The 66,760-nt window shown below is 39.1% G+C and overlaps 1 protein-coding gene across 1 annotated transcript; it reads right to left on the reverse strand.

The window, feature by feature from the left end:
* Positions 1-4,288: 4,288 nt before the first annotated feature.
* On the reverse strand, positions 4,289-58,356 carry C9 (complement C9). The gene is made up of 10 exons (XM_049859402.1): positions 58,271-58,356; positions 57,215-57,320; positions 56,243-56,387; positions 55,856-56,003; positions 34,739-34,877; positions 27,157-27,420; positions 22,761-23,001; positions 21,027-21,152; positions 19,191-19,369; positions 4,289-4,516 (listed from the first exon to the last, which is right to left on the reverse strand). Exons 1-10 carry the CDS (start codon positions 58,354-58,356, stop codon positions 4,289-4,291), a joined length of 1,662 nt encoding a protein of 553 aa, XP_049715359.1.
* Between the last annotated feature and the right edge of the window lie 8,404 nt (positions 58,357-66,760).

Genomic DNA, 66,760 nt, shown 5'->3' on the forward strand with positions numbered 1-66,760 from the left:
AGAGACTCTGGTTTAACGGATTTATGATGGACATCTTTTTGTTCATTTGTCTTTCTAAAAGCTAACCAGGTAAACCTAAAGGGCAATCAGGGTTGACAGCCACTGGTCTAGAAAGTGTAGAGACACACAGGTGAATGAAGGAGACAGAGGTTGGGTTGACTGACAGAAGAGAAAGTTGGAGAGCATTCTGGGCTTTAAAAGACTCTCTTAAGAAACAAAGATGACATGAAATATGGGACATGATTTGTGAGTCTCGAGCTTTAATGTGTAGGTTTGAATGGGACTCTGGAAAGTCATATTAGCAGGAGTCTGCATGCTGATTAAAGAAGTTGGTGCTTAATCAAAATTATTGAGGCAAGTGAGTAACATAGCTAGATTTATGTTTCAGACAGTGTGGTAGGCTGAATAATGGCCCCCAAAGATATCCAGCTTCTAAGCCCTGGACCCTGTGAATGTAACTTTATATGGCAAAAGAGATTTTGCAGATGTGATTAAATGAAGAGTTTTGAGTTGGGGAGATTATCCTGGATTATCCAGGAGGGTGGAGGAGGCCCTAAATGTAAGCCCAAGTGCCTTTATAAAAGGCAGGGAGAGGGAAATTTCACAAAGAAGAGGAAAAAGTGATGTGATGACACTGATAGATCTGAAGATGAAGGAGGAGGCCTGAGTCAAGGAATGTGAGGAATGTAGCTCCAGAGTTAAATCCAAACTTCTGTATGTTGTCACCATATCGTGGCTTTTCTAAGTATGCTTGTTAAGAAGGGTAAAGAACATTCTTGCAATATTAAAAAAAATCTTTTAGGGGTTGAAAGTATGGTTGAATTATAAACTTGAGTTTGTAAATGTTTGTTTTAGAAAATTGCGTATGTTTTAAAGAAATTTTGTTGTAGGAAACCGTGTTTGCTCATTAAAAAATGTGAGCTGTGATTGTCATAGGAGGTTAATTTACCCACTGATCATGTCATGATTAACAATTAAGCTAAAATCTTACTTATCTATTAGGTGTCTAGTTAATTTTATCATAATAAAGACTAAAAATATCCTCTAAAAAAAAGATCCTCTAGTATTAGAAAAATGGCTAAATTCATTGTTTTAAAATAATAAAATTCCAGTTGATTAGCTTTAACATACAATGTAGAATCTCACTTTTCAACATTAGTAAAGGTGAAAATGCAAAATGAAAATCCAGCAAATACCACTTATGTAAATTTTTAAAACACCCAAAACAGTATCGAATATTTTTATTGGTACATACGTATGTGGTAAAATTACAAAAATATGGACTGGAAGGATACACAGTAATTCCATGAAAGTGATTGCATCTGAAGTGTAGGGGAAAAGAATGGCCTTTGGTAGTTTGAACCCACCCAGAGGCACCTTGGAAGAAAGGCCTGGTGATTTGCTTCCAAAAGCTCACAGCCTTGAAAACGCTATGAAGCGCAATTCTACTTCGAACACATTGGGTCAGTATGAGTCGGAATCAACGTGATGGCAAGTGGTTTGCTGGTACAAAGAATCTGTAACTGCTTTTCTTAAAAAAGGGTTCTAAAGCTAGAAGACTTTTCTGAATCATGTATATATGACATGGTGGCTCAAACATACCAATGATTGCAAGGATGGCACGGGACTGGGCAATGTTTCATTCTGTTATATGTAAGGTTGCCATGAGATGGAGCCCATTCAATGGCAAATAACAACAATAAAATGTATATGTATTTAACATTTGTTAAAGGAGCCCTGGTGGTGTAATGGTTAAGTGCTCGGCTGCTAAACAAAGGGTCAGTGGTTGGAACCCACCAGTTGCTCTGAAAAGACCTGGAGATCTTCATAAAGATTAAAAAAAAAAACAAAACCCGTTGCCGTCCAGTGGATTCCAACTCATAGCGGTCCTACAGGACAGAGTAGAACTGCCCCATAGGGTTTCCAAGGAGCGCCCAGTGGATTCCAACTGTGGATCTTTTGGTTAGCAGTGGTAGTACTACACCACTACACCACAAGGGTTTCCTTTGTGAAGATTACAGCCTGGGAAATACTATGGGGCAGTTGTACTCTGTCCTATAGGGTCACTCTGAGTCCGAATTAACTTGACAGCACATAACAACAACAGCATTTGTTAATTCTGGATGGTGAGTGCCTGGATGTTTGTTGTATTTCTTTAATTTTTTTTTTTTTTAACTTTTATTAAGCTTCAAGTGAACGTTTACAAATCCAATCAGTCTGTCACATATAAGTTTACATACATCTCACTCCCTACTCCCACTTGCTCTCCCCCTCTTGAGTCAGCCCTTTCAGTCTCTCCTTTCGTGACAATTTTGCCGGCTTCTCTCTCTCTCTATCCTCCCATCCCCCCTCCAGACAAGAGTTGCCGACACAATCTCAAGTGTCCACCTGATATAATTAGCTCATTCTTCATCAGCGTCTCTCTCCCACCCGCTGACCAGTCCCTTTCATGTCTGATGAGTTGTCTTCGGTGATGGTTCCTGTCCTCTGCCAACAGAAGGTCTGGGGACCACGGCTGCCGGGATTCCTCTAGTCTCAGTCAGACCATTAAGTTTGGTCTTTTTATGAGAATTTGGGGTCTGTATCCCACTGATCTCCTGCTCCCTCAGGGGTCCTCTGCTGTGCTCCCTGTCAGGGCAGTCATCGATTGTGGCCGGGCACCAACTAGTTCTTCTGGTCTCAGGATGATGTAGGTCTCTGGTTCACGTGGCCCTTTCTGTCTCTTGGGCTCTTAGTTGTCGTGTGGCCTTGGTGTTCTTCATTTTCCTTTGCTCTAGGTGGGTTGAGACCAATTGAGGCATCTTAGATGGCCGCTTGTTAGCATTTAAGACCCCAGACGCCACATTTCAAAGTGGGATGCAGAATGATTTCATAATAGAATTATTTTGCCAATTGACTTAGAAGTCCCCACAAACCATGTTCCCCAGACCCCCGCCCTTGCTCCGCTGACCTTTGAAGCATTCATTTTATCCCGGAAACTTCTTTGCTTTTGGTCCAGTCCAATCGAGCTGACCTTCCATGTATTGAGTGTTGTCTTTCCCTTCACCTAAAGCATTTCTTATCTACTGATTAATCAATAAAAAACCCTCTCCCACCCTCCCTCCCTCCCCACCTCGTAACCACAAAAGTATGTGTTCTTCTCAGGTTTACTATTACTCAAGATCTTATAATAGTGGTCTTATACAATATTTGTCCTTTTGCCTCTGACTAATTTCACTCAGCATAATGCCTTCCAGGTTCCTCCATGTTATGAAATGTTTCACAGATTCGTCACTGTTCTTTATCGATGTGTAGTATTCCATTGTGTGAATATACCACAATTTATTTACCCATTCATCCGTTGATGGACACCTTGGTTGCTTCCAACTTTTTGCTATTGTAAACAGAGCTGCAATAAACATGGGTGTGCATATATCTGTTTGTATGAAGGCTCTTGTATCTCTAGGGTATATTCCCAGGAGTGGGCTTTCTGGGTTGTATGGTAGTTCTATTTCTAACTGTTTAAGATAACGACAGATAGATTTCCAAAGTGGTTGTACCATTTTACATTCCCACCAGCAGTGTGTAAGAGTTCCAATCTCTCCGCAGCCTCTCCAACATTTATTATTTTGTGTTTTTTGGATTAATGCCAGCCTTGCTGGTGTGAGATGGAATCTCATCGTAGTTTTAATTTGCATTTCTCTAATGGCTAATGATCGGGAGCATTTTCTCATGTATCTGTTGGCTGCCTGAATATCTTCTTTAGTGAAATGTGTGTTCATATCCTTTGCCCACTTTTTGATTGGGTTGTTTGTCTTTTTGTGGTTGAGTTTTGACAGAATCATGTAGATTTTAGAGATCAGGCGCTGGTCGGAGATGTCATAGCTGAAAATTCTTTCCCAGTCTGTAGGTGGTCTTTTTACTCTTTTGGTGAAGTCTTTAGATGAGCATAGGTGTTTGATTTTTAGGAGCTCCCAGTTTGTATTTCTTTAACTTTTTATGTAAACATTTTCATCATTTAAAAGTAATACAATCATCACAACTTATTATTTGTTTATAAAAATATATAATATTATTTGTATAGTTCTGTTTAAATATATAGAGATAGAAGATGTTAAAACTGCATGCTAAATAGTGCATAAAGGCTGGTTTGTCCATTTTCACTATTTACTCTTTATTGTGTTTACATGGATAATTTAGGAGTTTAATAAAATTATTTAAGGAACTGATTTTCAAATTATATAGCCCAAAGTGTAGTTTTTTTTGTTTTTTTTTTTTACTTAATAATATCAAGTACATTTTTCTTACCTTAAAGAATTTTATGTTTCCTATTTTCACAGGCAAGTCCTTCAAATGAAATTGGGCAGGTACACAAACATTGTCCATCCAACAGTATCACAGTACCTCCATTTTGGCATGGGTGGCATTTTCTTACACTGAATTCATTGACATAGTCTTCAATGGCGCGTTCCAAATTTTGTTTCTTTAGGTGTGCATCTTTTATTTTCACTGGAACCAGATTATATATAGGAGACAGCTGCAAGAAAGAAAATGTTTGATTTTAGGTCTTTGTCTATTAATGAAGTTGTAGGATATTCTTTCCTCAATGATTTCTTCATTGACTCAGTAAAGGTTTATTGAATGCTTATTATTGCTGGATATGATATTAGTTTAAAAGACTATACGAGTGATCAAAGCCAGCCATAATCTCTGCCATTATAGAGATCACATTATGGAGGTAAGGTGACTGATATTAACAAGAGAATCACAGAAATAAATTTAAAATGGAAATTATGATAGGTGTTAGAAAGGACAGGTTATACATATTTTTGTAAATAATATTTTATTGTATTTTAGGTGGAAGTGTACGCAGCAAAACAGCTTTCTATTCAACAATTTCTACGCGTATTGTTCAGTAACATTGGTTACGTTCTTCACATTGCATCGGCATTCTCACCATTTCCGTTCTAGTTGTTCCACTGCCGCCTAACTAGTCTCATAGGCTCCCGACCTTCTCATCTATGATTTAGAGTATTTGTTGACCATTTGAGATTATATGTGTTTTGAACAATAGGGGGATTAAAAATTTTGGCAGAGTAGTTTATTGACATACTATTTGTGAATTTTTCGTACTGCATTTCCCTGCCCCCTCTTCCAGAAGGTAGCCAGATGATTGCTGTCTCTTGCCTAGAAGAAGGTTTGTGTGCAAGGCCAAGTCCAGAATGCCCCTGCAGGCAAAAAGCAAGCATTTATGAGAAATTTCTGCTTGGAGGATGGAGGGTAATGATGGACTAAATAATGCAAAGTAACCCTTTCTCCGAATGCAGTGAAAAAAGCTGAACAAATAAAGCCAAAATTAGAAATCTTCTTGAAGGTTCTAGAGAACTGACAAGGTGAAAAAGAATTGTTGGGCTAAAGTGTAGGAGAAGGTGGAAATCCAAAGAGGTGAACCCAGTATTTGGAGCCCATTAATTGAGACATAGGATCCTGGTGGTACAATGGTTAGAGAACTTGGCTGTTAACCTAAAGGTTAGTGGTTCTAACCCACCAGCTGCTCTGCAGAAGAAAGATGCAGCAGTTTGCTCCTGTAATGGTTTAAAGCTTTGGAAATCCTATGGGGCAGTTATACCCTGTCCTACAGGGTTGCAATGAGTCAGAATTGTCTTGATGGTAATGGGTTTGGGTTTTTTTTTTAATGTTTACATAAACAAGGGGATAAGAGACACACATATGAAAATATGTGGAACACAGTTAAAGAAGTACTTAAAGGAAAATTTATAGCAGTAAATGCCTATATTCAACAAAAAGAAATCTCTGAAATCAATAACCACAGCTTCCAGTTTAAGAAACTAGAGACAGAAGGGAAAAAAAATTAGGCACAAAACAGAAGGAAGGAAATAATAAAGGTAAAAAACAGAAATTATTAAAGTCAAAAAGAGAAATCTTAACCATCGATATCTATGATGGTTAAGATTGTGTATCAACTTGACTGGGCCATGATTCTCAGTGTTTTGGTGTTGTATAATGTTGTGATCACTTCTATGTTGAGATATGATATATGATCACCCCCATGATGGGACCTGCTGTGAATAGCCAGTCAGTTGAAAGGCAGTTTCCTTGGGCGTGTGGCCTGCATCGAGGATCAGTGGACATTCTGGCAAGGCTCAGGGGCTTTTTGTTCATGTTGGATCCTGCAGCTGGCTCCTGTTCATCTGACCTCCAGCTCTTGGGACTTGAGTTAGCAGATTACCTATTGTCTTGTCTGTTGATCTTGGGATTCATCACTCATCACAGTCTGTGAGCAAGAGCCTTGCTCTCTGACCTGCTAATCTTGAGTTCACCAGCTCCTGTGGCTCCATGAATCAGGAGAAGCCTCTTTCCTGACCCATGGACTTGGGACCTTCCAGTCTCTACTACCACACGAGCCATTTCCCTGATAGAAGTCTCTATATATACACTTTACTGGTTTTGCATAGGCATAAGTGAGCTGAAATGAACTAGAATTAGCCATTTTGAATCAGACAATTATATGGTCTACTATGACAGGAATGACAAATTGAAGAGGAATGGCATCATGTTCACTGTCAAAAAGAACATTCAAGATCTATCCCCAAAGTACAACCCTGTTGGTGATAGAATAATATCCCTAGGCCTACAAGGTAGACCTGTTGATACGATTATTATTCAGATTTATGCATCAACCACTAACGCCAAAGATGAGGAAATTGAAGATTTTTGTCTGAAATTGATCAAACATACAATCAAGATGCATTGATAATTACTGGTGATCGGAATGTGAAAGATGGAGATGAAGAAGAAGGATCAGTAGTTTGAAAATATGGCCTTGGTGATAGAAACAATGCTGGAGATCACATGATAGAATTTTGCAAGACCAACGACTTCTTCATTGCAAATACCTTTTTTCAACAACATAAACATCAACTATATACACGTGTACCTCACTGGGTGGAAAACACAGGAATCAAATCGACTACATCTGTGAAATGAGATGATAGAAAAACTCAGTATCATCTGTTAGGACAAGGCCAGAGGTCAAGTGCAGACCATCAGTTGCTCATATGCAAGTTCAAGGTGAAGCTGAAGAAAATTAAAATATCTCCTCCAGAACAAAAATACAACCCTGAGTATGTTGTCGTTAGGTGTTGTCAAGTCAGTTCTGACTCATATTAACCCTATGTACAACAGAACGAAACACTGTCCGGTCCTGTGCCATTCACACAATCATTGTTTTGTCTGAGCCCATTGTTGCAGCCATTGTGTCAATCCATCTCATCAAGGTCTTCCTCTTTTTTGCTGACCCTCTACTTTTCCAAGTGTGATGTCCTTCTCCAGGGACTGGTCTCTCCTGATAACCAAAGTATGTGAGACATATTCTCACCATCCTGGCTTCTAAGGAGCATTCTAGCTGTACTTCTCCGAAGACAGATTTGTTTGTTCTTTTGGCAGTCCATGGTATATTCAATATTCTTCACCAACATCATAATTCAAAGGCATCACTTCTTCATTCTTCCTTACTCACTGTCCAGCTTTTTAATGCATAAGAGGAGATTGAAAATATCCAGGCTTGGGTCAGCTGCACCTTAGTCCTCAAAGTGACATCTTTGCTTTTTAATGCTTTAAAGAGGTCTTTGCATAAGATTTGCCCACTGCAATCCTTTGATTTCCTAACTGCTGCTTCCATGGGCATTGACTGTGAATGCAAGTAAAATGAAATTCTTGGTAACTTCAATCATTTCTCTGTTTATCTTGATGTTGCTTATTGGTTCAATTGTGAGGATTTTTGTTTTCTTTATGTTGAGGTGTAATCCATACTGAAGGCTGTGCTCTTTGATCTTCATCAGTAAGTGCCTCAGGTCTTCCCTTTCAGCAAACAAGCTGTGTCATCTGCGTATCTCAAGTTGTTAATGAGTCTTACACCAATCCTGATGCCACATTCTTCTTCATTTAGTCCAGTTTGTCAAATTATTTGTTTAGCAAACAGAATGAATAAGTGTGGTAAAAGGATACAACCTTGACCCACACCTTTCTTGATTTTAAACCATGCAGTATTCCCTTGCTCTGTTCAAATGACAGCCTCTTAGTCTAAGTACAGGTTCCTCATGAGCACAATTAAGTGTTCTGGTATTCCCATTCTTTGCAGTATTATCCATAATTTGTTATGATCCACACAGTCCAATGCCTTTGCATAGTCAATAAAACACAGGTAAACATCCTTCTGGTATTCTCTGCTTTCAACATGATCTATCTGACATCAACAATGATGTCCCTCACTCCACATGCTCTTTGAATCCAGCTTGGATTTCTGGCAGTTCCCTGTTGATGTACTGCTGCAACCACTTTTGAATGGTCTTCAGCAAAGTTTTACTTATGCATCATATTAATGATGTTGTTTGATAATTTTTGCATTCTAATGGATCACTTTTCTTTGGAATGGGCACAAATATGGATCCCTTCCAGTCAGTAGGCCAGTAGCTGTCTTCCAAATTTCTTGGCATAGACAAATGAGCACTTCCAGCACTTCATCCCTTTGTTGAAACATCTCAATCGATATTCTGTCAATTCCTGGAGCCTTGTTTTTCACCAATACTTCAGTGTAGCTTGGACTTCTTCCTTCAATACTGTTTTAGCCATCTAGTATTGCTGTAACAGAAATACCACAAGTGGATGGCTTTTACAAAGAGAAGTTCTTTCACAGCCTAGTAGGCTAGAAGTCTGAACTCAGGGTGCCAGCTCCAGGGGAAGCCTTTCTCTCTCTGTTAGCTCTGGAGGAAGACCCTTGTCATCTGTCTTCCCTTAGTCTGGGAGTATCTCAGCACAGGAACCTCAGGTCCAAAGGACGTGCTCTGCTCCTGGTGCTGCTTTCTTGGTGGTATGAAGTCCCCATGTCTCTCTGCTAGCTTCTTTTTTTAATATCTCAAAAGAGATGGCCTTAAGACACTCTCTAATCTTATAGATCTCATCAATATAACTGCCATTAATCCATCTCATTACATCATAGTGACACAATTTACAACATATAGGGATATCACATCTGATGACAAAATTGTAGACAATCATATGATACTGGGAATCCTGACCTAGCCAATTTGACAGATATTTTGGGGGGACACAATTCAATCTATGACAAATATTATCAGCTCTCGATCATATGCTACCTTCTGAAATGGTTGAAAATTGACCAATTCTTTTCGGTACGGTAACTCTGTGTATTCCTTTCATCTGTTTTTGATGCCTCCTGAACCATTCAATATTTTGCCCATAACAAAAAACTCATTGCTGTTGAGATGATTCCAACTCATAGCGACCCTAGAGGGCAGAGTAGAACTGCCCAATAGGGTTTCCAAGGAGTAGCTGGTGGATTTGAGCTGCTGACCTTTTGGCTATCAGCCAAACTCTTAACCACTGCACCACCAGGACTCCATTTCGCCCACAGAATCTTTCAAAATTGCAATTCGAGGCTTGAATTTTTTCTTCAGTTCTTTCAGCTTGAGAAATGCTGAGTGTGTTCTTCCCTTTTGATTTTCTAACTCCAAGTCTTTGCTCATTTCTTTATAATACTTTGACTTCTCGAGCTACCCTTTGAAATCTTCTCTTCAGCTTTTTTACTTCATCATTACTTCTTTTCACTTTAGCTACTGTATGTTCAAGAACAAGTTTCAGAGTCTCTTCTGACATTCATTTTGGTCTTTCTTTCTTGTCTTTTTAATGACCTCTTGCTTTCTTCATACATGATGTCCTTGATGTCATCCCACAACTTGTCTGGTCTTTGGTCATTAGTGTACAATGGGTCAAATCTATTTTTGAGATGGTCTTCAAATTCATGTGGGATATACTCAAGGTTGTGTTTTGGCTCTTGTGAACTTGTTCTAATTTTCTTCAGATTCAATTTGAACTTGCATATGAATAATTGAAGGTCTGTTCCACGGTCAGCCCCAGCCTTGTTCTGACTGATGATATTGAGCTTTTCCTTAGTTTCTTTTCACAGATGTAGTTGATTTGATTCCTGTGTTTTCTAGCTGGTGAGGTCCGCGTGTACATAGTCCACATTTTTGTTGTTGGAAAAAGGTATTTGCAATGAAGAAGTTGTTGGTCTTGCAAAATCCTATCATATGATCTCTGGCCTTGTTTCTATCACCAAGGCCATATTTTCAAACTGCTGATCCTTCTTGGTTTCCAACTTTAGCATTCCAGTCACCACTAATTATCAATGCATCTTGATGGCATGTTTGATCAATTTCAGACTGCAGAAGTTGGTAAAAATCTTTAATTTCCATATCTTTGGCACTAGTAGTTGGTGCACAAATTTGAATAATAGTTGTATTAACTCGTCTTCCTTGTAGGCCTATGGATGTTATCCTATCACTGACAGGGTTGTACTTCAGGATAGATCTTGAATGTTCTTTTTGACAATGAACTCGATGCCATTCCTCTTCAATTTGTCGTTTCTAGCATAGTAGACCATATGATTGTCTGATTCAATATGACTAATACTAGTCCATTTCAGCTCACTAATGCCTAGCACATCAATGTTTAGTGTTTCATTTCATTTTTGATGACTTCATTTTTCCTAGATTTATACTTCGTACATTCCATATTCTGATTATTAATGGATGTTTGCTGCTGCTTCTTCTTATTTTGAATTGTGTCACATCAGTAAAAGAAGGTTCTAAAAGCTTTACTCCATCCACCTCATTAAGGTCGACTCTACTTTGAGGAGACAGTCCTTCTCCAATATTTTAAGTACTTTCCAATCTGAGGGGCTCATCTCCTGGCACTACATCAGAAAATGTTCTGCCGCTTTACATAAGGTTTTCACTGGCCATTTTTTTCAGCAGTATACTCCCAGGTCCTTCTTCCTAGTCTGTCTTAGTCTGGAAGCTCCACTGAAACCTGTCCACCAAGGGTACTGGTATTTGAAATATCAGTGGCAAAGTTTCCAGTATCACAGCACCGTGTGAGCCACCACATTATGACAAACTGACAGATGTGTGGTGGTATTAAAGTAGAGGGTCAATGAAAAAGAGGAAGACCCTCAACCAGATGACTTGACACAGTGGCTGCAGCAATTGGCTCAAATATAGCAAGTGCAGGACTGAGCAGTGTTTTGTTTTGTTGTACACAGGGTTGCTGTGAGTTGGAACTGACTGGATGGCACCTAACAGCAACAATCCATATGTGCAAACCTGATTTATGATAAGGGTAGCCCTGTAAAACTTTGGGGTAAGGATAGCAGGCTTTTTATAAATGATGTTAGAAGAATGAAATATTCATAGGGAAATAAAAGAAATTTGATGTCTTAATTTATCCCAAATGCAAAAATCAACTCCAGGTTGATTGTAAACATTAGTATAAAAACAAGACAATACATTTTTAGAAGATAATATAGGACAATATCTTACCAACCTTGAGATAGAGTAATACTTTACACAGGACATGAAAAGCACTAATTATAATGAAAAAGAAAGATGCATTTGACTACATCCAAATAAAAAGCCATCAACATCATGCATCTTCTGATACGGTGCACCAAAAAAGGAGACAATATCACTTTTGTGGTATTCTTGCCAAAAGATGTTCAACCTGATTCTAATCTAAACCAAAATCTTAATTCTCCACAATGACTGAGCAGTACTCATCAATTTTGTCAGGGTCATGAAAGACAAGGAAAGTCTGAGGAAGTAAGATTGGATTGGAGAAGACTAAGGAGACAGGACAATGGAACTAAATGTGGAATCCTGGAGCAGAAAAAAAAAAAAAAAACAACACTAAGAGAAAAACTGATAAAACTTCAATAAGGTCTGCATTTAGTTAATAGTATTATGCCAATGCTAATATTCTGATTTGGATAATTGAACTAGTCTTGGTAAGTTGTTATCCTTAGTGACTCTTTGGTGAAAGAGATACGTGAACTCTATGATTTTTGCAACTCTACAGTCTATTATTTGTGTAATTTACTATAAGTATGAAGTTATCTCAAATAAAAAATAAAAAAGAATATTTGTTATCAAAAATAGCATTGAGAGGGTGAAAAACATTAAGTGGGAAAAAGATTTTTGCAATACTTTTAAGTTTGAATAGGCTTATGTCCAGAATCTATCAATAACTTCTTCAGAGTCAACACAACTGCCCACCAGTTAGTCTTATATGAATCAGTATGTAGGATTCAGACGGTAACTATGTCATATTTATTTGGAAGAAAGAAACCTCTCACCAACATTGCCACATTGGCACAAACAACATAGGCAAGTGGAGAAGCTATTTTGATTTTTGAGAAAAGAAACTCATGTTGTTTTACTCTTCAAAGGAAAGTCAAGGCTAGATTATCTAAGATACAGGAAAAGGGATCATGGAGAAAACACAATTTGGATGAAATGTGTAAACAGTGTTGAAAGAGAGAAAGATGAAGGACATAGAATGGCAATAGTTTCAGAGGAGCCTCAAACCCTGGAATAAAAAAAGCCACAAGAAGATAAATGACAATAAAAATGTACTTCCCAAACACAGTGTCAGGAGTTTTGCTGAAGAGCCACATCTTTTTCTGTTGAACTTGGGCTTGCTATTAAACAAGAAAATGGTTTTAATTTTTACCCTATACTAGCTAACTTTCTTATCTTTCTGCCATTTGTAGATATATCTTCAGTGGATGTAATCTATCATGAAACTTGCTAAAAAATACAAATAAATTGACAACGTGGCTTAATATTAAGTGTTCTTAGGTTTTCTCAGGCTTCCAAAATAATTGAGCTATGTATACCAAATGCAGTTTGTCAATGGAATGAATGTTATTTTTATCCCTATATAGGAGAGTTAAAAATGATTTTCACTAGGTCATTATAACGGTGCTGTTGTTGTTATCACGCCAAGTTGGTTCTGACTCGTAGTAATCCCACACACTGATTCTACTCATAGCACCCACTGTGTGTCAGAGGAGAACTATCTCCACAGGGTTTTAAATGGCTGATTTTTGGGAAGTAGATCAGCAGACCTTTCTTTAGAGGCACCTATGGGTGGACTCCAACCTCCAACCTTTTGGCTGGCAGCCAAGTATGTTTATTGTCTACGCCACTCAGGTACACTAGCTTAACAAACAACCAAAACAAACAAACAAGCAAACAAAAAAACCAAACTCATTGCCATAGAGTTGACTCAACTCATAGCAATCCTACAGGACCGAGTAGAACTGCCCTAGAGGGTTTCCATGGAGTGGCTAGTGGATTTAAATTGCTGAGCTTTAGGTTAGCAGCCGAACTCTTAACTGCTGCGCCACCAGAGCTCCAGCTTGACATAGAGACGGATAAGAGTGGTTGAGTGAAAAAGGAAAAAAAGAACTGAGGATGGAAAATGTAGAGGCATGAATGCACAAATTTCATGCCATAAACTAAAAAAAATAAGGACCCATTTATTTGGAAAAGTGGATCTCAAATCTGACTATATTTTCTAGTGCATTGAGGAAAATGACTGAATTTAATAACGACATGCATACAGGAAAAACTCACCTGATTTTCAAGAGAAACAATTTATTCTTGGAACTGAGTTTATAGTATCTTCCATAAATTTTCATAAAGTGAACATTGTATTGTAGAACATGTGCCTTGGAAGAAAGGCCTGGAGATATACTCCTGAAAGGTCACAGTTCTACTCTGAAAGTGTGGTTCTACTTTGAAATACATGAGGTCGCCCTGAGTCTGAATTAACTCAACAGCAACTGGTTGTTTTTTTCTTTTTTAATTTTATTGTGCTTTAAGTGAAAGTTTACAGTGCAAATTAGTTTCTTATTCAAAAATTTATGCAGAAATTGTTTGGTGACATTGGTTGCAATCCCCTCATTGTGTCAGCACTCTCCCCCTTTCCCTTTCCACCATGGGTTCCCCTTGTCCATTCAACCAGTTTTCTTGTCCCTTCCTGCCTTCTGTCTTTGCTTTTGGGCAGGTGTTGCTCCTTTGGTTTCCTGTACTTGACTGAACTGAGACACATGTTCCTCACATGTGCTATTGTTTGTTTTATAGGCTTGTCTACTCTTTGGCTAAAAGGTGGACTTCGGGAGTGGCTTCAGTTCTGAGTTAGCAGGGTGTTCTGGGGCCATACATTTATTCTTTCCCTCCCTTCTTTCCTTCCTTCCTTCCTCTCTTTCCCTTTCTCCCTCTCTCTCTTTGCCTCCCTCCTTCCCTCCCTCCCTTTCTCTCTCTCTCTTTTTTTTTTTTTTTTTAGTAAATAAAACAGTAGGTTACAAAACTTTGTTTCTTGTAATCCCCAAACACAATTTGGAATAAAAAAGATATTTTACAGGAAGCCGATATGCTAGATTATAGCTACACCAAACTCTGTTGCTATGCCTTTTGAGGAATCTTTTTTTTTTTTTTAAATCTCTCAGGCAATATTTAATGAATGTAATTTCTCTCATCTAACACTTTTATAACTAGTTTGTAGCAGTAGCTTTAAGATGAAACAAATGTGCAGCTATTCTGTTGAGATAAAATGTAGAACCATTTGTGTTAACATCCAGGCAAGTTGGAAACAAGATTAATACACTTTAATGAGAGTTGAAGACTATGACAGAAACAAATAGAAAAAAGAGAGCCAGTCTACCTCTCTAGTCTGGAGAAGGGTCGAGAAAAACTCTTAGGCAGGGTCAAAACATGTCTCAAAAGTGGTTTGGAGGTTGTAAAAGCACACAGACAACGGAAGCATCAAAGCTACAGGGTTCTACTAAATAGAGTGTGGCCATCATTACTTTAGTATGGAAAGTCTGTGTATAAACAAGACTTCTACTTAGAAAATCTCAGTAACATATTCATATGGCTATAGCTTTAGAGTAATATAATTCCCTGGTGTTTCCTCTAAGATAAATTATTTGTAACATAGACACTCAGATAACTGATTTAAGTTAAATTGCTACAGAGGACTAAATATAAACCAGTTAATTTTTCAGCATGGATAGGCAGAGGTTCCACCAAAACTTTAAATAATAAATAGGAAGGCCAATTATTTAAGATCATCCCCAGTACTTGAACATGTCAACTGCGATGGTGGAGTTATTTTGGCTTTTCAGAAAGAAATTCAAGTTGCTTTACCATTCAAAGGAAAGTCAAGGCCAGGTTATCTAAGGTACAGGAATAAAGGGATCATGAAGAAAATATAATTTGGATTAAATGTATTAACAGTGTTCAAAGAGATAAGGATGAAAGATAGAATGCTTCAACTTACCAAAGAATGACATGAAGCGATTTTTAGAGATTTTGGATTGTATAATTACCTAATAAAAATAGCTACCAATTTATCAAAGGGCCACTTCTACTGGATTTATGAAACCAAAATAACTAGAGCTCTATTGCAAAGTGAAACTTAACTATATCCCATGTGTCTTCAGGAATTTAAAAGCCATGCAAAGTCAATACAAACCACAGTCTTTGTTGTCTTCTCAATTTTCTCTGTAAGAAGATGAATTTAAAAAATGGTCAATGGTGGATTAACTATAGCTGTCAATTCCTTAGGTAGAATATTGACCTGAAAAGTCCAAGCATCTGATTTATCAAGAAAGATATATATCTTATACACCAGTGTTCATTGCAGCACTATTCACAATAGACAAAAGGTGGAAACAGCCTAGATGCCCATCAACAGATGAATGGATAAGTGGTACATACATACAATGGAATACTACTCAGCCAGTAGAAGAAACAAAGTCTGGATACCTGCTGCAACATGGATACAGCTGAAAGACATTATACCTTGTGAAGTAAGTCAATCACAAAAGGACAAATATTCTATAACATCACTTATATAAAAAGACAAGAAAAAGTAAATGCATAGAGAACTAAGTTTCCTAGTGGTTACCAGGGACAGGAGGCAGGGGAACAAGGGAGTTAACGGTAGATGGAAATGTATCGATTAAAGGTAGGATTATACAGCTGATTATTGTAATTGCTGTCAAGAAGTTGTACACCAGTAAAAAGCTGAACTGGCAAAAGTTGTGTAATAGATATATTTACCACAACCACAACAAAAAGAGTAGCTGCTGAGGGTGTGTATACGCAACCAAAAACCTCATGGAATTTGGTTCCTTGGTTTGGAGGTTTAGGGTCATGGCTTCATGGGACATCCCAGTTAATTGGCCTAATAATATATTTAGTGCATCTGTTCTACTTTCTAGTTTGTTGCATAGTGCCTGGGGCCTTAAAAGCTTGCAAGTGGCCATCCAAGGCACAACCAGAAAAATCAAACCAAACCGATTACTGTGGAGTTGATTCCGACTCATAGCAACCCTATAGGAAAAAGTGGAACTGTCCCATAAGGTTTCGAAGGAGCAGCTGGTGGACTTGAACTGCCAACATTTTGGTTAGCAGCCAAGCTCCTAACCACTGTACTGCCAGGGCTCCCCAAGGCACAACAATTGGTCTCTGTTTGCCTAGAGCAACAGAGGAGGAAGTAGTGTCAGGAATAGGAGAAGGATATGTAATGTGTTGGTAATTGCCTCCATGAACAACTACCTCATTTGCCATAAGAGCAGAACTGGATGGTGCTCCGCTACCACTCCTGAACGTTACGGTCAAAGATTCTGCAGAAGAATCCTGATCTAAAGGGGAATGCAGAACAGAATTTCAAATTCTCATGGATTCTAGACTTCCTGGAGCTGTGGGGGCTGGATCAACCATAAATCAAAAATATCACCTGAAGTCTTCTTAAAACCAAACAATAGTTTAGCTTAACTAGTAAAAAATGTCTGCTTTGAGCCTTATGCTCTTTTAAGAACTGTCTGTATGGGATCATACTGATAACAGTAACTTGAAAGATTAGATAGGAACCTTAGCAGTAGTGAATTTATATTAATGGAGGAGAAAAAACTCAGAAAAGGAGGGTGAGAATGGTTGCACAACTCAAAGAATATCATCAATGTCATTAAACGGTAACTGTAGAATTGGTATATATTTTGCTATGTATATTCTCAACAACAACCCACAAAAAAAACCCAGTGCCATCGAGTTGCTTCCGATTCATAGTGACCTTATAGGACAGAGTAGAACTGCCCCATAGAGTTTCCAAGGAGCGCCTGGCGGATTTGAACTGCTGACCCTTTGGTTAGCAGCCGTAGCACTTAACCACTATGCCACCAGGGTTTCCACAACAACAGAATTAAAAAAAAAAAAATTACAAATAAAGATCAGATAATATCAAATGAAAAAAAAGATACCTATGCAGATATTTTAAATGGAATGTCTACTTATCTAAAAATTGGGGGAATAAACAGTTGTCCTTAAAAATGGGTTAATCCAGACCTACGCCCAGCCAGCAGAAACATGTCAATAGAGTTGACCGTGGTCTTTGAATAGTTCTGTATTGTTGTTGTTGTGTGCCATCAAGTGTATTCCAACTCATAGTGACCCTATAGGAGAGAGTAGATGTGCCTCATAGGGTTTCCAAGTCTGTAATCTTTAAGAGAGCAGATTGCCAGGTGTTTTCTCTCTTGGAGTCACTGATGAGTTCAGACTGCTGACCTTTTAGTTAGCAGCCAAGTGCTTAACCATTGAGCCACCAGGGGTCCTTTTGAATAGTTCTAGGTGTAGTACATCTTCAGCAGATGCTTTATTTACTTGAGATTAAAATATGTATGTATGTATGTATATATATTTATGTATGCTGGACTATTATCAAGACCTCCTCAGAGAACAGCCTAACATCTGTACAGTTCAGAACAGTTGAACTTACTATGTAGAGATGAGAAGATAAGCTAATTTAGGTATCTTTCTGCGTGTGAATATCCATCTAAATCACCGATTGTTTCCTTAGTTAAGATATTCCTACATAGATTTATTTAATTGAGTTCAAGATAATGAATCTAAAACAAGATTCAAATTTAACAAAAGAGGAGGGGGATTTTCTGATTTTAATTTCATATACAAACATGCTAATTTGGCCAGCTTTTTCCTCTTTCTTTATCCTATATTTTGGACAAAATATTTAAAGTCTCATAAGTATGTTTGCATGTCTATGAATAGCCGTATTTCTATAACATAAAGGAAGGATGGATTGAAGTTTCTGTGTTCTAAGGGAGTTCTGAAGACTTTACTTGTTCTTGAAAGACAAAATAGAATGAAGAAACAAAATTCTACACTCACTAGTACTATCAAAAAAGACAACTTGTCTGTAACTCAAGTTAGTTAAATGGAAGTAGGAAGCTCAGAGTAAATTTAGCCTGGGGAAAGAATATTGTGGAAACATACCAGAAAGACTGAAAGACAGAAAAGGATGTGGAAAAAAAAGATTTCTATTTCAGGAACAAAAGAAGGAGTAAAGAAAAACATATACCCTTTTCAGTCGAGAGAGAGAGACAGATGAGGCTGGACAACATCGACGTTTGTATCTTTACAATTATAATGCAGTTTTCCCCCTAAGACGAAGCACTAGCCTGTGAATTGCCAAAGGATTTAAAGCTGAAGAGTGTTATCATCAAGATACAAAAAGGAAGGAATTTCCTGAGCATGTGAATTGCTCACCCCTTGTTCTTATTTTCTAGAGACCCATGGACTACCTTTGGAGACCTTACGGACTTCCTTTGTATACCAGATGTACCGGTTGCTGTCTGGCTGATTCCAACTCATGGCAACCCCATGTGTTTCAGAGTAAAACTGCATCCCACAGGGTTTTCATTAGCTGTGCTCTTTTGGAAGTAGATCTCCAGGCCCTTCTTCAGAGGGCCTCAGTGTAGACTAGAACCTCCAAACTTTCCAGAGCATAACGATTTGCACCACCCAGGGACTCCCTCCTTTGCATAAAGACCTTTAATAAACAAGTTTCCCCTATGTCTGGAGAGGTAGCATGATGGCACGTGAAGGGAGGGGAGAACCAAGGGCAGGTGGAAGGGAACTCACAATTCCAGGGTACCGATTTTGTGCCACTCCGTGCTATAGGCTCTATAGAAGCGGCCTTACTAACTCCTCAGTATAAATACTGAACCCTGAGAATCGGATGTTGAAGAAGTCCGAGAATGTCACAGTCTAGTGAGGGACAGGAACTTAGCCTGGGCTGGCCTGACACCACACTCCGCCCTTTTTTCTATGCCACCCTGCTTTCCCGGGGTGAGACGGGAGTGTATTTGAATGCTCCACCGTCTCCTCCAGATGAAGTTAACTGTTAACTGGGACGTTTTATAAGAAAATGACATAATTTGTTACTTAGAAATAAACATTCCTTACTTTTTGGTTTATGAGCACTGGAGCATCATTTAGGGAATCAGCCCAGTTTACAAAGTCAGTCACATCAACTGTCTTGGCTCCTTTGAGAAGCTTTTCTTTCAGTTCAAATGCGTATTTTCTGGTTCCTCCTCGTATCAGTGAAATGACGTCATCTATGAGGTCATCACTAGCGATGTTTACTGAGAAAAGGAAATACAAGTGAAGCATTTATAAGCGTGTGGTCAGCCATCAAGATCGTGTTTGATAAAACATTTATTGAGCCCCTATGGTATAAAAAAAAAAAAATGGTATAGTCTAGTGTATTTACTGAATTTTAATTATAAACATTGTTTAATTTTTCACACCAAATCTTTAACAACAACAACAGAGCTTGATGGCCATATATATCTAGGCAATTAAAGAATTCAGTCATTACTTTTAAGCTGAAAATGATATGGACACTCCAGATACATTGATAATTCAAAGCCTAACACATATACACGTGCGTGTATGGACAAACATGGCTTTTGGCTGCTCTATACATTTTTTGTTACAGATTTACTTTCATAATTATATTTTGCATAGGCTTGTTAGACATTTGTAAATACTATAACATTATAAAAGAAAGAGCACAAAAAAGAATAAAGCGAAAGGTAAGATTTCTTTTCACCCCAAATCTCTACCCATCTTCCATCAATCCCCCTCTCCAGATTGAACCACTTTTAATAAACTTTTGTGAATCTTTTAGAGTTGGGAATTTTTAGAACTGGGAAGGAATTTCAGGGTGATTTTTGTCTAGCTTTCCCAATTTTTATGGATGAGGAAACTGAGGCTCAGAGAGAGGGAGAGACGAGCCCAAATTTGCACAGGTAATGGCCAAACATAGAAATTATGACATTTGATGGCAGCTTCAGTTTTCTGTTCATTTTGTCAGTGGTTTCCAAATGTGGCCACTTGTTAGCGGTATGTATGTTTTTTTAAAAAATATCAATGCCCGGCCTCTGCCGCCTCCCCACAAATGCCTTCCTGCTATCAGTTGACTCTTTGAGGATGGATCTCAGGTATTTGTGTTTTCAAAAACTACCTCAGGTATTTCTGATTAGAGTGAAATTTGAGAACCACAACACTACCTCATGTTTGTAAATCTGCTAAGGATTAACAACTGAAAGTAATATTTGTATCAAAGTTATTTGTATTTAAGAAAAGGTTATGCACTGATTTAATGCCAAGGATGGATTAAGGATGGCCAGGCAGGTGGGAGGTTAGGTTGGGGAGATGATTTTGGCCTTCTCCTTTGTAGATGGACAGCACTGCTACTAGTCTATTCAGAACCTTCAGAAAAATTAGAGAAAAAAAAATGAGACTTTTCCTCAGGATAGTTTTCTATCATTTGCCTTCTACCACTGTGATGATAAATATACAATCTGCAATGATTACAGTGTGAATGGTACCCCCAAGATTTGCATACTGCATGGTCTGCAACGTAGTGTACTAATGAATGCATGTCCACAGACTGTTGGTGTGTGTAAAAACCAAACCAAACCTATTGCTGTTGAGTTGATTCAGACTAATACTGACCCTATAGGACAGAGCAGAACTGCCCTGTAGGGTTTCCAAGGAGTGGCTTATAGATTTGAACAGCCAACCTTTTGGTTAGCAGTGGAGCTCTTAACCACTGTACTATCAGGGCTTCTTGGTACTTATAGTGCTATGGAAACCACCATACAGATAAAAGTTTTTCAGGACTTTTAGTTTTATAAATAAAAAAAAGGATAGACAATCCTGAGGGCTGATAATGAGATGGCAGTGCTCATTTATACCCTCTTTTTTTAACCTAAAAAGTTAGGCCATACTTACCAGTTCTACCCTCACCCCTCTTTAAACAATCATTTTTCTTAATTTTTCCTGTGAATTCAGCTCCAACGTTTATGGACAAATCCAGATCAAACCCAAGGCATTTCTGTATATCTTTTAGTTCAACACCTGTTTAACATATTTATTTGAAAATTATTAGATGACATGTACCAACATCATATTCAAATAAATTGCAATTTTGCTATTTTGTAAGAAACTTACTTACTTGGAATTCTAGACACCATTACTGAACTTAAATGCAAGGTCATGTCTGCCCTTCCCTTTTCTTGTATTAGAATTCAGTGGCTTCCTTTTAAATTTATTTTCTTGTCAACTTAATGGCAAAGAAAATACTAAATTTTCCACTTGGTTAAAAGGAATAGAGCTCAGAGTATGATCGTTAAAGTAGAGTTCTTTACCTTCTAATACTATATATAAACCCAAACAACAAACCGGTTGCTCTCGAGTTGATACCTGCTCGCGGTGATTCCATGTGTGCAGAGTAGAACTGCAGTCTGTAGGGTTTTTCAAGTTGTGACCTTTTGGAAGCAGATCACCAGGCCTTTCTTCCAAGGTGCCCCTGGGTGGATTTGTACCAACAACCTTTTGATAAGTAGTTGAGCGCTTAGCCTTTTGTGCCACTCAGGGACTCCAGAGGGAGGACAACAATGTCTAATATTTATTGAATGCTCATTATATGCCCAGCATCATTCTAAATATTTGGTATAGATTAGCTAATTTAATTCTCACATTGATCTTATAAGGTAGGTATTATTATTATCTTATTTTACTGATGAGGACACAGAATTGCAGAGCAGCTAAGCAACTTACTGATGGTACTCAGCTAGTAACTAGCCAAGTTGCGATTTGAACCCAGAGTTGTCTGGCCTTTAGGCACTTCCGTATATTGACTTCATAATTTGGTCATGGGGTGCACCAACATCTCCTGATCCTCTGGAGATATGCTGGTATCTATCACCTCCTTAAAGACTAATTATAACTAGCCATAGTTACAAAACGCAGCATTAAAAATGATTAATGTAGTCACTTAGCAGCCAGTTTACTCTTAAAGGGCTTAGGTGCAGTCTTTAGGCAAGGATGGTAATTATGTAGCATACAGGCCGATACTATACCCATGGCAGACATTGCTGATCATCCAAGGCTTTCTTTCTTGTGACTTTAAACGTGGCCAGAAACCTACTCAACATGGACCCAATTCAACCACTTCTCAGAATCTCGCATGAGCTAATACTAATTTTCTACCCTTGCTTTAGCAGGTCAGACTCCTATAGTGCTAATATACCGCCAAAAGAAAATTTAGAATAATGTTTCCTTTCCAGTACTGAAGAATATTTTGGAAGACTAGTATAACTGTCAGATATGTAATTGAACCAGTCTACGGATTAAGAAATACATAAATTAAGCCTCTTGTATCTTCTTTCTTTTTTAAATAGTATTTCACTAAAAGTAGCATCACCATACAACAGATACCAAACCACAATATACTTCGGAGTCATTTCTTAGTAATGCTGCTGAACAGTGCGAAACCTAGTCAGTTTGTTCATTATGGAAGTCAATTTGCTGTTAAATAGGGTTGTAGGGGACCTGAGAGTAGGAAGAGAATTCCTTTCTCAAAGGAACACAAAACAGGACTCTTTGTTCTAAAGCTTTTAACCATTGAAAGAAGTTAGGGAAAGGAAAAATGATTGGCCAAAATGCCACTTTTTCTAGGCTTACCTTTTTCCTTCATGGATGCTTTATTCAAAACATATATTAGTTCATAGAGTCCCCCTAGAGACCCAGAGCTACTGTAGTGAGTTCCATAGGTTTCCAAAAATGCGAAATATTCCCCCTTATCATAGTTACTTGGCAGAGATTTTATATCATCCACAAAAGTTGTTGTCAGCATGACACCCCGATTTCTCATCATAAATCTTCCCAGCTGAATCATTCCTTTCACATGCAGAAACATTTTTTCCTTCATTGTAGAGCCAGAGAAAAAGAGAAATAGGAGTTTTATCATCATTGTTTCAAATTTCAAAAAATCACAAAATTTAGAATTTCTAAGGGCAATAAATTTTTTAGCACTGTCTATGAACATTTTTTTTTTTATGAACAACCACTTCAACCCATGAGAATGGCTAAAATTAAACTACTGTCAATACCAAGTGTTGACGAGGATTTGCAGCAACTTGAATGCTCATACATTGCTGGTGGGAGAGTATAACCACACTGGAAAACTGTGAGGCAGTCTTTTATAAAAGTTCAACACACAGCTACCTCATAACCAGCAATTCCACTTCTTTGTATTTTCCAAGTTCAAGATCAATAAAATATTGTTCACAAAGAGACCTGTACAAGAATTTCATAGAATCTTTAGTCAGAATAGTTTAAAACTGGAAATGACTCAACAACTCATCAACAGGGGACTCAACAAAAAAATTGTAGTATTTTCATACAAGGAAATACTACCTAGCAATAAAAAGGAACATGCTTCTGATACATAAAACAACATAAATGAATCTCAAAAATGTTATGCTGAGCGAAAAGCCAGCTGCAAAAAAGTATACATATGATTCCTTTTATATAAGGTCCTAGAACAGACAAAGCTCAGCTATGGTCAGGGAAATCTGATCGGTGGTAGTCACTCACGTCTTGGGGAATTGATTACAAAAAGGCATGAGGGAATTTTCTAGGGTGATGGAGATGTTCTATATTTTGTTTGAGGAGGTGGTTATAAAGGTGTATACAATGATCAAAATGCATGGAGCTATATATTTAAAATCTTTGCGTTGTATTATATGTAAATTAAATCTAAGTTGATTTTTAAAATGTTAACAATGGAAGGAAATGCAGGCATTATATATGAAGCCACACACATAAGGAGGCCTGGTGGAGCAACGGTTAAGCGCTCAGCTGCTATCTGAAAGATTGGTGATTTGAAGTCACCCAGAGACTCTTCAGGAGAAAGGCCTGGCAATCCGCTCCTGTAAAGATTAACCAAAACCCAGTGCTGTCGAGTCGATTCCGACTCATAGCGACCCTACAGGACAGAGTAGAACTGCCCCTAGAGTTTCCAAGGAGCGCCTGGCAGTTTCAAACTGCTGACCCTTTGGTTAGCAGCTGTAGCACTTCAACCACTACGCCACCAGAATATGGGACAGTACTACTCTGTCCCATGAGGTTGCTGTGAGCTGAAAATGAGCTCAATGACACCTAACAACAACAACAATCTTCTTATTTTTCAGATGAAGAAACTCTGATCCAATGTTTTCTTAGCTCAAAAATCACACAAGTATTTTGATGGTTACCAGGGAGGGGAGGGGTGGGAAAAGGAGAAAATCATACAAGTAGTGTGTGGCAGCAACAGTACTAAAAATCCACAGGACAGACAATATTGTAAGACATAAATCTCAAGCCAACCTAAACGACTCAATAGTTAAATGTTCCCAGAGATGCTGTCTTAAATATCTAAGCGAACACTGGGGCAGTGACGAAGAATTATGTGACTCAATGCTATAACCTGTCTGAGGCAAAACAGAACCATAGCCAGCACCCATGGTTTTTGTAGATGGATCATTTGAAATGACCCTGCAGCGGCTGTGGTTAATGTATGTTGATTGTGTGGGAGTTTAAAACATTTTATTGTTTTAAAGGTATATCTTGGTGTATATGAACATTATACCAAACTTTCTAACGGTATTCTTGAAGCACAGTTGTTCCCATGGCATGGCTTAACTTCTCAGCCACTGATAAAAATCTTAATGGAACTTACTCTATACATGATGAGTCATCTGAGCTCTCCACCTGCTGTCTTTCATAATAATTCTCAATAGAGCCTTAAAGATCAACATATTTGAATTTCTTTTCATTGATTGCTAAAATAAGAGGTGTATCTTGGGGTTTGGAGTCAGACACGTGATGTTATTTGGCTCAATTTACTTAAAAGGTAGATCTTGGATCATTTTCATCCAAATATGCTGTTTTCTCTTCCATTTTAAAACATTAAAAAAGAAAAAAATTCTCTCGACCTCACTTGCCCCATTAGCAGCTTCTTACTTCTTTTTCCCCATAGTAACAAAATCCCTCAAAAGAGTTTTTCATACTGGCCATTTCCTATTCCTGTCCTTATTTTCTCTTAAAGCCAATCCAATCGTACTTCTACCCCCACTATCCCAACGAAAGTGCTCTTTTCAAGGTCACCCGTGACCTTCATAATGTTGACATATTAGCATGCTTGATGCAGTCCATCATTCCTTTCTCCTTGATATAGTTTCTTCTCTTATCTTCTAGGGTAGTGCTTCCCAGACTGTAAAATGCAAACAAACCACCTAGGGAATTTTGCAGAAAGGCAATTCTGATCCAGTAGATCTGAGGTGAAGTCTGAGATGCTAGCACCCCAGGGATTTGATACAACTGGTCTACCAACCACATTTTGAATAGCAAGGTTAAAGGAAACTACAATGGCCACTTCTTCTTGGTTTCCTTTGATAGTTCTTCTTCCTCTTTTCCAAGGCCTGTTCATGTTGAAGTTCCCCACGTTTGGTCTCCTTCTCTTTTTTATCTATATTAACTTCATTGGTGGACTCACCAAGCCCCGTAGCTTAAAGCAACATCTTTATGGTAACAGAACCCCTGGTGGCTCAGTGGTTAATACCTTGGCTGCTAACCAAAAGGTTGACAGTTTAAATCTACAAGCCACTCCTTGGAAACCCCATGGGGCTACTCTCTCCTATAGGGTCACTATGAATTGGAATTGACTCGAAGGCAACTGATATATGGTAAAAATTCCTAAATTTATAGCTCAAGCCCAAGTCTCTCTCCCAAACCCCAGACTCATAACTAAAACTTCTTAATTGACATTTCCAACTGAATGTCTAATAGACATCTCAAACTTAACATAATTAAAGCTTAAATCCTGATCTTCTCCAAACCTGCTCTATCTGAAGTCTTCTCCCTCTGGTTGTACAGACCAAAAACCTTGGACTTGGACTCTTACAACTGTCCTGTCTGAACAGCATCATCTCTTACCTGGATTCCCGAAATAGCTTTCTAACATGATTCCTTGCTTTTACTTTTAATACTCATAATCTCTTCTCAATTGTTGTTAGGTGCTGTCGAGTCAGTTCCAACTCATAATGACCCTATGTACAACAGAATGAAATACCACCCGGTCCTGCACCATCCTCACAGACATTGTTATGCTTGAGGTCATTGTTACAGCCACTGTCAATCCACCCGGTTGAGGGTCTTCCTCTTTTTCGCTGACTCTGTACTTTACCAAGCATGACGTCCTTCTCCAGGGACTGATCCCTCCTGATAACATGTCCAAAGCATGTGAGACGTAAACTCCCCATCCTTGCTTCTAAGGAGCATCCTGGCTGTAGTTCTTCCAAGACAGATTTGTTCATTCTTTTGGCAGTCCATGGTATATTCAGTATTCTTCACCAGTACGATAATTCAAGGGTATCAATTCTTCTTCGGTCTTCCTTATTCATTGTCCAGCTTTTGCTTGGATAGGAGGCTATTGAAAACAATGTAGCTTGGGTCAGGTGCACCTCAGTCTTCAAGGTGACATCTTTTTTTTTTTTTAATGCTTTGAAGAGGTCTTTTGCAGCAGATTTGCCCAATGCAATGTGTCCATTGATTTCTTGACTGCTGCTTCCACGAGTGTTGATCGTGGATTCAATTAAAATGAAATCCTTGACAGCTTCAATGTTTTCTCCACTTATCGTGATGTTGCTTATTGATCCAGTTGTGAGCTGAGGCATAATCCATATTGAAGGTTGTGGTCTTTGATCTTCATCGGTAAGTACTTCAAGTCCCCTTCACTTTCAGCAAGCAAGGTGTGTCATCTACATAATGCAGGTTGTTAATGAGTCTTCCTCCAATCCTGATGCCTCATTTACAACCAAACATGTGACCCACTTACTGCTACCAAACCTCCCAACAGATTTTTCTCCATTTAGCATTCTTCTTCCTGCCATTCTAAGCACATATTTGAGGATTTGCTGAGTGCTATTTTCACTCTCTTGTGAGTTCTATCTGTTCCAGACTTTTAAACTTAAAAGAAGAGGCTTGTTAGTTTAAAACATATGCCGCTATATTCTCTATATGAAGCATCTGGTCTTACCTGTAGTGAAAAATATGACAAGAGTTGTTGGTAAGTTTCATGTTTGAGATAACTAAACCGAAAGCTACCCTCCCTTTTATGATTTTGGGAGCTTCCATTAGCATCTTCTTTAGGTTTATCTTCAACTTTCTTGTTAGCTTCAACGGGTGTGAATTTTAGAGAGAAATCTGCATTAAAAGTTGATGTCTTCTCTTGGATGATACCTGTGAATGCTTGAAACTGTTCTTCAAAATGCTCGGTTCGGAAATTTTTATCAGCTTTGACCTAAAAGGAATAACAAAGTGTTGTTAACAACAACAACAACACACACACAAAAAGAACAGAAACAAATAAAAATTAAGCAATCAATTGAAAGGGAGCTGAGCAAAAGAATTAGACTTGAAGGCTCTGGAGTCAGACTGCTGGGGTTCAAATCCTGGCTCCATTATTTCCAGGCTCTGTGACTTGGGGAACACTACACAATAATCTCTCTGTGTCTAAGATTCCTAGTCTGTAAAATAAGGATACTCTGCCTACCTAGCCCAAAGGTTGTTGTAAGGAGTCAATGAGATAATGCATAGGAAGGGCTTACGATACAACAAGTTTTCAAAGGGTAATATCTCTAATAAGTTACAGAACAGATACACAGCTTAAACAAACAAATAATGAAACCAACACTTACTGAAGGTTTATAGGCACTTTTTAATTATTTTACGCGTGTTAACTCAAATAGGTTAAGGAGCCAGAAATTGTCACTGGGATGTCTGGCTTCAAAAATGGTTCTCCTCACCTTTATACTCTACTGTCTGTCAAAGAAAGACATGCTTATGTGTGCATAGAAAATTGACGGAAGAATGGTCAAATGACCCAAGTAAACTCATTGCCTGTAGAGTTGATTCCAACTCATGGTGATCCTATAGGACAGAGTAGAACTGCCCCATAGGGATTCCAAAGAGTGGCTGGTGGATCTGAACTGCCAACCTTTTGATTAGCAGCCAGGCTCTTAACCACTGCCCCACCAGGGCTCCCGAAAGACTCCAGAGAGGGTGTTTTCCCTTGAGAAGGGAAAATGGGAATCTACAGTGTGAGGGAAACTGACTTTTCCTTGCATAACCTTTTGTGCTGTTGAACTTTTCTTTTTTCTTTTCACCATGTGCATTTTACATTAAAAACAAAACTTAAATAAACAAGTTAAAAAACCCAAACTTTCAATTAAAATGTTCTTTGCCAATCTGGCTATTGTCAAGTATCAATGAAGACCAAAAAAAAAAAAACCCTAAACCAGTTGCTGTCAAGTTGATTCTGACTCATAATGACCCCATGTGTGCAGACTAGAACTGCACTCCAGAGGTTTTTCATGGCTATGACCTTTTGGAAGCAGATCACCAAGGTTTCCTTCCAAGATGCCTCTGGGTGGGCTCAAATTGCCAAGTCTTTTAGTTAGTAGTCAAGTGCTTAACCATTTGCACCACCCAAGGACTCCAAGTATCATTAAAAAAAAAAAAAAAAAATTTTTTTTTTTTTTTTTTTGGGAGGTTGTTAATTCTCAGCATTTCAGCTCCCTTTCCAGAGGTCCTCTGAAATAGATGTAATTGTTGTCTGGGAAGGGGAGATTTGCTCTTCAGGTAGTGGCATGAATTGGATCAGTAGCGTGGATTGGGTGTTGTTCTGTGAGGGAAGAAACCTAAAGTTGATGTCCAATGGGGAACACTAAAATGTATATAGTTATCATTAGAATAAGGCATGCTGGAAAAGTAATCACCATAAAGGGGAAGAGAAAACCTTACTATCATGGATTGACTTGTGCCCCCCCAAAATATGTGCCAACTTGGTTAGGTCATGATTCCCAGTATTGTGTGGTTATCCTCCATTTTGTGATTGATATAATTTTCCTGTGTGTTATAAATTGTAATCTCTGCCTGTAGTTAATGAGGCAAGATTAGATTATGTTACGAAGGATTAGGGTAGGATGTAACACCGTTGCTCAGGCCACATCCCTGATCCAATGTAAAAGGAGTTTCCATGGGGTGTGGCCTGCACCGCTGAGATAAAAGGATCGAGAAGCAAGCAGAGAAGGGGGTGGTGCTCATATCACCAGGAAAGCAGTGCCAGGAGCAGAGTCATTTGAACTCAGGATTCCTGCATGGAGAAGCTCCTAGTCCAGGGAAAGATTGATGACAAGGACCTTCCTCTAGAGCTGACAGAGAAAGCCTTCCCCTGGAGCTGGCACCCTGAATTTGGACTTCTAGCCTGTTAGACTGTGAGAGAATAAGTTTCTGTTTGTCAAAGCCACCCACTTGAGGTATTTCCCTTATAGCAGCACTAGATAACCAAGACACCACGTCACCTCCCTGCTGAAAGTCTTTCGATGTCTTCCACTGCCTTTAAGATAATAATCCAAACTAGGCTTATTCTAAGTTTCTCTCTCCCTGACTGTGCTCCAGTCACCTGTGCACCTTTCTGTTTTTCTACAGCCCATACTTCTTCACACACTCAGGACCTCTTTAGGCTGCTCTTTCTGAAATATTCCCTTGCCCCCACATCCTTCCATAACATTTGCACACATCACATATACTCACACACACACTCTTTCTTACACACTCACTCACATTCACACTCTATCCCACACTCACACACATACTACACACCTTGGCCTGCTTAATCCTACTTGAAGGCTTAGCTTAAGCCTCACGTTTTTTTAGGAAGGCCTCCTCTTTTGATAGATTTCTCATCGACAACAATGCCAAGATCTGTTTTGGTGGCTTATCATCCACTGGAGGTCTTCCTGGACTTTCTCTCTCCACATAGTCCATCTACTGAGAGTTTACTTTGTGCCAGACACTGTTCTAAACATTTTGCATGTACTTACTCATTTAATCTTTCCAACAACCCTATGAAGTATGTGCTATCATCACCCATTTTATAATAAGAAAATACTTATCAGGGAAGATAAGTAAGTTGCCTAAATTACACGGATGGTAAGCAGACAAACACCAGAATTCAAACCAGGAAGTCTGAATTCAGAAGCTGGGTAATGGAGCACATGCAATACAGTTTTCCATCCTTAGCCAAATTCTTAGTTCTTAAACATGCTAGATTTCATCTCTCTGTCTTTATGTCTACTATTACTGACCCAGTTCAGTCTTTTATCATCTCCTTCATGGATCATAAAACAGCCTCCTTCTGTTCTCATTCCCTCTGCTCTTGTGCCTTTGAAATTCATCTCCACAAAACATGAAGAGAATCTAAGATAAAACTCTCACCACATCACTCTACTCAGTGGCTCAGGATTACTTAATATGGCATATGAGAACCATCAGGATTTGAATCCATAAGCGTTGATTTGTTGATCGTAGTATTTCTCAGGAGCCCTGGTGGCACAGTGGTTAAGCATTCAGCTGCTAAGCAAAAGGTCAGCAGTTTGAATCCACCATCTACTCCTTGGAAACCTTATGGGGCAGTTCTACTCTGTCCTATAGAGTTGCCGTGAGTCAGAATTGACTGGATAGGTATGGGTATCAGTATTTTTCAAGAGAACAGTTTCTATAGTGATGGTCTACATATTTACCTCTTGGGAAACATCACCATAAAACAAACCAACCAACAGTACATATACTCTGTACTCTGCCAGTTTTCCTAAATGGGCTCAATTTGCCAGTAGAAAGAATAGTTAATTAACCCTCTGTTTGCAGCTTTGCTGTCAACTTTAACAGTAATTGCAATGTGTCTGCCTGATTAAGTTTCTTGCCATCATTAAAATCATTAGCTTTTTTCCCCACAAGAGTTTTAATGTTATTTAATCAATGTTATTGATTAATTCAACAAACATTTATTTAGCACACTATACTCGACTCGATGGCAAAGGGTATGGGTTATACTATGTTAGTTTCCCAGGGTTCCAAGATAAATGAGTAGAAATCAACTAAGAATATGTATGTTGTTGTAGTTGTGTGCCATGGAGTTGATTCTGACTCATAGCAACCATATAGGACACAGTAGAATTGCCCTACAAAGTTTCCTAGGCTGCAATCTTTATGGCAGCGGATCACTAGACCTTGTCTCCTGCAGAGCCACTGGGTGGGTTCAAACTGTTGACCTTTAGGTTAGCAGCCAAGCACTTAACAAGAACTCCTTAAAAGTATAATACAGCAAAATAAGTACCAAGACAGAGAGCATACTGAGGGTCTTGTGTTAATTGCAGGAAGGGAACCTAACCAAGATAGAGGATCAGAGGAGAAGGCTGAGGGTGGAGTGACAATCAACAGATCAGGAATGACCTTGTACTCTGCCAACAAGTTTAACTGGTATCCTACAGGCTAAAAGGAAACCCTAGTGGTGTAGTGGTTAAGTGCTGCGGCTGCTAACCAAAAGGTTGGCAATTCGAGTCCACCAGATGCTCCTTGGAAACTCTATGGGGCAGTTCTACTCTGTCGCTATGAGTTGGAATTGACTTGACAGCAATGGGTTTTATACGCTAAAAAACAACAAACAAATAAACTCACTGCTATTGAGGCGATTCTGACTTATAGCAACCCCATGAGGTTTCCAAGGATATAAATCTTTATGGAAGCAGACTATCACATCTTTCTTTAGTAAAGCAGCTGGTGAGTTCAAACTGCCAAACTTTTGGTTAGCAGCTGAGCACTTAACCACGGTGCCACCAGGGCTCCTTTCTACAGGCTATAGGGAGACATTCACCAAATTTAAGCAGCAGAGTGATATGACCTGATTTGTTATTTGTCTTTACATTGCAATGTGGGGAATGAATTGAAATTGGGTAAAAACTAAACAAACTGACAAAAAAAGCTCATTGCTGTCAAGTTAATTCTGACTCATAGCGACTCTACAGGACAGAGTAGAACTGCCCCATAGAGTTTTCAAGGAGTGCCTGGTAGATTCGAACTGCCGACCTGTTGGTTAACAGCTACAGCACTTAACCACTACGCCACCAGGGTAAACCTAGAGGTTATAAACTGGTAAGAAGACTGGCTTAGTAGCCAAGATGAGATGAGACTAAGGGAGGTGCAGTAGGAATAGAGAATAGACGGCTGATTTAAGAGACATTATAATAAACAAACTTGGAGATTGGTTATATTGTGGGCTTTGAGGGAGGTGTGTCTGTAAAGGAAATCTTCAGGAAAATTTCCAGGTTTTGAGGTTCAAAGCTTGGGAAATTGGGAGTAAGATGAGAATTCAGCTTTGGGCTTATTGACTGTGTGATGATGTCAGACAATTTATTTCACAGAGACCCAGCTTAGAGAGAGACGTGGGCATAAAATATAGGATTTGTAAAGCCTGAGGACAGAAATAAAAATTGAAGTGAGAAGGGAATGAAATCACTTAAGGAGAGTATGTAGAGAGAGACTAGTGAACAAGATAGGAACTCTGGGAACATCAATATTCAAGGGCTGTTAGATGACTAAGACAGTGTCATTCTTCCTCCCTCTCTCCTTTCTTTCCTTCCTTCTCCTTTCCTGTTTTTTTTTTTTTTTTTAGATGGGAGTCTTGAAGATATTTATATATTAAAGGCAGGGTTGAGAGGAATGAGGGAGAGGCTAAATAAAAGTTTAGGAGAATGACTAGCAAGCTATCTGAGGGGAGAGGCATATGGAATGGAAAGATAAGCTTTCTAGTGAGACAAAACAGAAGGATTTAAAGATGGACTAAGTGACAAGTTTGTACATAAGTGGAAGAAACAATTGAGGACATTCTGGCCTTGGTATTCTCCATTGAGTTGTAACTAATGCCATCTATGAGCTGAACTTGGCATTGTAAGGTAAGGAGCTTGAGCTTTAAACTGCCTTTGTGGAGAATGGGGAGAAATGCAACCTAGGGAAGATGTTGTTGACCTACTGATCAGCATGGAGGACCTATTGAGGTTATTACATCACCCATCTTTGTGTTGGAGCCCTGGCGGTGCAGTGGTTAAGCATTTGGCTGCTAACCAAAAGGTCAGTGTTTCGAATCCACCAGCCAGCTCCTTGGAAATCTTATGGAGCAGGTCTACTCTGTCCTATAGTGTCACTATGAGTCAGAATTGAGCCAATGGCAACAGGTTGGTTTGTTTTTACTTTATCTTTGTGTTAGCATGATTTTCTTTACAGTGTTCAGCAACATATTTTTAGTAGTAGGCAGAAAAATAATAGGGTTCATTCAAAGTTGGAGTTTTCCTGGATTACAGAAAGAATGGAAAGCAATGACATTTGATAATACTGGCAAGAGTGGTCAAAGGGATCTGAATTGGATGAAGGAAAGAACTGAAGATGGGAGGAGCAAGACAGAATGGGAGAAAAGTAGATGCCAAGAAACTGGAGGTCTTGATGAAGTTTAAGAACAGGTTAGTGGGCATAAGTGAGGGTGACAGCTGAGATATTAGTTACGGTGAGTCAAAGGGTTAAATGTTGGATTTTTCAGGTTTTCAGATTTCAAAGGCAGCTCAGTTTTGGTGAAGACAAGGTCAAGGTCATAGATAGAAATGTGAGTAGCTGTAGTGGAATGGATATAGGAAGTTACGAGGCAACAAGAAATAATTGGCAGTTCACATGATACAGAAATCACCCACGATTTTGACAGGATTTCGCATGGAAAGAATGATTATAATCTGGATACATTTTGTAAACTCTGTTCATTACCTAAATCTTACATTTTCATGCAGACCCAGGCTTAAGAAGAACTAAACTATGAGTCAGAATCAACTTGAAGACAACTGGTGGGACTGACAATAATAAAGAATTTTGTAATAACTGAATAAAGTGGACATTATGTATCTTCTTCACCAAGGGGGCATTTCAAGAAAGAGACTATTGTAGCTCCTGTATGGGACTAAGTTAATTACTAACCTTCATTATATCTTACTTGAACCAACAAAGGTCTCTCTAAAGGTGATAATAATAATCCCTTAAATGGGGATCCAGTCTGTGTACAGTTCTAGAAAACTTAGGTGACTTTCAGGAAAGTCATAGGTTTGGAATGGCAATGTGTGGTGTAAACATAACTTTTCAGAAATAGTTTCAAAACAGCTAGAGGGGTTTAAGGTGACTGAAGATAGCTACTTGCATTAGTAAATCAGGCTCTATAAAGGGAATATTGCAGGAAAACAAATGTAAATTTGGATTTTCATTGGCAGGGTAAAAAAAAAAATCTCATTTGAATAGCTCAGAATCAGTGTAATCCCTACTTCAGCAGTAGTTTAATTTTTACTTATCTCAAGTCTTAGATAATTTGTTTTACCTAGTCTATGTATTTGCTAAAATTACATCACCAGGTGAATGTTACTGAAGACTGTGGACCCCTGTATATTTTCTAAAGAGATCAAAGCTATGCCTCCCTCTCTTTTTAAAGTGAGTCTTCCAGGGTGGCAAGGGGAGTGTGCTGTCACATTGTGTGGATTGCAACTAATGTCACAAAACAATATGTGTATAAATTTTTGAATGAGAAATTAACTTGAACTGTAAACTTTTATCTAAAGCACAATAAAAAAGAGTCTTATCTTCACCTGAAATCTTTAGTGTACTAAATTTTTCCCATTATATATCATTACATTTACTGAAGCAACTCTTCAGCCAAAAACTTAACAGTTATGCTGTCTTCTGAGGAGACTTACTTCATAGGCCAAAGAAGCCACATTCCAGGGTCTGCGGTAGTATGTCAAGGTGTTTCCATCTCGAACCCGGTCACAGAGGCCATTGTAGAACTCATTGTCAAAAGGAGTACTTAGGGGATCCATCCCTAAAATGTTGATCCTGAAAATAAGCAGAGTAGCTTCAGGTGCAGAAATACCACACCTTTTTAGTGCCAGATAGACCTCTGTAGCAGGGGAAAGAGAAAGAGAGTTTTAGTTCTTGTCACCGTCGCCTAGAATGGGTGCAGTATAATCAGAACAGAAGAAAGAGCCTGTTTCCCACAGCTCAGTGTCTCTGGCAGAAAGGATACCTTAGCAGGGCCTTATAAACTCTTTCAGGCGATTCAGGCGATTTCAGAGCAAAATGAAAGAACTGCAGTAAATAGGGCACAAGAGACCATCTGGCTCCTGTAGTCTAGCTCTGCTGCTGTAAGTCTTACCTAATCTCCTTTAGTGAACCAAGAGCTGATGCTGTAATACCAACCATTTAAGTTATTCGCGAACAGAGCATCTCAGGGGAAAATATAACATATGCATGTAATTTTTCATATATGAATCAGCAGTGGGGCTCCTCTCTCCTCATTCTCTTTAAACTTAAGCCTTTTCTTTCAGCTGTCTCATGGCTTGTCAAGAACCTCATTCTTTCCAGGCTCATACAAAGCTTATTGTACTTTCCAAGAGGAATACAAAAGTTTCAGCAAAGCAGCCTTGAAAGTTCCACTTTTTATCCCCAGCAAAATACTTTTATTTGGTAAGTTTTAATTCAGAAGCAGGAATTTTGTTTAGCCTTAAAAAGGTGAAGTATTGATTTGTAGACTTAAAAACAATAGGTAGTCCATTACCTATGAATGCATAAACAAAATGGAATATTATTCAGCCATGAAGAGAAATAAAGTTCTGATATGTGCTACAACATAGATGAAATTTGAAAACGTTATGCTAAGTGAAATAAGTCAGACAAAAAAGATGAATATTGTATGACCCTATTTAGATGAAATATCTAGAATAGGCAAATACATAGAAACAGAAGGTAGATTAGTGGTTACCAGGGAATGAGGGGAGTGAGAAATGGGAAGTCATTGCTTAATGGGTACAGAGTTTCTGTTTGGGATGATGAAAAGTTTTGGAAATAAAGAATGGTGATATTTACCCAGAAAAACAAAACAAAACAATATATGAAAGAAAAGCAGTTAGTTCTTTGTGAAGTACACCTTTGTTAATTAGGGGAACACAGACCTTGCTCAATCCGGAATGGATGGCCCCAGGCCAGGAAGGCCAGTATGGAAGTTAGAGTCTCATCCCTATAACTTTGGTTGATATGAAAGGATAAACTCTTCTATTACTCTAGATCACATCCTTAACACCAATAAGCTGGATTAAAATCTGGATGTTGGTTTCAAGAACAATTTGTCAAAGGGCGTGGATGACTTACAGTAATCCCATTACCAATAGGAGAAAAATAATTGAAAGAGTATCTTATTTCTAGTGGGTAAGTTAAAAACAGCATCCTCATATGAGCAGCCATTTTTTTAAAATAAACTTTGAATCTACCAAGAAAATGAACATTGTGGCCCAACTTCAATGGAAGGCAAGTTAAGAAATTGATACATGAGTAATTTTCTCAAGAATAACCACCTCTCACTCCTTACCCCACCCAAAATACATTTCATGAAAAATGCTATGACCCTAAAGTTCTAATACAGAGCCAAAAATTAAGCATACTAACTTGAGTATTCCCATGAGGCTGTCAGTTTGTTTTATTGTGGGGGCTTGTGTGTTGCTGTGATGCTGGAAGCTATGTCACCGGTATTTAAATATCAGCATGGTCACCTATGGCAGACAGGTTTCAGCTGTGTTTTATTGACTATGCAAAGGCATTCAACTGTGTGGATCATAACAAATTATGGATAACATTGCAGAGAATGGGAATTCCAGAACACTTAACTGTGCTTATGAGGAACCTGTACATAGATCAAGGGGCAGTTGTTCAGACAGAACAAGGGGATGCTGATTGGCTTAAAGTCAGAAAAGGTGTGCGTAAGGGTTATATCCTTTCGCCATACCTACTCAATCTGTATGCTGAGCAAATAATCCGAAAAGCTGGACTATATGAAGAACAGGGCATCAGGACTGGAGGAAGACTCATTAACCTGTGTTATGCAGATGACACAACTTTGCTTACAGAGAGTGAAGAGGACTTGAAGCACTTACTGATGAAGATCAAAGAGCACAGCCTTCAGCATGGGTTACACTTAGACATAAGGAACACAAAAATCCTTACATATGATATGATAAACAGAGAAAAGACTGCAGTTGTCAAGGGTTTCATTTGACTTAGATCCACAATCAACACCCACTGAAGCAGGAGTCAAGAAATCAAAAGATGCATCACATTGGGCAAATCTGCTGCAAAAGACCTCTTTAAAGTGTTGAAAAACAAAGATTTCACCTTGAAGACCTAAGGTGCGGTTGACCCAAGCCATAGTGTTTTCAATCGCCTCATATGCATGCAATAGCTGGACAATGAATAAGGAAGGCCGAAGAATTGATACCTTTGAATTGTGGTGTTGGCAAAGAATATTGAATATATCACAGACTGCCAAACGAATGAACGAATCTATGTTGGAAGGAGTACAACCAGAATGCTCCTTAGAAGCAGGGATGGTGAGACTGTCTCACATACTTTGGACATGTTATCAGGAGGGATCAGTCTCTGGAGAAGGACATCATGCTCGGTAAAGTAGAGGGTCAGCAAAAAAGAGGAAGACCTTCAATGAGATGGATTGATACAATGGCTGTGACAATGGGTTTAAGCATAACAACAATTGTGAGGATGGCACAGGACCAGGCAGTGTTTCATTCTGTTGTACATAGGGCCGTTATGAGTCAGAACTGACTTGACAGCACCTAACAACAACAACTTGAATAAGAGAAGAATAATAAGAAACACTATATACCTGCTTTACTTTCTTAAACATCTTATCCCTCATGTTAGATTAAAATTTTCATCCCAATTCTTCATCCCTCCCTGTTTCTACATCCTTGCCATGGCCTCATCACGGACAAAGTACACTTCCTTATTCTTGGCTTTGTGCCTGGTCAGGTGACTTGCTTTGGCCAATGGTGTGTTCTAAAAATTGACAATGTGCATATTAAGAACCTAGGCATTAAGAGGCGTCTGGTGGAAGAAATGGAATGTGTGGCTAATTGCCTCCATGAACAACTGCCTCCTTTGTCATGAGACCAGAAGAACTGGATGATGCCTTGCTACCATTACTGAACATTTTGATAAAAGAGTCTGCAGGAGAATCTTGATCAAAAGGGAGAAAATACAGAAACATTTCAAATTCTCAATGGATTCTAGACATTCTGGAGATGTCAGGCTGGAGGAAACCCTGGAACTATTGCCCTGAAATAATCTTTAACACTTGAACCAAAAATATCCCCTGAATAGTCCTGCAGTTAAATAACCAACAACACAGATAACAACCTAAGGCTATGACAAAGGGCAGCACCAGCCAGATAACAACAACAGGTAAAGAATTCCTGATAATAAGACAAAATTAAAAGATTTAAAACAGAGAACCAGAGGCATCAATCTGTAAACGATGACAACATCAAAAAATAAAAGGGGGAATAAATGGTATAGGTATAGAACTTTCAAATGGAGAAGAAATCAAAGTGATATCAAGTAATAAATGACTGGTTTAAACTGAGGAAGAGAAGAGAAAATTTCAGTGTAACCACAAAGATATTACAAATCTACTCATCAAAATAAAAAAGAAGAAAAACATAAAGACTTAGTAAACATAAAATCTACAATAACAAAAGAAATGAAAAGAAGTTCCATAAACAGAAGGAACTCAGCACAAGAACTCGACATACATAAAACAAATTCTAACAGCACTGGAAAGAGAAATAGACAGTTCCAAAATAAAAATAGGAGACTTAACACACCACTCTTAGTAAAAGACAGAACATCTAGAAAGAAAACTCGACAAAGATACAGAAAATCTAAAGACCACAGTCGATCAAATTGACCTCATAGACATATATAGAACATTCCACCCAACAGCAGTAAAGTATACCTTTTTTTCCAGTGCACATGGAATATTCACCAGAATAGACCACATTTTAGGCCAGGAAGTAACCCTCAATAAAATCCAAAACACAGAAATAATACAAAGAATCTTCTCTGATCATAATGCCATAAGAGTAGAAATTAACAGGAAGAAAACAAACTAAATAAAAAACTTGGAAACTGAATAACACCTTACTTAAAAGCCACTGGATAGTAGAAGACATCAAAGATGGAATAAAAGAATTCCTAGAAACAAATGAGAATAAAAGCACATCGTACCAAAACCTCTGGCACACAGCAATGGCAGTGCTCAGAGGTTAATTTATAGCAACAAATGCACACATCAAAAAAGAAGGGCCACAATCAAAACATTAGCCCTATAACTAAAACAAATAGAAAGAGAAGAGCAAAAGAAGCCCATGGCCACCAGAAGAAAGGAAATAATAAAGATCAGAACGGAAATAAATGAAATAGAGAATAAAAAAAACAGTAGGAAGGATCAACAAGACCAAAAGTTGGTTGTTTGAAAAGGTCAACGAAATTGACAAACCAGTGACTGAACTGACAAAAGAAAAATATTAGAGGAAGCAAACAACCCAAGTAAAAAAATGAGATGGGGGACATTACAACAGACCCATCTAAGATAAAAAGGATCATAGCAGAGCACTATGGAAAACTACACTCCAACAAATATGAAAACCTAGAGGAAATGGACAAATTTCTAGAAATACGCAGCCTACCCTAAACTAATACAAACTGAGGTAGAAAACCTGAACAGACTCACAACAGAAGAGGTTGAAGAGGTAAACAAAACAAAACAAAAAAACTACATCCCCCCCCACAAAAAACCTTGACCAGGATGGCTTCACCGGAGAATTCTAACAAACATTCATAGAGGAGCTCACACCAATACTATTCAAGCTATGTCAGAGCATAGAAAAGGAGGGAATATTCCCAAATACAGTCTATGAAGCCAGCATAACCCTGTTACCAAAGTCAGGCAAAACCAAAACCAAACCAAACCCACTGCTGTTGAGTCAATTCCGACTCATGGTGACTCTATGAGACAGAGTAGAACTGCCCCATAGAGTTTCCAAGGAGCGCCTGGTGGATTTAAACTACCCACCTTTTTGTTAGCAGCAGTAGCTCTTAAGCCACCAGGGTAAAGACACCACAAAAAAAGAAAATTACAGACCAATATGGCTCACGAATATAGATGCAAAAATTCCCAACAAAATTCTAGCCAATAGAATTCAGCATCATAAAAAAAAAAAAATACACTATGACCAACTGGGATTCATACCAGGTATGAAAGGATTGTTCAACATTAGAAAATCAATCAATGTAATCTATCACATAAATTATACAAAAGAAAGGAATCATGTGATCATCTCAATCGATGCAAAAAAGGCATTTGATAAAGTCCAACACTAATTCTTGAGAAAAACTCAATAAAATAGGAATAGGAGGAAAATTCCTCGACATAATAAAACGTGTCTATGCAAAACCAAGGGAGCCATGGTGGCACAGTGGTTAACGGCTCAACTCCTAACCATCAGGTAGGCAGTTCCTGGGGCACAGAAACCCTATGGGGCAGTTCTACTCTGTCCGATAGGGTTGCTGTTGTTGTTGTTAGGTGCCGTCGAGTCGATTCCGACTCACAGCGACCCTACTCACAACAGAATGAAACACTGCCCGGTCCTGTGCCACCCTCACAATCGTTGTTATGCTTGAGCTCATTGTTGCAGCCACTGTGTCAATCCACCTCGTTGAGGGTCTTCCTCTTTTCCGCTGACCCTGTACTCTGCCAAGCATGATGTCCTTCTCCAGGGACTGATCCCTCCTGACAACATGTTCAAAGTATGTGAGACAGTCTCACCATCCCTGCTTCTAAGGAGCATTCTGGCTGTACTTCTTCTAAGACAGATTTGTTCATTCTTTTGGCAGTCCATGATATATTCAATATTCTTTACCAACACCACAATTCAAAAGCGTCAACTCTTCTTTGGTCTTCCTTATTCATTGTTCAGCTTTCACATGCATATGATGTGATTGAAAATACCATGGCTTGGTTCAGGCGCACCTTAGTCTTCAGGGTGACATCTTTGCCTCTTCAGCACTTTGAAGAGGTCCTTTGCAGCAGATTTCCCCAATGTAATGCGTCTTTTGATTTCTTGACTGCTGCTTCCATGGCTGTTGATTGTGGATCCACGTAAAATGAAATCCTTGACAACTTCAATCTTTTCTCCATTTATCATGATGCTGTTCATTGGTCCAGTTGTGAGGATTTTTGTTTTCTTTATGTTGAGATGTAATCCATACTGAAGGCTGTGGTCTTTGATCTTCGTTAGTAAGTGTTTCAAGTCCTCTTCCCTTTCAGCAAGCAAGGCTGTGTCATCTGCATAACACAGGTTGTTAATGAGCCTTCCTCCAATCCCGATGCCCCATTCTTCTTCATATAGTCCAGCTTCTTGGATTATTTGCTCAGCATACAGATTAAATAGGTATGGTGAAAGAATACAACCCTGACGCTCGCCTTTCCTGACTTTAAACCAATCAGTATCCCCTTGTTCTGTTTGAACAACTGCGTCTTGATCTATGTAAAGATTCCTCATGAGCACAATTACGTGTTCTGGAATTCCCATTCTTTGCAGTGTTATCCATAGTTTGTTATGATCCACACAGTCAAATGCCTTTGCATAGTCAATAAAACACAGGTAAACATCCTTCTGGTATTCTCTGCTTTCAGCCAGGACCCATCTGACATTAGCAATGATATCCCTGGTTCCACGTCCTCTTCTAAAAACAGCCTGAATTTCTGGCAGTTCCCTGTTGATATACTGCTGCAGCCGTTTTTGAATGATCTTCAGCAAAATTTTGCTTGTGTGTGATATCAATGATATTGTTCTATAATTTTCACATTCGGTTGGATCACCTTTCTTGAGAATAGGCATAAACATGGATCTCTTCCACTCAGTTGGCCAGGAAGCTGTCTTCCATATTTCTTGGCATAGACCAGTGAGCACGTCCAGCGCTGCATCTGTTTGTTGAAACATCTCAATTGATATTCCATCAATTCCTGGAGCCTTGTTTTTCACCAATGCTTTCAGAGCAGCTTGGACTTCTTCCTTCAGTACCATCAGTTCCTGATCACATGCCACCTCTTGAAATGTTAGAATATCGACTAGTTCTTTTTGGTATAATGACTCTGTGTATTCCATCTTCTTTTGATGCTTCCTGCATCTTTTAATATTTTCCCCATGGAATCCTTCACTATTGCAACTCGAGGCTTGAATTTTTTCTTCAGTTCTTTCAACTTGAGAAATGCCGAGAGTGTTCCTCCCTTTTGGTTTTCCATCTCCAGCTCTTTGCACATGTCATTATAATACTTTGTCTTCTCAGGAGGCCCTTTAAATCTTCTTTTCAGTTCTTTTACTTCATCAATTCTTCCTTTTGCTTTAGCTGCTCGACGCTCAAGAGCAAGTTTCAGAGTCTCCTCTGACATCCATCTTGGTCTTGTCTTTCTTTCCTGTCTTTTCAGTGACCTCTTGCTTTCTTTATCGGTGATGTCCTTGATGTCATTCCACAACTCATCTGGTCTTTGGTCACTAGTGTTCAATGCATCAGATTTGCTCTTCAGTTGGTCTCTATATTCAAGTGGGATATACTCAAGGTCATATTTCGGCTCTTGCGGACTTGCTCTGATTTTCTTCAGTTTCAGCTTGAACTTGCATATGAGCAATTGATGGTCTGTTCCACAGTCAGCCCCTGGCCTTGTTCTGACTGATGATATTGAGCTTTTCCACCGTCTCTTTCCACAGATGCAGTCAATTTGATTTCTGTGTGTTCCATCTGGCGAGGTCCATGTGTATAAAAAAAAAAAAAAAAAATAGTCGCCGTTTATGTTGGTGAAAGAAGTTACTTGCAAAGAAGAAGTCATTGGTCTTGCAAAATTCTATCATTCAAAATAGTCGCCGTTTATGTTGGTGAAAGAAGGTATTTGCAAAGAAGAAGTCATTGGTCTTGCAAAATTTTATCATTCAATCTCCAGCAGTGTTTCTATCACCAAGGCCATATTTTCCAACTACTTATCCTTCTTCTTTGTTTCCAACTTTCGCATTGCAATCACCAGTAATTATCAATGCATCTTGATTGCATGTTCGATCCATTTCAGACTGCAGCAGCTGATAAAAATCTTCTATTTCTTCATCTTTGGCCCTAGTGGTTGATGCATAAATTTGAATAATAGTCATATTAACTGGTCTTCCTTGTAGGCATATGGATATTATCCTATCACTGACAGTGTTGTACTTCAGGATAGATCTTGAAATGTTCTTTTTGACAATGAATGCAACATTATTCCTCTTCGAGTTGTCATTCCCAGCATAGTAGACTATATGATTGTCCTATTCAAAATGGCCAATACCAGTCCATTTCAGCTCACTAATGCCTAGGATATCGGTGTTTATGCGTTCCATTTCATTTTTGACGATTTCCAGTTTTCCTGGATTCATACTTTGTACATTCCAGGTTCCGATTATTCATGGATGTTTGCAGCTGTTTCTTCTCATTTTGAGTCATGCCACATCAGCAAATGAAGGTCCCAAAAGCTTTACTCCATCCACATCAAGGTCGACTCTACTTTGAGGAGGCAGCTCTTCCCCAGTCATCTTTTGAGTGCCTTCCAACCTGGGGGTCTCATCTTCCAGCACTATATCAGACAATGTTGCGCTGCTATTCATAAGGTTTTCACTGGCTAATGCTTTTCAGAAGTAGACTGCCAGGTCCTTCTTCCCAGTCTGTCTTAGTCTGGAAGCTCAGCTGAAACCTGTCCTCCATGGGTGACCTGCTGGTATCTGAATACCGGTGGCATAGCTTCCAGCATCACCGCAACACACAAGCCTGCACAGTACGACAAACAGACAGACACGTGGGGGACAGGGTTGCTATAAGTCAGAATTGACTCAATAGCAATGGATTAAAAAAAAAAATACAAAACTAACAGCTAACATCATTCTCAATGGAGAGTGGCTGAAAGCATTCCCTCTGAGAACCGGAAGAAGACAAGGATGCCCTTTATCACCACTGCTATTTAACATTGTGCTGGAAGTCCTACCTAGAGCAATAAGGCAAGAAAAAGAAACACAGGGCATCCAAATTAGTAAGAAAGAAGTAAAACCATCCCTATTTGCAGATGACATGATAGTATACATACAGAATACTAAAGATTTCATAAGAAAACTACTGGAACTAATAGAAAGATTCAGCAGAGTAGCAGAATACAAGATGAACATACAAAAATCAGCTGGATTCTTATACACCAAACAAAAAGAACCATATTAAAGGAAACCAGAAAAACAATACCGTTTATAATAGCACCTAATTAAATAAAATACTTAGGAATAAATCTAACCAGGGATGTAAAAGTCCTATACAAAGAAAACTACAAGAAAACCAAAAAAGACCTACATAAGTGGAAAAACATCATGGATAGGAAGACTCAGTCCTACCCAAAGCAATCAACAGATACAAGAAATCAGGATCCAGGTACCAACAGCATTCTTTAACAAGATGGAAAAACTAATCATTAACTTTATATGGTAAGAAAACAGGCTATGAATAAGTAAAGCACTACTGAAGAAGAACAAAGTATGACACCTCACACTACCTGATCTCAAAGCCCACTACACAGCCATGATAGTAAAAGCAGCCAGGTACTGGTATAATGACAGACATATAGATCGATGGAACAAAATTGAGAACCTAGACATAAATCCATACACCTACATTCAGCTGATCTTTGACAAAGGCCCAAAGTCCATTAAACAGGAAAAAGACAGCCTCTTTAACATATGTTGCTGGCAAAACTGGATGTACATCTGTAAAAAAAATGAAACAGGACTCATACCCCACAACATACACAAAAAAATAATTAAAAATGTATCAAACACCTAAATATAAAACCTAAAACTACAAAGATCATGGAAGAAAAAATAAGGACAATGCTTATTGTTGTTAGGTGCCATCGTGTTGGTTCCGACTCAAAGCAACCCTATGTACAACAGAACGAAACAATGCCATGTCCTTCACCAACCTCAGAATTGTTATTATGCTTGAGTACATTGTTGCAGCCACTGTGTCAATCCATCTCATTGAGGGTCTTCTCTTTTTTGCAGACCATTTGCCTTACCAGGCATGATGTCCTTCTCCAGGGACTGGTCCTCCCTGATAACATGTCCAAAGTATGTGAGACAGTCTTGCCATCCTTGCTTCTAAGGAGCATTCTGGTTGTACATCTTCTAAGACAGACTTGTTCTTCTGGCAATCCATGGTATATTCAATATTCTTTGCCAACACCACAATTCAAAGGTATCAATTCTTCTTTGGCCTTCCTTATTCATTGTTCAGTTTTGCATGCATATAAGGCGATTGAAAATACCATGGCTGTGGAGAAAAGCTGAGAGTATGGCCCCTGACACCCTTTCAGCTCAGTAATGAGTCCACTCCTAAGGTTTACCCTTCAGCCAAAGATTGAACAGGCCTATGGAACAAAACAAGACTAAAGGGGCACACCAGTCCTGGGGCAGGGACTGGAAGGTAGGAGGGAACAGGAAAGCTGGTAATAGGGAATCCAGGGTTGAGAAGGGAGAGTGTTGACATGTCGCAGGGTTGTTAACCAGTGTCATACAACAAACAATGTGTGTACTGTTTGATGAGAAACTAGTTTGTTCTATAAACCTTCATCTAAAGTTCAATTAAAAAAAAGAAAATACATTGGCTTAGGTCAGGTGCACCTTAGTCTTCAAGGTGACATATTTGCTTTTCAACACTTTAAAGAGGTCTTTTGCAGCAGATTTGCCCAAAGCAATATATCATTTGATTTCTTGACTGCTGCTTCCATGGGTGTTGATTGTAGATCCAAGTAAAATGAAATCCTTGACAACTCCGTTTATCATGATATTATTTATCGGTCGAGTTGTGAGGATTTTTGTTTTCTTTATGTTGAGGTATAATCCATACTGAAGGCTGTAGTCTTTGATATTCATTAGTAAGTGCTTCAAGTCCTCTTCACTTCCACCGTGTAGAAGAATTTTCACAGACTATGCCTCCCTGCAGTGTTTCGTTCTGTTGTGCATAGGGTAGCTCTGAGTCGGAATTGACTCAACGGCACCTAACAACATAACAATAACATGCCTCTCTGCACAGTTTCAGCTTGACCTGTAAACTTTTTTTATCTTAAGTTTAAAGTTTCAAAGAATATAATTCTCCAGCATGTAGTATTTATACTTTAAAATATAACTGTTTTATTGCTTTAAAAAATAGGTCCAATAGAGTAGAAATGCTATAAAAAACAAAACAAAACCATACTTGTTGTCAATTCTGAGTCAAAGCGACACTAGAGGACAGAGTGAAACTGCCTTATAGGATTTCCAAGGAGCAGCTGGTAGATTTGAACTGACCTATTCGTTAGCAAATAAATGCTATAATGATAAATATCAAATCGTTATTGTATGTATATTTCTTTAACAGCAGGAAATTTTAGACTGTTCCCTTTTTTTCTTGAATTCATATTTCTATTCCATTTTTCCCATGTAATTTTAAATAAATGTAACGTATTTTTATACTTGAAAATTTCTATTGATCACCGTATCATACTTTTCTATACCAAAAAGACATAACTGAAATTTTTAAATATTAGATATCCTTTGACCATAGGCTCTAAGTATTAAAACTTTTCATTTGAATTGAATTATCAATATTAGGATATAATTGATCAAAACAACATAACTATATTATAAATTATTAAAATAACTATAACTATGCATAAAATTTTATTGGAAATGTATTTCTCAATACAATGGATGGAGCTACTTTTTTAAGTTAATTCATTAGTTGTATTGTCCATGGATAAACATGCTTAGAAAGAGACAGGGCTCAGCATCAATTTTATTCTTACTCTCCATTTTTATAGTTGTAAATACTGAGAAACTTTATTCACATATATAAGTAGATAAGAATAGAAAGAATTTGTTATAGCAATGTCACTCAATTCTTTGACTTTCTTTTCAATTACATGTCAAAAAAATTACAATTTTTGGTAGTCTTTCACCAAAAATTATTTTTATGGTCTTTTATCTGATAAATTTATTAGGACATCTTTCAATGTTGTTGAAAAAAAAGTACTGGACTGATTAGATAGTAGATAAGGACTACTTTAGGTGAAGGGAAGGACAATACTCAATAAAGGGAAGGTCAGCTGAATTGGACTGCACCAAAAGCAAGGATGTTTCCTGGATAAACTGAATGCTTTGAAGGTTAGTGGAACAAGGACGGGGGTTCGGGGACTATGGCTTCAGGGGACATCTAAGTCAATTGGCAAAAGAAATTCTATTAAGAAAACATTCTGCATCCCACTTTGAAATATGGCATCTGGGGTCTTAAATGCTAACAAGCAGCCATCTAGGATGCATCAATTGGTCTCAACCCACCTGGATCAAAGGAGAATGAAGAACACCAAGGTCACAAGATAATTGTGAGCCCAAGAGACAGAAAGGGCCACATGAACTAGAGACTTACATCATCCTAAGACCAGAAGAACTAGATGGTGCCCGGCCACAACCGATGACTGTCCTGACAGGGAGTACAACAGAGAACCCCTGAGGGAGCAGGAGAACAGTGGGATGCAGACCCCAAATTCTCACAAAAAGACTGAGACTAGAAGAATCCCAGCGGTCATGGTCCCCAAACCTTCTGTTGGCCCGAAGACAACTCATCAGACATGGAATGGACTGGTCAAGGGGTTGGAGAGAAATGCTGATGAGGAGTGAGCTACTTGTATCAGGTGGACACTTGAGACTGTGTTGGCAACTCCTGTCTGGATGGGAGATGGGAGGGTAGAGAAGGTTAGAAACTGGCAAAACGTTCACAAAAGGAGAGACTGGAAGGAGGGAGTGGACTGACTCATTAGGGGGAGAGTAAATGGGAGTATGTAGTAAGGTGTATATAAGTTTATATGTGAGAGGCTGACTTTATTTGTAAACTTTCACTTAAAGCACAATAAAAATTATTAAAAAAAAAAAAAGTATTGGAGGCCACCTGTATTGGTTTCCCTTTGTTAGTTGCCATCAAGTTGGTTCATACTCATGGTGACCCCATGTACAATAGAATGGAAAGTTGCCTAGTTCTGTGCCATCTTCACAATCACTGATATGCTTGAGTCCATTGTTGTGGCCACTGTTTATTTCGCGTGTCTTCTACTCAGGGGGCTTATCTTCCAGCACTATTTTGGACAATATTCTGTCGTGATCCATAGAGCTTTCTTTGGCTTATTTTCGGAAGTAGATCAACAGGGCTTTCTTCCTAGTCTGTCTTAATCTGGAAGCGCTGTTGAAATCTGTCCACCACGAGTGAACCTGCTGGTATTTGAAATACTGATGGCATAGCTTCCAGCATCATAGAACATGCAAGCTGCAACAGCAGACAAACTGACTGATAGGTGGTGTATTAGTTTCTTGTAAAAAAAAAAAAAAAATTACCGCAAACTTGGTGGCTTAAAACAACAGAAATGTATTGTCTCACAGTTCTGGAGGCCAGAAGGCTGAAATCAGTTTCGCTGAGCTGAAGCCAAGGTGTTGGCAAGTCCATGCTCCCTCTGAAAGCTCTAGGGGAGCTTGTTTGCCTTGTTTGTCTTCCGGCAGCTGCCAAGCCACATCACTCCAATCTCTGTCTTCATTGTTATAGGGCTGTTTCCTTTTCTGTGTGTTTGACGTGGCTCCGCTATTATAGAGGCAGCCCATCCAGCCTAGAATGAGCCAATTTTTTCTCCTTCTACCTCTCTCTTATAAAGGCATTTAGGGCCTACCTAGATAATCCAGGATAATCTCCTCATCTGAAAATCCTTAATTTAATTACATTTAGCAATAGCCTTTTTTCCAAAAAAGGTAACATTCACAGGTTCCTGGGCTTAGGAAATGGACATACCTTTGGGAGCCATTACCAGGCTACCACACCACCTAATTCACATTACAGTTCAATTGAATACCAATATTTGGAATTGTTTCTAGGTTTTCCCATCCCATAGTAAGATGTGAGAGGGGTGAGGGGAGGACTCTTATTTTGGAATGTGGGAGGTCGGTGATTGTAAAAGGAAAGAAGAGAAAGGAGCAAGGCAAGGTCATGAAAGCTCCATAAAAATCAAAACCAAACCCATTACCATTGAGTTGATTCCAACTCATAGCGACCCTATAGGACAGAGTAGAACTGCCCCATAGAGTTTCTAAGGAATGCCTGGGGGATTCAAACTGCCGACCTTTGATTAGCAGCCATAGCTCTTACCCACTACACCAAAGCTCCATAAACACATTCAAAATTCCTGGGGGACGGAATTGCTGGGATGGGGACTGTGGGGACCATGGTCTCGGGGAGCATCTACATCAATTGGCATAACATAGTTTATAAAGAAAATGTTTTACATTCTGCTTTGGTGAGTAGCACCTGGGGTCTTAAAAGCCTTTGAGTGGCCATCTAAGATACTCCTCTGGTCTCACCCCTTCGGGAGCAAAGAAGAGTAAAGAAAACTAAAGACACAAGGAAAAGTTCAGTCCAAAGGACTAATGAATGGACCACAATTACCATGGCTTCCACCAGTCTGAGTCTAGTACAACTAGGTGGTGCCTGGCTACCAACACTGATTGCTGTGACAGGGATCACAATAGAGGGTCCAGGACAGGTCTTGAGAAAAACGTAGAAAAAAATTCTAACTCAAAAAAAAAAAAAGGCTTACTGACCTGACAGAGACTGAAGAAACCCCAAAAGTATGGCCCCGGGACACCCTTTTAGCTCAGTAATGAAGTCACTCCTGAGGTTCACCCTTCAGCTAAAGATTAGACAGGCCCATAAAATAAAATGAGACTGAAGGGGCACAATAGCCTAGGGGCAAGGACTAGAAGTCAGGATGGGCAGGAAAGCTGGTAATAGGGAACTCAAGGTCGAGAAATGAGAGTGCTAATATGTCATGGGGTTGTTAAACAATGTCGTAAAAGAATATGTGTACTAACTGTTTAATGAGAAGCTAGTTTGTTCTGTAAACCTTCATCTAAAGTACAATAAAAAAAAAAGAAAGGAGCAAGGGCTTGACAACTTGAATGTCACTGAACTACCAGGTTCGTCAATTTCTTTTTTAATAATTCATTTTTGTTATTGTTGTTGAAAATATACACAGCAAAACATACACCAATTTAACAATTTCTACGTGTAAAATTCAGTGACATTGATTACATTCTTCGGGTCGTGCAACCATTCTCATCCTCCTTTTCCAAATCATTCCACCACTGTTAACACAAACTCACTGCCCTCTAAGCTTCTTTTTAAGTTGCTGTTGTCAATTTGACCCTATACAGATAGTTATTTGAAAGACAGACTGGTCTGACAGAGCCTGGAGGAACTCCCAAAACTATGGCCCCCAGATGCTCTCTTGACCCAGAACTGAAACCATGCCCGAAGCCCACTCTTCAGACAAAGATTAGACGGGACTATGAAACAAAAAACAATACATGCAAGGAACGTGCTTCTTAGTTCATTCAGATATACAAGACCAAATGGGCAGCTCCTAAAAAAAAACAGGATGAGAAGGCAGGAAGGGACAGAAACTGGTCAAATGGACACAGGGAACCAGGGTGGAAAAGAGGAGTGTGCTGTCACATTGTGGGGATTGCAACCAATGGCACAAAACAATATATGTATAAATTTTTGAATGAGAGATTAACTTGAGTTATAAACCTTCACCTAAAGCACAATTAAAAAAAAAAAAGATGCCGGCCAATTTTATGAAAAAATGTACATGTGGAAGTTGAGGACTTAGGGGAATTATTCCTTTAAAACTTACCTAATCTTTGTGCGCCCCACAGTATTCATGCCCCAGTTTGAAGGTTATTATTTTACGGGACAGCAAATTGACCAGTTGGTTGGTTCCATCTGGAAAGTTACAACGAACCAGATCCACAGACTAAAGCACAATGAAGGAAGAAAGGTTTTGAAACTTTTGACCTGGTTCCTTTACTACGGAGACAGCCTGTCTAGTCCAGAATGAGCCAACTTTTTCAGCCAAGAATCATGAAAACTTCTCGTGGATGGAATGTCATCGCTTGAGAAATTTTTTAAAAATGTGTTCTTTGGCAGCACTTAGAGATGCCTGTTTTCACACCTGCATCTAGAACCACAGGCAGTTCCAATTTACCAGGCGAACTGACAAGAAAGCTCCCTCCACGGAAGTGGTGTTATGCTTCGATCACAAGAAAGTAATTCCTTGCATATTGTACACAGTTTACATCTGGCTTGGATTTATATTTAGTCAATGAATACAAGATGGGTTGGGGGATTTCCCTAAAAACTTACGGAAGATCTCAGATGCCTATAAGACCGCAGGCTGAAGCATTTGTCATACAGTTGAATTATCCTGAAATACAAATTTAAATTAGGGAGCCCTTCCAATGAAAAAAAGTATAAATTAATGACTGTGAGTGCTTGCGGCTTTCATACGTGACAGGGTATGACTGTATGACTGCTGGTAAAAGGGTTTCTAGATGGAATTGTGTAGAAGCACTTTATAATCATGTTGCTATGGTTGTGATGTTTACTCTTATTACTTTTCTTAGTCTCATAGCCCCATATAAGAATGAGGGTTTATAGTTAATAAATATATAGTGTTAAGGGTGTCGAAGAATACCATAAATAAAATAAAACATGTCTGAAAACTTCTTAAATATCAACTATTAATTTATACCACTCTTCTATACTCTTGTAATTCAAATACCTGGGTAATACAGAGCTACATAAAAAGTTTCATTATTTTTGAAGGTTACTTTGAAGTTAAGGTGTTGATTTTTAGGCTTTGTAATTGAGGAAGTGATGTGGGTGGTGGTGGGGGCATGGGGTGAAGGAGAAAGTAAAGTGGCATAATGGAAAAAATATACTTGTATATAAGTCACAGAAATATAAGTTTTAGTTCTTCTAAAAACTAATTAGCCAAATGGCCTTGATTATTTTACTCAGCTCTTATATGTAAAGTGAATATAATACCTCCCTACAGTCTCTGGGTTATACAAATGGTTAGTGTGTTTAGCTGGTAATAGAAAGGTTGGTGGTTTGAGTTCACCCAGAGGTACCTCAGAAAAAAAAAAAAAAAAAAAAAACTTGTCACACCTACTTTCAAAAAATCACCCACTGAAAACCCAGTGGGGCACAGTTCTACTCTGACACACATGGAGTCACCATGAGCTGGAATCAACATGACGACAACTGGACAACTGGTAACAATCTCACAGGAGTATTATAGAAATCTATAGAGTAGAAAGTATAAAAATATTTTGAAAAGTACAAAGTAGTATGCAAATGAAAGCTGTCATAAAACAGTTGGTTATATGAAAACTAAATTTGTTATAGGTTATTGCACATGGTAAAAGAGAGTTTAGTAAAAAATATTGATGGATGGTAACCATCAGGGCCTACCTTATTTTCCTCTTCTGTGGCTGAATTTCTTCATAGGTAGGGCCTCACCCTTGATTTAGCGTTTAAAACTCAGTGCTGTGATGTTTCCTAATGCTAATGCTGACCCTGATATAGCAAGAGATATTTAAGGAGCACTAGATAGCTCTCAGAAACCCTGGTGGCGTAGTGGTTAAGTGCTATAGCTGTTAACCAAAAGGTCAGCAGTTCAAATCCACCAGTTGCTCCTTGGAAACCTTATGGGGCAGTTCTACTCCATCCTATAGGGTCCGTATGAGTTGGAATCAACTTGATGGCACCAGACAAAAACAACAGCAAAGCTAGCTCTCTGGGATGCCTCATTTCAAAACTCCCTGGCAAATGCTCAGGGTTCTTCACTGTTCAGTCATGGCTGAGGAAACGAAACCAGAACAGCCCCAAATTTTTACAATTCGGGTCATCTGGAATGATAACCAAAACAGGAAAAATTACAGGGCAAAGCCCTGCTAGAAACCTAACCTCTGTCCTAGAAAACAAGGGCAGCGTACATGTTGCCTAGCAACCAAATCTCTTGCCTGTCAGATTTTGAGCAGAGTCGGAAACAGTGGTGCCCTGCTCAAAGATAACAGCCGACTGTGCTACTTTGAATGTGTGTCGCTCTCCACAGTCCTGCCAATAATCCAATCTCACACATTAGGCTCCTGAAAGGGCTCTCTATGCCTCTTCTGAGTCTTTCATTCCAGGACTTTGACCTGTAATTTTTCCCATCTGATTATTGTTCCAATTCACCCAATTGTAAAAATTTAGGTCTGCTCTGGTTTTACCTCATCTGCCATGACTGAACCAGTTGGAATCAGTTTGAAGCCCCACAAACGCTATATAACAAATTTTTCTTTTCCCCCCGCAAAAGAAACCAATGGATTATGAATGTTTGTTTTCAGCAAAGGGGTCCAAGATTTCTACACTCTTTTCCTGTAAGACAAGCTGCACATTTGCACTGAGTGAGACTAAGTATCATATGCAATTCCCTGCTCGAAGCCCTTTTGTTTAAATTCAGCAGAAAAGTGTTTCTTGAATTCCAAATAAAGCAAAATAAAGTAGCAATGGTCTTTCACCGTAGACTCATAATCTCTCCCCAAGGAAAGCACCAAAAAGAGTCAGAACTCACTCAAGCATACAGAGACCTGGGTATAAGGTCTTGGACTATTGCCATACCGATTACTGCCAATTGCTAAGAGGGCCTGCCTAACTTTGGGGCTCATGACCATTCAATTGGTTCAGGATTCCAACCATTAGGCTGATAGCTAAAGGTACTATGGGTAATATTTGAATGCTCTTTGGACATGGCTTTAAAAAGTATTAAATAAAGGCTATGTGCAAATCTTTGACTGGTATCTGACTCTTGGTATCCTGGAATTTTTTGTTTTTTCTTTTGTGTTTAAAGAAGCAGAAATTTTGCCCAGCCTAGAGAGATGTGATGTCTCAATTTTTGGCCAAAGCTGATACAGAGGTCTTATCTTAGGAACTGCTTAGAACCTTAGTCTAGATTTTCTCAATCTTGGCACTACTGACATTTTGGGTTTGGGTTGTCCTGTACACCACAGGATGTTTAGCAGCATCTCTGACTTCTATCCACTAGATGCCAGTAGCAACCTATCCACTAGTTGTGACAACCAAAACTGTCTTCAGACATTGTCAAATGTCCCCTGGGGAGAAAAATAGCCCTGGTTGAGAACCACTACCTTAGTCCATGATATGGATTGATTTGTGTCCCCCCAAAAGATATGTTGAAGTCCTCATCCTAGTACCTGTGAATATGACCTATTTGGAAATAGTCTTTGAAGACATTATCAGTTAGGTTAACATAAGGTCGCATTGGAGTGGGGTGGGTCATACTATATGACTGTGCCTTGTAAAAAAGGGGCAGAAACACAGAGACAGGGAGACAGAGGAAGGATGCCATGTAATGCTATAGCTGCAAGCCAAGGAATGCCTGTATCTACCAGAAGCTAGGTGAGAGGCACAGAACAGGAGGAGTCACATGGCTGACACCCTGATCTCAGACTTCCAGCCTTCAGAACTGTAAGACAATAAACTTTTGTTCTTACAAGCCACCTAGTTTGTGGTATTTTGTTATGGCAGCCTTTGGAAACTAATACAGTCCTTCTATCAGCCTTGTTCCTACCATCACCCCCATTTCTTTCTTCTCCCCAACTCCAGTCCTTGGAGTGGAGTCCTGTCTCTGAATTTCTTTCCAGGGACCTGGTGACAGTCTTAAATGATGTCAAATTGACAGTATTTTAGAAAGCATATATTCATATATTCTCATTTTGCTGTTGTTGTGAACCTTTGCGTCAATTCTGACACATAGTGACCCTACAGGACAGAGTAGGACTGCCCTCATAGGGTTTTCAAGGCTGTAATCTTCATAGGAACAGATCACCAGGTCTTTCCTCCCAAGGAGTGGCTGGTGGGTTTGAACTTCTGATCTTTTAATTAGCAGCTAAGCACTTAATCATTTCACCACCAGGGCTCCTTATAATCTCACTAATTAGTTAATTTATTTGTCCATCCACCAAGTATTTATCAAACCTTTATTATGAACCACGTACTGAGAACATGAGAATGAAAAGACACATTATATTACAGGTGATGAAATAGAGCCGTGTGCCATCTCTGTCAATATGCCACTGGATGAGGGAACAGCTGTGTCTCTGTTGGGGACAATTTGCCAACAAATCTACCTAAGGTATCTTTATGTAAAACAGTTCAGAACATCAGAACAACTGGTGGAAACTATTCAGTGGATGGCTCTGGGATGCCGTCTGAGCACATGAAACAGAACAACGTATTTAGTGGCGATAACTCCTAGAGCACAGATCTCTACATACTAGTCTCCCTTCTGCATGACCCTGAGTTCTAAACTGTCCTAGACTTACCATCTGAGCTTACAGGCACTTGGCTGCAGCCTCTATACTTTGCATGGAAAATGAGTGAAACTTCAGCTCTCCGGTGTAAACCAGAATCTCATCACCATTACCCTCTGGCATCAGAACTGCTTTTCCTGACCCCATTCCTCCTGAGTCAACTCTAGAATGCTGGAACTTCCTGAGAATTTATAATAAGGTATAGGTCCAGGGGAAGTGCCAATGGAAGACAGCCTGCCTGGCAACTCAAGTATTGGAGTTGAATTGCCAGAGCCACTACTGGCAATTCGATTCCAAATGTTAACATGCCATTTTAACATTGCTATGTCAAGTGAACTATTTCATCTCCTACTGGACTCAGAAGTCATCACCTAGTATCCTAATAGTCTATTATGCAAACCTCTAGTGAGGCCAGGCAGTTAGTCCCAATCATCCTGAGACACTTATTCAGAGCTTATTCTCTTTCAAGCTCAAAAGTCATTCAGACAATACAGACCCACGGCCTACTTTCTGTACCAGCTCATACTCTCGTACCCTCCTATCACCATAGGACAGATGGGAATCGTTTTCTCTCATCTTCATCTGGAAAAAATCAAGCAGAATACAGACCCATAGCCCGCTGTTCGTGCCAGCTCAGACTCTTCCACCACTCTGTCACGGCAGGGGAGACGGGGATCGTTTTCACAATCATCTTCGTCTGAAAAGTCTCCGCAGTCATTGTCACCATTACACAGGAGCTGCCTCTTTATGCACCTGCCTGCAAGCAAAATCAGAAAAGGCACTGTGTGTTCAGGCCAGATTTCCCTCTTTCTGAAGTAACGTTGAAGGTGAGGGCTGAGAAAGATGCTTTTGAATTATTTGCACAGGATATACTGATGGCCCTTTTGGGGGACTCTTTCACACTTGGAAATAGGAGTGTCTACAAGCACTTTTATTTCTTTTCACTCATGTGTACCCAGAGAAAGCCAAAATGAACAAGTTGATTGCAAGGATTACCTGTGCCACATTTAAAGTCATTTCCGCAGTCATCCTCAACCTCCTCACAGGGCTCTGTGGGTACACACTGCCATCGGTCTCCCACGGAGTCAAGGCACCTCTGCCCATTAAATTGTCCAAAGACCTCGATAGTTCTTGAGCGGAACTGCACAAAACCAGCTGGAAGGATTAGAGCATCTAACACCAAAAAAGGATTATTGTCTAAAACGCCATCCGTATCGCCCAAACCCAAATGATTTGATGGTTTTAAGATGGCAGAAGGAAAAGCCGTCACTAACGTTGCTTAACCGGTTGCTGTCGAGTGGATTTTTACTCATGGTGATCCCATGTGTGTCAGAGTAGAACTGTACTCCTTAGGGTTTTCAGTGGCTGTAATCTTATGAAATGGTGTTCTGGTGGCACAATGGTTAAGCACTTGGCTGCTAAATGAAAGGCTGGCAATTCGAAACCCCACTGGTTCTGCTGAAGAAAGACCTGACCATCTGCTCCCATAAAGATTGATTATAGCCAAGAAATCCTATGAGTCAAAATAGACTGAGTGGCATCTAACAATAACAATCTTATAGAAGTAGATTGCCAGGCCTTTCTTACCCTGCACTGCTGGGTGGATTCAAACTGCCAATCTTTTGGTTAGTAGCCAAGTGCAAACAATTTGCATGGGGTCACCATAAGTCAGAGATGACTCAATGATAACTAACAACGACCGTAAATGTTGCTTAAAGTAACACTTCACGTTCTATGTTTTGCAGTCATCGTTTACAGAAACTGATTCCTCCTGACGCTCATATCACATACCTGGCAACATTCAGATTTCCCTCTAAGGTGAGTCACAGGCATTTAGATGTTTCTTCTTCTGGGTCTGGAGTTCAATTGGGAGGGCTCACTGCCTCATAGTCATGTCTGTGTTGTGGAGATGCTGAGACAGTACAGTTTCCACTTCGAGAGGTTGGGGGAGTGGAGACGAACACTTACCTTTTGTTTGAGGCAAGGGTCACATTGCGACCATTCACTCCAGGTGCTCATTCTGCAGTCTATGGGAGATGGAGCGCCACTCCCTTGCACTGTCTGCTGGGAGTAACTAACAGAATAGAACACATCAATTTATAATGATTGTTTCATGTGCCTATTTCTAAGAAATCTCAACAAATCGGTTTAATTAATTTACCACTTTTCCGTTTCCAGATCATAGTACCTATCCTTTTACTATATCTCTCATTTGATACTTGGTCACATGCTGTTTTGTATTCTCAACTTGTCTTGTTGTTTAATTCTTGTACTATTATTATTTAACGTTCAACAAAACAACAATAACGGTGATGAGGAAAACCAGCAAGACATCCTGCTAGGCCTTTTACACTGATTAATCTTATCTTTCCAACTGGATTATAAAGTCACTGAAGCTAGAAACTGTTTACTTTCTACGTATCCCCAGAAAACCAAAGCCCTTGCCATCGAGTCGATTCCCACTCATAGCGACCCTATAGGTCAGAGTAGAACAATCCCATAGGGTTTCCAAGGCTGTAAGTCTTTATGGAAATAGACTAACACATCTTTCTCCTGTGGAGTGGCTGGTGGGTTTGAACTGCCAACCTTTTGGTTAGCAGGCCAGCACTTAGCCACTGCACCACCAGGACTCCCTATATCCCCCACAGAGTCTGGCAAAGCCTGTAGCTAAAAAACCAGTTGCTATTGTGTGGATTCCAACTTATGGTGACCCCATGTGTTCCAGGATAGAATTGTCCTCCACAGTGGCTGATTTTTCAGAAGTACATCACCAGTCTTTCTTCCAAGGTGCCTCTGGGTAGACTTGAACCACCGATCTTCTAGTTAGCAGTTGAGCACATTAACTGTACCACCCAGGGACTCCTAGCAGGTGTCTCAAAAATCAGGTTTTCCGACCCTTGTCTCTTATATGTCCTAAACTGAATGCCCTTACCACTTCACACTCTACTTATGGGCTTATTCCTGATCTTTCTGGGTTTTAAGAGCATAGATTTGGCATTTATGGGCTCCCGACCTTCCCCAGACCCATGCTCAGCATCACTTGTATGTCTTTGAACTTTCTCTCCCTCCTGGTTCATCATTTGGATGTTTTCTGGTTCCAATGCCGCCATGGATAAATTCCTTATTCATGACAGAAATAAAGAACAGAGCCACTAAACATACACCCTACAAACTTTCTACTTCCATGTGTCTAAATTGGCACCTTTCTCTTTCATAATGAAGCTTCTCATGCTGGAGGGTTTGCTAGGTAAGACCAAGCTTGCACTAAAGCTCCAGACCCCAGCTCCTCTTTGAGAACTTGATCAACTGAATATCTCTTCTATTTCAGACTCTCCCTCACCACCAGTTCCTTTCCATTTGTAACATAATGTGTTCGAGTCTTTGACATTAAACATAAACAAACACCCTTCCTGAATTCCACGTTTCCTTCCAACTATCCCCATTTCTGTCCTTCCCTTCACAGTACTTATTAAAGAAAAAAAAAAAAAAAACTAGTATTAACAAATTTTTGTTTCTCTCTCATCCTAAAATAAATAAATAAATAAAAACCCTTTGCAAATACTCCTTCAACCCTACATGTCTAAATTCTCTTTCCTTTTGACTCAAGTTTCTTGAAAAAGAACTTTGCACCATTGGCCTTCTGTTCCTTACCTCCTAATCACCGGTCAATCCTCCTGCCTCATGGACACTGCTCTTGCCAAAGCTGACGATCACCATGTTGTTCAATACCTTTGGTTCCTCTCAATTGTTATCTTACTGACTTCTTCAAAGTGGTTGATGTAGTTGACTGACTGTCTTGCTTTTCAAAACTCTCGTTTCCCTTGAACAGGGTGATACTGGGCTTCTTTCATCTCTGTCCAGTTCTTCCTAGTCTCCTATGCAAGCTCCTCCTCCTCTGATAGTCCCTGAAATGCTGTTTATCCTCGAGTCCTGTCCTTGGATCTATTTTCTTCTCTATACTTTTCCTTTCACAGGGCTTTCATTTTCATGTATATGCTAATGACATCCAGTGGTAAATCTCCAGTCCAGATCTCCCTTCAGAGTTTTAAACTCTTGGACACAACTCCCAATGGGGCATCTACATTTGAATGTCTTCATGACCCATTGAACTAAAAGTATCCTGAAACAAATCAATATTTTCTCTCCTCTCTCAAACCTTCTTCTCCGTGTTCACTGTTATGGTAAATGGCCCTTCCATTTATGCAGTTGCCTTGCCAGAGACCTGAAACACGTTGCTAATAGTTTTGTAAATACACCTACCCCTCACTTATCAACTATCTTGTTATCCTACATTTCACATTTACGACAATTGTAAAAAATCTACTATCCAATTTTTTGCACATTAAAGATGCACGTCTGGTGTTAAACCTTTCATGACCAGTGGGACATATAGCCCCCACCTACATTTTCTGCCTCTCAGGTCCATATATGTCCCACATAATATTTTGTGATCTGATGTAGTCATCTTCCATTTTTGCACAACACCAATTTTCACATAATGACCTGGTCTTTGGAACCTAACCACGTCAATAAGTGAGAAGTGAGTGTAGTTCTTAAATCTATCCATCCCTTTTCATCTCTTTCAAACATTTCTCTGTTCCATGTTAATATTACCTCACTTCTTGGTAACTACAATAATTTTTCTAATTCAGTTTCTATAAGGCACCCAAAGGAATCTTTAAAAAAATTTAACTATACACTTTCCCTACTGAAAACTTTTCAGTAGCTCCCATTGCTCTTCTGATAAGGTCCAAATTTCCTGACATAGACATCCAAAGACATCCACAGCCTGTGGCTTATGTTACCCTACATGGCAAAAAGAACTTTGCAGATGTGACTCAGAAGAGATTATCCTGGAATATCCAGATAGGTCCATTCTAATCACATGAGTTCTTAAAAGTAGAAGAAAGACTTAGCAGAGTGGATCAGAGAGATGCAAAGACTTAAAAAGAGGCAAAACCAATTCAAAGAACAAAAGGGACTTCACCCAGTTTCTGGCTTTGAAGATGAAGGAAGGAGCAATGAGCCAAGGAATGCAGGCACCCTTTAGAAGCTAGGAATAGTAAGGAAATGGATTCTACTTTAGAGCCACCAGAAAGGGATGCAGCCTTGATGATGCCCTGATTTTAGCTCAATGATACCCATTTCAGACTTCTGACCTCCAGAGCTGTAAAATAATAAACTTGTGTGTGTGTTTTTTTAAACCACTATGTTTGTGGTCATTTTTCACAGCAGCAATAGGAAATTAATATGTATGACCTAGAGAGCTCTATGTAGCCTACCCCCTTCCTAATTCTCCAACTTGACTTTCCTCCATCTAAGCTCTGGTCACATTGAATTTTAAATTCCTGAGACAAGTCATTTTTTTCCTCATGTCTTCATGCTTTTAACCACAGTATTCCCTGAACAATGAATAAGGAAGACCAAAGACAAATTGATGACTTTGAATTATGGTGTTGGTGAAGAATATTGACTATAACATGGAACCAGAAGAATGAATGAATCTGTCCTGGAAGAAGTACAGCCAGAATGCTCCTTAAAAGCAAGGATGGCAAAACTTCATCTCACATACTTGGACATGTTATCAGGATGGACCAGTCCCTGGAGAAAGGCATCATGCTTGGTAAAGTATAGGGTCTGCGAAAGAGAGAAAGACTCTCAACAAGACAGACTGACACAGCGGCTGCAACGATGGGGTCAAACACAGCACCGATTATGATGATGGCACAGGACCAGGCAGTGTTTTGTTCTGCAGTACATAGGGTTACTATGAGTTGGAACCAACTCGAAGGCACCTAACAACAACTAACACAACCTTCCTTTTCACTACACTGATCCCATCCTGGATATAATTTCATTTTTCTAAGAACCTTCCCTAACCTCCTAGTGTAATTTAGTTTCCTATGTACCTGCTCTTAAGGCATCTTGTTCTTTATATCATAAGTGCTTTTGTGATTATCTCTTTCATTTAATTAATTTACCTATTTACTCTCTTATTCATTCATCAAATATTTATTAGTTGGTTACGGTTTGCTAGATATGGGGGATATAATGGTGTGTAAAATAAATAACAAAAGAAAAGAAAACAAAACAAAACCCAAGATCCCCAAATTAGTAGAGTTTATATCCTAGATTAAAAATATTCATGAGCACTGGTAACAGGGAACCGAAGGTAGAAAAAGAGAGTGTTGGCATGTCTTGGGGTTGGCAACAAGTGTCACAAAATGATACATGTATTAATTGTTTAATGAGAAACTTGTTTGCTCTGTAAACCTTCACCTAAAGTACGACAGAAAAAAAAAAAGTTAACTATATATATGTTATATGTATGAGCTCAGGACCTTTTGTATCTTGTTTAGTCTGCACGTCGAGTGCCTAGAATACAGTAGTTGTTTAGTAAGTGTTTTTCGAATAAATAAGTGAATAACTCAGTGAAGAAGAGAAAGAAGTCTTTGATCATGTGGTCTTGGACAGACCTATACCTGCATTCCTCTAGACTATGTTCTCCTGATGAACCACCTAGATTGTATTTGTGCAAGAATTGTTTGCCAGCAGGGCAAGCATCATGACTGGAGACTCCATTTTTGTAAGCCTGGCCCTTGCCCAATACCAATTCCAGAAAATAAGAAGGTTCAATGAGCTTCAATTTTCTAAAAGTCCAAATTAAAAACATATTACATAGGCTATCATGACTCCTAGAAAAACCTGCTCTCCTGGAAGTCTCAGCATTAGTGTATACCTGAAACCACACGGCTGAGAAAGTCTCTGCTAGAACTTTTCCATAAAACTAAAACCTCACCTGGAAACTGACAGACCTCAACAAGAGGTGATAGCAGATGCCCAGGGATGGATCAACCAGTAAGCAAGGTATGCACAAGTTTACCATAAGGAAGGCACACACAGGCTAAATTGTGTTTATTTACTAATGTGTAGTACACAATTTCACCTGGGTTTCACCTGAGTTTGACCACCATACTTCTGTCAGTTTGTCATACTGTGGTGGCTCGCATGTTGCTGTGACGCTGGAAGGTGTGCCCCTGGTAATTCAAATGTCAGCAGGGTCACCCATGGTGGAAAGATTCCAGCAGAACTTCCAGACTAAGACAGACTAGAAAGAAGGACCTTGTGATCTTTTTCTGAAAAAAATTGGATAGTGAAAACCTTATAAATAGCAGTGGAACATTATCTGACATAGTGTTGGGAGATGAGCCCCTCAGGTTGGAAGGTACTCAAAAGATGACTGTGGAAATGCTGCCTACTTGGAGTAGAGTCGACCTTAAGGATGTGGATGGAGTCCAGCCATTGGGACCTTCATTTACTGATGTGGCCCGGCTCAAAATGAGAAGAGATAGTTGCAAACATTCATTAATAATTGGAATATGGAATGTACCAACTATGAATCTAGCAAAATTGGCAGTTGTCAAATATGAAATGGTACACATAAATGTCGATATCCAAGGCATTAGTGAGCTGAAATGGACTGGTATTGGCCATTTTGAATCAGACAATCGTATGGTCTACTATGCAGGGAATGAAGAGGAATGGCATCACATTTACTGTCAAAAACAACATTTCAAGATCTATCCTGAAGTACAGTGCTGTCAATGATAGAATGATATCCACACACCTACAAAGAAGATGAGTTAATACTATTATTCAAATTTATGCATCAACTACTAATGCCAAAGATGAAGAAACTGAAGATTTTTACCAACTTCTTTAGTCTAAAATCTATCAAATGTACTATCGAGATGTATTGATAATTACCGGTGATTGTAATGTGAAAGTTGGAAACAAAGAAAGATTGGTAGTTGTAAAGTATGGTATAGTGATAGAAACAATGTCGGAGATAACATAATGGGATTTTGGAAGACCAATGGCTTCTTCATTGAAAATACTTTTTTTCAACAACATAAACAATGACTATACACATAGACCCCACTGGATGGAAAACACAGAAATCTAATCGACAATATCTATGGAAAGAGATGACGGAAAAGCTCAAGTACAAGGGCTAACTTCAGAACAGACTATCAATTGCTTATAAGCAAGTTTAAGTTGAAGCTGAAGAAAATTAAAACAAATACATGAGAACCAAACTATGAACTTGAGTATACCAAAACCAAAAACCAAACCCGTTGCCATTGAGTTGATTCCGACTCATAGCGACTCTGTAGGACAGAGTAGAACTGCCCAGTAGGGTTTCCAAGTTTATACTTGAGTATAAACCACCTGAATTTGGAGACCTTCTCAAGAATAGATTTGATGCACTCAATACTAATGACCAAAGACCAAACTAGTTGTGGAATGACATCTGTATAGATGAAGAAAGCAAGAGTTCATTAAAAGGATAGGAAAAAAAAAAAAAAATCAGAATGGATGTCAGAAGAGACTCTGAAACTTGCTCTTGAACATATAGTAGCAAATGGAAGGAATGATGAAGTCAAAATGCTGAACAAAGATTGCAAAGGGTGTCTCGAGAAGACAAAGTAATATATTATAATGAAATGGTCCAAAAACCTGGAGTTAGAAAACCAAAAGGGAAGAACGTGCTTGACGTTTCTCAAGCTGAAAGAACTGAAGAAAAAATTCAATACTCAAGTTGCAATTTTGAAGGATTCTATGAGCAAAGTATTGAACAGCACAGGAAGCATCAACACAAGATGGAAGGAATACACAGTCATTGTACTAAAAATATTGGTCACTGTTGAACCGTTTCAAGAGGTAGCAAGAACCAATGGTATCGAAGGAAGAAGTCCAGGTTGCACTGAAGGCACTGGTGAAAAACAAGGCTCCAGGAATTGACAGAATACCAACGGAAACGTGTCAACAAAAGGATGCAGTGCTGAAGGTGCTCACACCTCTATGCCAAGAAATTTGGAAGACAACTACCTGGTGAACTGACTGGAAGAGATTGGTTTAGAAGAAAGACAATCCAACAGAATGCAGAAATTATCAAACAATATCATTAATATCACACGCAAGTAAAATTTTGTTGCAGATAATTGACAAACGGTTGCAGCAGTACTTCGACAGGGAACTGCCAGAAATTCAAGACAGATTCAGAAGAGGACGTGGAAAGAGGGATAACATGGCTGATGTCAGATGGCTCTTGGCTGAAAGTAGAGAATTATAGAAAAATGTTTACCTATGTTTTATTGAGTATGCAAAGGCATTCAACTGTGTGGATCATAACAAATTACGGATAACATTGGGAAGAATGGGGATTCCAGAACACTTAATCGTTCTAATGTGCAACCTGTACATAGATCAAGAGGCAGTTGTTCAAACAAAACAAAGGGATACTGCATGGTCTAAAATCAGGAAAGGTGTGTGAAGGTTGTATCCTTTCACCATACCTACTCAGTCTGTACGCTGAGCAAATAATCCAAGAAGCTGGACTATATGAAGAAGAATGCGACATTAGGATTTTTGAAAGCCTCGTTAACTACCCGTAATATGCAGATGACACAACCTTGCTTGCTGAAAAGGAAGAGGATTTGAAGCCCTTACTAATGAAGTTCAAAGACTACAGCCTTCAGTATGGATTACACCTTAACATAAAGAAAACAAAAATCTTTACAAATGGAACATCATGATAAACGGAAAAAATATTGAAGTTGTTAGAGATTTCATTTTTCTTGGATCCATAATCAACACCCATAGAAGTAGCAGTTGAGATTTGAAACGATGTATTGCATTGGGCAAATCTGCTGCAAAACATCTCTTTAAAGTGTTGAAAAATCAAAGATGTCAATTTGAGGACCAAGGTGTGCCTGACGTAAGCCATGATATTTTCAATTGCCTCATATGCATGCAAAATCTGGACAATGAGTAAGGAAGACCTAAGAACAATTGATGCCTTTGAATTATGGTGCTGGTAAAGAATATTGAATATACCATGGATTGCCAGAAGAATGAGCAGATCTGTCTTGGAAGAAGCAGAGCCATAGTGCTCCTGGTAAACAAGGATGGCAAGACTTCCCATGTACTTTGAATATGTCATCAGGAGGAGCCAGTTCCGGGAGAAGGACGTTGTCTTGGATATCTAATGCTGCTGTAACAGAAATACCACAAGTGAATGGCTTTGACAAAGAGTAATTTATTCTCTCACTGTCTAGTAAGTTGCAAGTCCAAATTCAGGGAGTCAGCTCCAGGGGACGGCTTTCTATCTCTGTCCTCTCTGGAGGAAGATCCCTTGTCATCAATCTTCCCCTGGTCAAGGAGCTTCTCAGGGGCAGGGACCCCAGGTCTAAAGGACGTGCTCTGCTCCTGGTGCAGCTTTCTTGGTGGTATGAGGTCCCCAACTCTCTCCTTGCTTTCTTTTCCTTTCTATCTCTTGAGAGATAAAAGGTGGTGCAGTCCATATCCCAGGGAAATTCCCTTTACATTGGATCAGGAATGTGACCTGTGTAAGAGTGGTGTTACAAACCCACCTTAATCCTCTTTAACATAAAATTATAATCACAGAATCGAGGACAACCACACAATACTGGGAATCGTGGCCTAACCAAGTTGACATATATTTTTGGGGGACACAATTCAGTCCATGACAGGCATCATGCTTGGTAAGGTAGAAGGTAGAGGGTCAGCAAAAAAGAGGAAGACCCTCAACAAGATGGATTGACACAGTGTCTGTAACAATGGGCTCAGTCATAACAATGATTGTGAAGATGGTCCAGGAGCAGGCAGTATTTTTCCTTTTATGGTATATAGGGTTGCTCTGAGTTGGAACCAAATCCATGACACCTAACAACTGCAACAACAATACCTTATATTTATCTTCTAATTTTATTAAATAATTTTTATAGCTCATTTTCTCATTAAACCTTTCCTATACCACTGTGAGTTAGATTTGGTAGTATCATTGATTTTATTTTACATGGGAAAGTGATAACAGAAATTACTTACCCAAAGCTGGACAGTTAGTAGGAAAACTAGATTTAGAAGACATACATTTGCTTATCCAATAAGCAAGGTAACACACAGTTTTAATTGTTCTTACTTACTAATATGTAGTGCACAATTTCATGTTTTTCACCACCCATGTGAAATTGTGTACTACAGATTAGTAAGCAAACACAATTAAGCCTGTGTGTACCTTGCTTGCTCCTGTTGTTGTTGTTAGGTGAGTCAGTTCCGACCTGTGGTGACCATATAGGATAGAGTAGAACTGTCCCCTAGGATTTCCAAGAAGCAGCTGATGAATTTGAACTGCTGACCTTTCAGTTAGCAGCCAAGTTCTTAACCACTATGCCTTGCATGCTGTAAGCCCTTGCACACCTTGCTGACTGGTTAATCTACCTCTGATACATCTTTCTACCCTAGTTTAGTGCAATTTCCGCCCCCCAGCTGCCTTTTTTTTCTAACTCAAATCCTCTGAAATAAACTAAGACGACACAGATTATTTAATAACCTCTGCATGTAATAGCCTTACGATGTTTAAATTTTTTGAGTTCTTTTTTTTTTAGCTATAGCAACTCCAGGTGAAGCACATCAATTGGACAACATGGT

Source organism: Elephas maximus, chromosome 2, assembly GCF_024166365.1.
Source record: "Elephas maximus indicus isolate mEleMax1 chromosome 2, mEleMax1 primary haplotype, whole genome shotgun sequence".
NCBI lineage: Eukaryota > Metazoa > Chordata > Mammalia > Proboscidea > Elephantidae > Elephas > Elephas maximus.

Excerpts from the sequence above, each read along its gene's own strand:
- C9 (XM_049859402.1), bottom strand. The coding sequence starts at position 58,356 with ATGGCGGCATTGGAACCAGAAAACATCCAAATGATGAACCAGGAGGGA. Across the intron at positions 57,321-58,270 it reads ACAAGTGATGCTGAGCATGG|TTACTCCCAGCAGACAGTGC; the intron begins GTCTGGGGAAGG and ends CTATTCTGTTAG. Across the intron at positions 56,004-56,242 it reads TGACTTTAAATGTGGCACAG|GCAGGTGCATAAAGAGGCAG; the intron begins GTAATCCTTGCA and ends TTTTGCTTGCAG.